Here is a 71,151-nt window from a genome sequence, read left to right on the forward strand (position 1 = left end):
GCAAGAGGTGGCATGGGGCTGGGGGCAAGAGGGGGCTGGGGCAAGAGGAGGAAGGAGGCTGGTGGGAAGAGGGTGGAGGGTGCAAGAGGAGGGAGGGGGCAAGAGGAAGCTGGGGGCTGGGGGCAAGATGAGAGAGGGGGCTGGGGGCAACATGAGGGAGGGGGCAAGAGGAAGGAGGGTGTAAGAGGAGGGAGGTAGGGGTCTGGAGGCAAGAGGAGGCAGGGGGCAGGGGGCAAGAGGAGGGAGTCTGCAAGAGGAGGGAGGGGACTGCGGGCAAGAGGGGGGATGGGGCTGCGGGGAAGAGGAGGGAGGGTGCTGGGGGCAAGAGGGGGCAGGGGGCTAGGGGCAAGAAGCGGGAGGGGGCTGGGGGCAAGAGGAAGGAGGGAGCAAGAGGAGGTAGGGTGCAAGAGGAGGGAGGCAGGGGGCTGGGGGCAAGAGGAGAGAGGGGGCTGGACAAGCGGAGGGAGTGGGCTGGGGGCAACATGAGGGAGGGGGCAAGAGGATGGAGGGTGCAAGAGGAGGGATGCAGGGGTCTGGGGGCAAGAGGAGGGAGGGGTCTTGGTGCAAGCGGATGGAGGGGGCTGGGGGCAAGAGGAGGGAGGGGGCTGCGGGAAAGAGGAGGGAGGGTGCTGGGGGCAAGAGGGGGTAGGGGGCTAGGGGCAAGAAGCGGGAGGGGGCTGGGGGCAAGAGGAAGGAGGGAGCAAGAGGAGGTAGGGTGCAAGAGGAGGGAGGCAGGGGTCTGGGGGCAAGAGGAGAGAGGGGGCTGGGACAAGCGGAGGGAGTGGGCTGGGGGCAACATGAGGGAGGGGGCAAGAGGATGGAGGGTGCAAGAGGAGGGAGGCAGGGTCTGGGGGCAAGAGGAGGGAGGGGTCTTGGTGCAAGCGGAGGGAGGGGGCTGAGGGCAAGAGGAGGGAGGGGGCTGGGGTCAAGAGGAAGGAGTCTGCAAGAGGAGGGAGGGGACTGCGGGCAAGAGCAGGGAGGGTGCTGCGGGTAAGAGGAGGGAGGGGGCTGCGGGCAAGAGGAGAGAGGGGGCTGGGGACAAGAGGATAGAGGGGCCTGCCGGCAAGAGGGGGGAGGGGGCTGAAGGCAGAAGGAGAAGGGAGTGGGCTGGGGGCAGGAGGAGGAGGGAGTGGGCTGGAGGCAGAAGGAGGAGGGAGCGGGCTGCGGCAGGAGGAGGAGTGAGTGGGCTGGAGGCAGAAGGAGGAGGGAGTGGGCTGGGGGCAGAAGGAGGAGGGAGTGGGCAAGAGGAGGTAGGGTGCAAGAGGAGGGAGGCAGGGGTGGGGGGGCAAGAGGAGAGAGGGGGCTGGGACAAGCGGAGGGAGTGGGCTGGGGGCAACATGAGGGAGGGGGCAAGAGGATGGAGGGTGCAAGAGGAGGGAGGCAGGGGTCTGGGGGCAAGAGGAGGGAGGGGTCTTGGTGCAAGCGGAGGGAGGGGGCTGAGGGCAAGAGGAGGGAGGGGGCTGGGGTCAAGAGGAAGGAGTCTGCAAGAGGAGGGAGGGGACTGCGGGCAAGAGCAGGGAGGGTGCTGCGGGCAAGAGGAGGGAGGGGGCTGCGGGCAAGAGGAGAGAGGGGGCTGGGGACAAGAGGATAGAGGGGCCTGCCGGCAAGAGGGGGGAGGGCGCTGAAGGCAGAAGGAGAAGGGAATGGGCTGTGGGCAGGAGGAGGGGGGAGTGGGCTGGGGGCAGAAGGAGGGAGTGGGCTGGAGGCAGAAGGAGGAGGGAGTGGGCTGCGGCAGGAGGAGGAATGAGTGGGCTGAGGGCAGGAGGAGGAGGGAGTGGGCTGTACGCAGGAGAAGGAGGGAGTGTGCTGGGGGTAGACGGAGGAAGTGGACTGGGGGGCAGGAGGAGGAAGTATGGCGGGGCTGGGAGCAGGAGGAGAGAGTGTGCTGGGGCTGGGAGTAGGACGAGGGAGTGTGCTGGGGTTGGGGGGAGAGGCGGCGGGAGTGGGCTGAGGGCAGGTGGAGGGGTTGGGCTGGGGGATGGGTTCGCGATGAGGGAGTGTGTTAGGGAAAGGAGGCAAGAGGAGGGAGGGGGCTGGGGGTTAGAGTAGGAAGGGGGCTGGGAGCAAGAGGATAGAGGGTCCTGCCGGCCAGAGGAGGGAGGGAGCAAGAGGGGGGAGGGGGCTGGTGGCAGAAGGAGAAGGGAGTGGGCTGTGGGCAGGTAGAGGAGGGAGTGGGCTGGAGGCAGAAGGAGGAGGGAGCGGGCTGCGGCAGGAGGAGGGGTGAGTGGGCTGGAGGCAGAAGGAGGAGGGAGTGGGCTGCTGCAGGAGGAGGAGCGAGTGGGCTGTGGGCAGGAGGAGGAGGGAGTGGGCTGCGGCAGGAGGAGGAGGGAGTAGGCTGTGGGCAGGAAGATGAGGGAGTGGGCTGTGGGCAGGAGGAGGAGGGAGTGGGCTGGGGGTAGACGGAGGAAGTGGACTGGGGGGCAGGAGGAGGAAGTATGGCGGGGCTGTGAGCAGGAGGAGGGAGTGAGCTGGGGCTGGGGGGAGAGGCGGCCGGAGTGAGCTGAGGGCAGGTGGAGGGAGTGGGATGGGGGATGGGGGCGCGATGAGGGAGTGTGTTGTGGAAAGGAGGAAAGAGGAGGGAGTGTGCTGGGGCATGTAGGTCACGTGGAGGGAGTGTGCTGGGGGTTGGGGCCAGGAGGATTCAGGGGGCTGGGGGCAAGAGGAAGGAGGGAGCTGGGGGCAAGAGGAGGGAGCGGGCAAGAGGAGGTAGGGTGTAACAGGAGGGAGGCAGGGGTCTGGGGGCAAGAGGAGGGAGGGGGCTGGGAGCAAGAGGAGGCAGGGTGCTTGGGGCCAGAGGTGGCAGTGGCCTAGGGGCAAGAGGAGGCAGAGGGCTGGTGGCAAGTGGAGGCAGGCGGCTGCGTGCAAGTGGAGGGAGGGGGCTGCATGGAAGAGGAGGGAGGGTGCTGGGACAAGAGGAGGGAGGTGGTTGGGGGCAACACGAGGGAGGGCGAAAGAGGATGGAGGGTGCAAGAGGAGGGAGGCAGGGGTCTGGGGCCAAGAGGAGGGAGGGGGCTGGGTTAAAGAGGAGGGAGTCTGCAAGAGGAGGGAGGGGACTGCGGGCAAGAGGAGGGAGCGGGCTGCGGGCAAGAGGAGGGAGGGGGTTGGAGGCAAGAGGATAGAGGGGCCTGCCGGCAAGAGGAGGGAGGGAGCAAGAGGGGGGAGGGGGCTGGAGGCAGAAGGAGGAGGGAGTGGGCTGGGGGCAGGAGGAGGAGGGAGTGGGCTGGAGGCAGAATGAGGAGGGAGTGGGCTGGGGGCAGGTGGAGGAGGGAGTGGGCTGTGGGCAGGAGGAGGAGGGAGTGGGCTGCGGCAGGAGGAGGAGGGAGTGGGCTGTGGCAGGAGGAGGAGGGAGTGGGCTGTGGGCAGGAGGAGGAGGGAGTGTGCTGTGGGCAGGAAGAGGAGGGAGTGGGCTGGTGGTAGACGGAGGAAGTGGATTGGGCGGCAGGAGGAGGAAGTATGGCGGGGCTGTGAGCAGGAGGAGGGAGTGTGCTGGGGCTGGGGGGAGAGGCGGCCGGAGTGAGCTGAGGGCAGGTGGAGGGAGTGGGATGGGGGATGGGGGCGCGATGAGGGAGTGTGTTGTGGAAAGGAGGAAAGAGGAGGGAGGGGCCTGGGGGTCAGAGTAGGAAGGGGGCTGGGGGCAAGACGAGGCGGGGGGGCAAGCGGAAGGAGGGCGCAAGAGTAGTGAGGAGGCTGGTGTGAAGAGGAGGGAGGGTGCTGGTGGCAAGAGTAGGGAGGGTGATGCGGGCAAGAGGAGGGAGGGTTCTGGGGGCAAGAGGAGGGAGGGGGCAAGACTAGGTAGGGTGCAAGAGGAGGGAGGCTGGGGTCTGAGGGCAAGAGGGGGCTGGGGGAAAGCGGTGGCAGGGGGCTGGTGGCAAGATGAGGCAGGGGGCTGCGTGCAAGAGGAGGGAGTGGGCTGGGACAAGAGGAGGGAGGGCGCTGGGACAAGAGGATGGAGGGGGCTGGGACAAGAGGAGGCAGGGGGCTGGGGTCAACATGAGAGAGGGGGCAAGAGGATGGAGGGTGCAAGAGGAGAGAGGCAGGGGTCTGGGGGCAAGAGGAGGTAGGGGACTGTGGGCAAGAGGAGCGAGGGGGCTGGCGGCAAGAGGAGGGAGTCTGCAAGAGGATGGCGGGGACTGCGGGCAAGAGGAGGGAGGGGGCTGCGGGCAAGAGCAGGGAGGGGGCTGGGGGCAAGAGGATAGAGGGGCCTGCCGGCAAGAGGAGGGAGGGAACAAGAGGGGGGAGGGGGCTGGAGGCAGAAGGAGAAGGGAGTGGGCTGGGGGCAGGAGGAGGGAGTGGGCTGCGGCAGGAGGAGGAGGGAGTGGGCTGTGGGCAGGAGGAGGAGTGAGTGGGCTGCAGTAGGAGGAGGAGGGAGTGGGCTGTGGGCAGGAAGAAGAGGGAATGGGCTGTGGGCAGGAAGAGGAGGGAGTGGGCTGTGGGCACGAGGAGGAGGGAGTGGGCTGGGGGCAGGAGGAGGAGGGAGTGGGCTGGGGGTAGACGGAGCAAGTGGACTGGGAGGCAGGAGGAAGAAGTCTGGCGGGGCTGGGAGCAGGAGGAGGGAGTGTGCTGGGGCTGGGGTGGCAGGCGGCGGCAGTGGGCTGAGGGCAGGTGGAGGGAGTGGGCTGTCGGATGGGGGCGCGATGAGGGAGTGCGTTGTGGAAAGGGGGCAAGAGGTGGGAGTGTGCTGTGGGATGTAGGTCACGTGGAGGGAGTGTGCTCGAGGATGGGGGCAGGAGGAGGGACTGTGCTGGGGGCAAGAGGTGGAAGGGTCTGGGAGCAAGTGGATGGAGGGGTCCGGGGACAAGATGAGGGAGGGGATTGGAGTCAAGAGGAGGGCGGGGGCTGCGAGCAAGAGGAGGGCGCTGGTTGGCAAGAGGAGGGAGGGTGGTGGCTGGGTGTAAAGAGGAGGGAGGGAGGGTGCTGGGTGCAAGAGGAGGGAGGGAGGGGGCTGGGTGCAAGAGACGGGAGGAGGCTGGGGGCAAAAGGAGAGAGGGGGATGGGGGCAATCGGAGGGAGGGTGCTTGGGGGCAAGAGGAGGGAGGGGGCTGGGGTCAAGAGGAGGGAGGGGGCTGGGGGCAAGAGGAGGGAGGGGGCTGGGGGCAAGAGGAGGGAGCGGGCTGGGGGGCAATGGTGCTGGGGGAAGAGGAGGGAGGGGGCGGTGGCAAGAGGAGGGAGGGGGCTGCGGTCAGAGTAGGAAGGGGGCTCGGGGCAAGACGAAGGGGGTGGCAAGTGGAAGGAGGGCGCAAGAGTAGGGAGGAGGCTGCTGGCAAGAGGAGGGATGGGGCTGGTGGCAAGAGTAGGGAGGGGGCTGGGGGCAAGTGGAAGGAGGGTGCTAGGGACAAGAGGAGGGAGGGGGCAAGAGGAGGGTGGGAGGGAACTGGGGGCAAGAGGAGGGGCTGGATGTGGGAGGGGCTGGAGGAGGGAGGGGCTGTAGGAGGGAGGGGAAGGAGGAGGGAGGGGGCTTGAGCGAGGGTGCTGGTGACTGGAGGAGGGAGAGAGGGGGCTGTAGGAGGGAGGGAGGGGGCTGGATGGAGGCTGCGGGCAGAAGGAGGAAAGGGGCTGGGGCAAGAGGAGAATGCTGGAGTCAGGAGTGTGCTGGGGACAAGAGGAGGGTGCTGGGGGCAAGAGCAGAGTGCTGGGGTTAAGAGGAGGGGGCTGGGGCAGGAGGGTTTGGGGACAGGAAGAGGGAGGAGGCTGGGGATAGAAGGGCCCTGGGGGCAGGAGGAGGCAGGGGGCTGGGCGCAGGAGGGTGCTGGGGGCAGGATGGGGCTGGGGGCAGGAAGGGGCTGGTTGCAGGAGGAGACAGGGGGCTGGGGCAAGAGGAGGTAGGGGTCTGGGGTCAAGATGACGGAGGGGGCTGGGGGCAAGAGGAGGGTGGGGCAAAAGGGGGGTGGTAGGGGGCTGGGGGCAAGAGGAGGGGGCTGGAATTTGGAGGCGGCTGGAGGACGAGGGAGGGAGCTGGAGCGAGGGAGGGTGCAGGGGACTGGAGGAGCCTGGAGGGTCAGGGAGGGGGCTTTAGGGCGGAGGGAGTGTGCTGGGGCTGGGGGGCAGGAGGAGGAGGGAGTGTGCTGTGGCAGGTGGAAGGAGCAAGTTTGCTGGGGCTGGCGGTCAGGAGGAGGGAGTGTGCTGGGGCTGGGGAGCAGGAGGTGGGAGTTGGCTGGAGGCAGGAGGAAGGAGTGTGCTGGGGCTGGGGATTAGGAGTAGGGAGTGGGCTGGGGGGTTGGAGGAGGGAGTGGGCTGGGGGGGCACGAGGAAGGAGTGGGGTGGGATGCAGGAGGAGGGAGTGGGCTTCGGGGCAGAGGAGGAGGGAGTGGGCTGGGGACAGGAGGAGGAGGGAGTGGGCTGGGGGCAGGAGGAGGAGGGAGTGGGCTGGGTGCTGGGGGCAGGAGAATGGAGTTTGCTGGGGGCAAGAGGAGAGAGTGTGCTGGGGGTAGGCGGGGGGAGTGGGCTGGGGGGCAGGAGGAGGAAGTGGACTGGAGGGCAGGTGGAGGGAGTGAGCTGGGGAATGGAGGCAGGAGGAGGGAATGAGCTGAGGGCAGGAGGAGGGAGTGGGCTGGGGAATGGGGGCAGTAGGAGGGAGTGTGTCGGGGGTTGGGAGCAGGAGTAGGGAGTCTGCTGGATGATGGGGGAAGGAGGAGGGTGGTGGCTGGAGGCTGGAGGAGGGAGGGGCTGGGGGAAAGAGGAGGGAGGGAGCTGGGGGTAAGTGGAGAGAGGGTGTTCAGGGCAAGTGGAGGGAGGGGGCTGGGGGCAAGATGAGGGAGGGGGCTGGTGGAAAGATGAGGGAGGGGGCTTGGGGCAAGAGGAGTGAGGGGGCGTGGGGCAAGATGAGGGAGGGTGATGGGGCAAGAGAAGGGAGGGGGCTGGGGTCAAGAGGAGGGAGGGTGGGGGCTGGGGTCAAGCGGAGGGAGGGAGGGGCCTGGGAGCAAGAGGAGGGAGGGAGGGGGCTGGAGGCAAGAGGATGTAGGGAGGGGTCTGTGGACAGGAGGAGGGTGTGTGCTGGGGCTGGGGGCAGGATGAGGGAGTGTGCCGTGGAGCAGGAGGAGGGAGTGAGCTGGGGGAAGGGGGCAGGAGGAGTGAGTGTTTAGGGGGATGAGGGCAGGAGGAGGGAGGGTGATGGGGGCACTAAGAGGGAGGGGGATTGTAGTAGGAGGAGGCTGGGGGCAGGAGGAATGAGGGGGCTGGGGGCAAGAGAATGGGGCTGGAGGAGGGAGGGGGCTGGAGGAGGAAGTGGGATGGAGGGAGGGAGGGGGCTGGTGTCACGAGGATAATAATAATAATAATAATAATCCTTTCATTTGATATAGCGCTTTTCACGTCAGGAGGACGTCCCAAAGCGCTTCACAGAACACACTGTAAAGTGAATTGACTGTATATTTGTGGGCGAACGCGGCAGCCAATTGCGCACAGCAATGTTCCACAGTCATGGATTGAAAATGACCAATTTATTATTGTTTTTGGTTTTGGAGGGATTATTATTAGGCGTGTGGAGTAAGGAAACTTGCCCAAGGTTTCGCCCTGCCTGGAATTGAACTCGTCTCTTGCTTGCAAAGCGAGTGCTCAACCACTGAGCTACAGGACTCCACAATGGAGCACAATGGATGGAGGGGGATGGGGGCAAAAGGAAGGAGGGGGCAAGAGGAGGGAGGCAGCAAGAGGAGGGAGGGCCAAGAAGAGGGAGTGCTGGGGGCAAGAGGAGGGAGGCAGGGGGCTGGGGGCAAGAGGAGGGAGGGGGCTGGGGGCAAGTGGAAGGAGGGGGCTGGGGACAAGAGGAGGGAGGGGGCGAGAGGAGGGTGGGAGGGGACTGGGGGCAAGAGGAGGGGCTGGAGGAGGGAAGGGCTGGAGGAGGGAGGGAGGGGGCTGGAGGGAGGGTGCTGTTGACTGGAGGAGGGAGGGAGGGGGTTGGGGGCAGGAGGAGGGAGTGGGCTGGGGCTGGGGGGCAATTTTTTGCCCTTTGCTCTCATGCTGTGACTGTCACCAACAGAAAGGAATAAGAGGCTGTGAGTTCAATTCTGCACATCCCCTGTGGTTAGTCACCCCAGCGCCTGGTTTCCTGTTTTTCTGCACGAGTAATGAGACAAGATGTCGGGGCTTTAGCTGTTGACTGAAAACCCTCTAACTTCTCACTTTGGCCAAATATGGCGCAAGGAGTGCAGTGCCCACACTTTGTGTTCTGCGTGTCCAGGGAAATGTGTGACATCAACAGCATTAAAATTCATCTGTATGTGTGTATGTGCTTGTGGATGTCTCTCTTGAATCTCTCTCTCTCAGTCTCTATATGTCTCTGTCTGTGCACAAGTGTATGGTATGAGTGTGTGTGTATCTCCCTCTGTATCTTTGGTTCTGTACCTTTGTGCTTGTGTTTGTGAGTATTTAGGTATGTAAAGGTGGGTGTCTATATGTGTGTGTCCATTGTCTGGGTCTGGGTCTGTATGTGTGTGCAGAGATGCTGCCACACACCAGGCTTCACCAGGTCTCAGTGGTCCAGAGCAGTCACTGAGTTGTACCCAGGCCTGTGACAGCTATGTTAAGGTATAGGAAGATATACACATATTACGTAACTTTCAGAAACTTTCTCATTGTGTCTCTCTGTCACTCTCTCTCTCTCTCTGCCTATGTGTGTGTGTGTATCTGCGTGTGTGTGTATCTGTCTCTCTGGGTCTGTGTATGTTTAGTTCTCTGTGTCTCTCCTTTGTCTCTCTGATTCTGCGTGTGAGTTTATCTCTCTGTGTCCCTGTCTCTGTCTCTCTCTGACGATATGAGTGTGCATCTGTCTGTGTCTCTGTCTCACTCTCAGTATCTGTGTGTGTGTGTATCTTTCAATATATGTGTGTGTATATGTTCTTTCTCTCTCTCGCTCTGGATCTCTCTGTATGTTTGTAAATGGTTCATCTCCCGCTCTCTCTGTTAGTATCTCTCTCTATACCTGTGTGTATTTCTGTCTGTCTGTCTATGTGTGTATCTATCTCTGTATTTGTGTAGCCCTGTCTGTCTGCATTTCTCCCTGTTTGTCTATCTATCTGTATCTGTATGTGTGTATTTCTCACCGTGTTCCTGTTCTTCTGTATCTCTCTGATCTTGCACATATCTCTCTGTATGTATTTCCCTCTCTCTGTATTTTTCTATCTGTTTGTATGTGTGTCTGTATCTGTGTGTGTCAAACTCTTTCTCCCTGTGTCGATACTCATCTGTGTGCCTTCGCATCTGTGAGTGTGCACAGGTGACTGTGTATCTCTCTCTTTCTCTCTCACATTGTGTGTATGTCTCTCTCTCTCTGCCTGTGTGTCTGTTAGTGTCTAGTCTTGTCTTGTCTCATCACTCATTGAATCTATCTGACTGTGTGTGTATATCTATGTGTGTGTTTTTTTTTGTATGTGTAACTCCCTATCTCTGTATCTATCTCTGTCTGCGTGTGTCTCTCTGTCTCTTTCTTTCTGTTTTTCTGTGCATGTGTATGCATATGTGTCTATATGTTTATGTGTACACGCTTTTCGGTGTAATTCTCTCTGTGTATATGTTTCTGTGTGTGTATATCTCTGTGTGTGAATGTCTCTGTGTGTGTAAATGACTGTCTGTGTGTGAGTGTCTATCTGTGTGTTTGTGCGCATTTCGCTCGTTGTGTGTTTATATTTGCGTGTGTGTGTACGTGTATATGTCTTTGTGTGTCTGTATGTGTATCTATGTGTGTGTGTGTTGATGGGGAGGCACTGTCACACACCACACTTTACCAGGCCTCAGTGGTCTAGAGCAAGAGGACAAGAAGAGGGAGCGGGCTGGGGGCAAGTGGAAGGAGGGGGCTGGGGGCAAGAGGAGGGAGGGAGCTGGGGGCAAGTGGAAGGAGGGAACTGGGGGTAAGAGGAGGGAGGGGGCAAGAGGAGGGTGGGAGGGGACTGGGGGCAAGAGGAGGACTGGAGGAGGGAGGGGCTGGAGGAGGGAGGGGGCTAGAGGAGGGAGGGGCTGGAGGAGGGAGCGAAGGGGCTGGAGGGAGGGTGCTGGTGACTGGAGGAGGGAGGGGGCTGGAGGGAGGGTGGAGGGGGCTGGAGGAGGCTGCGGGCATAAGGAGGGAAGGAGCTGGGGGCAAGAGGAGAATGCTAGAGTCAGGAGTGTGCTTGGAGCAAGAGGAGGGTGCTGGGGGAAAGCGGAGGGTGCAGGGAGCAAGAGCAGGATGCTGGGGGCAAGAGGAGGGTGCTGGGTGCAAGAGGAGGCTGCTGGGGGCAAGAGGAGGGTGCTGTGGGCAAGAGTAGGGTGCTGGGGGCAAGAGGAGGGCGCTGGGGGCAAGAGCAGAATCCTGGGGTCAAGAGTAGGGGGCTGGGGGCAGGAGGGGGCTGGGGGCAGGAAGATGGAGGTGGTTTGGGGCAGGAAGAGGGAGGGGGCTGGGGGCAGGAGGGGGCTGGGACAGAAGGGGCCTTGGGGCAGGAGGAGGTAGGGGGCTGGGGCAGGAGGAGGGAGTGGGCTTCGGGGTAGTAGGAGGGAGTGGGCTGGGGGCAGGAGGAGCGAGTGGCCTGCGGCTGTGGGGCAGGAGGAGGGAAGGGGCTGGGGCGCGGGAGGGGGGAGTGGGCTTGGGGGCAGGAGGAGGGAGGGGGCTTGGGGGCAGGAGGAGAGAGTGTGCTGGGGCTGGGGTGCAGTAGGAAGGAGGGCTGGGGGGCAGGAGGAGTGAGTGGTCTGGAGCTGGGGGGCAGGAGGAGGGCTGGGGCTGGGGGGCAGGAGGAGGGTGGGGGCTGGGGGCAGGAGGAGGACGGGGGCTGGGGGGCAGGGGGAGGGAGGGGGCTGGGGGCAGGAGGAGTGAGGGGGCTGGGGATGGGGGCAGGAGGAGGGAATTTCTCCGTTAACAAAGATATAAACTGCAGGTCTGGGCTGTGTGGGTAACGCCCTGAGAGTGTTTGCACAAGTGGTTCACCACACACGGTTTTACAGTTGAAATAAGCAGTTTTTAAACAAATCTACATTCCGGGGGCAAGAGGAGGGTGGGGGCTTTGGCCAGTTTGAGCTGTCGCTGTGTGTTGATGGTATATTTGAGCTGTGTTTGATTCACATCTTGTTTTTGCCCTTTACTCTCGTGCTGTGACTCACAGAGGGATGACTTGATGCCCACATTCCCTTGGACCCAGTGCAGCTCCAAGGAGACACTTCTCACACAGACACAGGACAGGATCCTTTACTAAGAGGCTCAGCAACATCAAGAATAGTGTGTGGAGGGGCTGGGGTCAGGAGTCTGAGACACACACACCTCTGTACTGTGATGGCAAGAAGGGAAGTGCAGGTTCTGTTAAGGTAATAATTGGGCCGAAGGGGCTTCTTTAACCAAACCAATCAGATGTTTCCAGCACATTGTGAGGAACTGGAGCCAACCAGGGTTCAGAGAGGAGACTGTGTCACCAGCAGACAGACAGACAGACAGACAGACAGACAGACAGCAGCAGCTTCGTAAGTTACTGTGTCTGAGGCAGCACCAGCAAGTGAACATTTCCTTTGCTCTGAACAGGAGATCAGCAGCTCAGAGAGAGAGGGAGAGAGAGAGAGGCCACGAGGAGGAATTCACCCCCGTCAGCATCTGGTCACAGACAGCACCAAGGTAGGCTCAGGGCATCAATTCCCTCAACATCATTTTCGTTAATCTTCAACCTCAGCACCAGATCACTTTAGATTTGCAGATTTGTGGAGTTCTGTAGCTTACAACAACGTATATTGCAAGGTCCCTTCATGCGTGGGAGCTTCCTGGAGCACTTGACAGTGGCAGAGTCTGACCCCAAGCTCGCGGGAGAGGGAGGAGGGAGGTGACCATTAGCACGATCAAAAAGGAAGCTATTCAGACAGGATGTGAAGGAGGGGAGGGAGGATATAAGACGGAGCGATTGAGGGAGAGCGTTCCAGGGTTTCGGGTTATAGTGGCTGAAGACATGGCCACCAAAGGTGTAACGCAGGGCACAAGGGGAAACAAGGAGGCCGGAGCCAGCCACATGGAGGCAGTTGTTGGTGGAGTGGGGGTGGCGGGGCTAAGCACATCGAACAGGGAGGGAAGTGCGAGGGAACAAAATGATTTGAAAATAAAGTGAGAGGATCTTGAAATCGAGGTTCAAAGCTTGTCGATTAGAGCCCAGTCAAAGGAGCTCTCACCTCCCAAAGGAGAGGACCTGGGTTTGATTTCTGGTCAGGGCAAAACTTTAAGCAAGTTTCCTTGCTCCACACACCCACACCTCTTCTTTCCAAGCTGTAAGTTAGACCCCGATTGTTAGTTGATTTGTGGATTGCTTTCTGTGGGTAATAATCCATACTGTCTCTTTTTGTCTGTCTGTATCTCCGTCTGTCTGTGCGTGTGTGTATCTGTATCCCTCTCCCTCTCTCTGTGTCTTTGTCTGTGGATCTGTCTCTGTTTGTGTGTCTGTACATTTCTGTCTATGTGTGTCTCTGTATCTCTGTGTCTGTGCATGTCTGTATTTGTTTCGCTCTGGTCTGTGCGAGTTTGTGTTTGTATCACTCTGTGTGTGTGTGTGTTGGTGTTTGTATCGCTCTGTGTCTGTGCGTGTCAGTATTGGTATTGCTCTGTGGCTGTGTGTAACACTCTCTCTTCCTGTGTGTGTTTCTCTCTGTGTATCCATATATGTCCCTATGTGTGCAAAAATATGCATCTTTATCAAACTCTCTTTGTCTGTATGTGTCTCGCTCTCTCTCTCTGCCTGAGTTTGTCTCTGTATTCCAGTCAGTTTCTGCTTACTGAGTCTCACTGAGGCTCAGAGAGGAAATAGTGTAAGTGCGGAAACGCTGCTGTTTGTCTGTTAATAAAGATATAAGCTACAGTTCTGGACTGTGTGGGTAACGCCCTAATTTTGATGACACAAGCGAACTCACTGCAACATGGTTTGGAGCTCATACTAACAGATTGACACCAAATCTACATTCTCAACCGTCCGACTGTCAGTGAGACAAACTGCCCCAGTTTGAGCTGTCGCTGTGTGTTGATGGTTTATTGGAGCTGTGTTTGATTTCTATGTTGTTTTTGCACTCTCTCTCGTGCTGTGACTGTTAGCAGCAGAGAGGAAAAATAGGCTGTGAGTTCAGCTCTGCACATCCCCAGCGCCTGGTTTCCTGTCTTTCTGTACAAACTATGAGATAAATACAGAACAAGAAGCCGCAGCTTTAGCTGTTGACTTAAAATGCTCTGACTTCTCACTGTGGCCAACCGTGGAGCAGAGAGGGCAGTGCCCACACTGTGTGCTCTGCCTGTGCCAGGCTTTGTGTGTCTGTGTGTAGGGAGGCAGTGCCCACTGTGTGTGACTCCAGCAGCATTAAACCTGCCAGACCTGATCATCAGTTATTAGTTTAGAAACAGAATATATATTTATTTGTTGATAGAATATATATTTACATTCCGTTCAAACAAACAATTTCTTAAACAGAATATAAAAAAATAAATTTGTTATCCTGTTTCATGCTCTGACAGCAACAGACCCTTGTGGCGGCGGGTGGAGAGGGTGAGGGAGTGTGGGTGGGTGGGGGAAGCATCTCTGCATTCCCCCCTTTGCTGAAGGGACTAAGGCTGCCCCACTCCAGGGTCCTGCCAGCCTTTGTAGGGCACAGTTATAAGGTTTTATACCCCTCTCTCTGTGGTGCTTCTCTTTATGAGGAGTATGGATAGGTTAACAACACACAGGATGTGCATGCACTTTTTGGGGGATGTACCCTTTCAACACAGTGGAGATTTGCTGTCTGAGAACTGTTTGAGAATTCAACCGCTCATCAACTTGCGTTTGTGAATCTCTGATCCTGAACCCCCACTAAAACTGTACCATGTATTGCATATTTCCTCTCCCCATTCTTTCTCCCAAAGTGCATCACCTCATACTTCTGCCCCTTGAACTTCATCTGCCTTGTGTCTGCCCATTTCACCGGCCTGTCTATCTCCTCCTGTCATTTGCTATCATCCACTCACTGTTCAAAAGGTTCCCAAGTTTCGTGTCATCTGCAAAGATAAATGTGTTGCTCTTTATACACAAGTCATTCACATATATCAAACAGAGCAATGGAACTAATACCGACCCCTGTGGACATCACTGTATCCAGTGTGAAAAGGAACCATTTACGACAAGCCGCTGCTTTCCGTCTCCCAGACAATTGGTGTCCAATCTGCCATTCTCCTTTCTATCCCATGGGCTTCAATGTTGTTAACTGGTGTACTGTGTGGCACCTTCTCAAACACCTTCTGAAAGTCGATATACACTATCTTGTTTTCATTTTCGCCTTCATTCCACCTGCAGGTCATTCAGAACTCTGCAGCTCGTGTCTTCCGCACCAGGTTCCCATCACCACCTCGTCGCTCCACTGCTCCCATCCCCCAAGGATTGATTTCAGATCCTCATCCTCCACAGGCCATTCACGGCCTCTCCCCTCCCTCCCCCTACCCCCCCTCCCTCCGTCCTCTGCTCCGTCTGCTCCACGTCCCCCCCCCCCCCTACTTCGGGCCCTCAGCCCCGCCCCGACTCCTCCCCCTGCCCCCTCCCTCCCCCTTCAAGCTCCCCTTTCTCTTGACCGGCCAGCTCCCCTCTCGACTCTTTCCTCCTCCTCCTCCTTCCTCCTCACCTGACCATTTCTCTCTCTCCTTCCTCCTCACCTACATTCCCTCTCTCTTCCCTTCCCTGACATTTCCTCTCTTCTCCTTTCTCACCTACATTTCTCTCTGACCAACTGTGCGCCTTACGTTCCTACGTGAAAGGCGCTCTATAAATGGAATCTTGTTGTTGTATCTTGTTGTTGTATATCATCAAAGAACTCAATGAAGTTTGTCAGACACGATTTGCCTTGAGCAAATCTGTTGACTTTCATTAATTAGCTAAAGATTTTCCAATTGAAAAATAATTTTGTCCGACATTGTGGGCTCTCGAAGCTTCCTCACCATTGACGTTAGGCTGACTGGCCTGCAGTCACCAGATTCATCCGTCTCTCCTCTTTTTAGGGCTATAACATTTACAACCCTCCAGTCCTCTGACTATAGTCCCATATCCACGGAGTTTTAAAAGATTGTGACCAGAGCATCCGCTATTTCCGCCTGAAATTCCCTCAGCAATCTAGGATGCATCCCATCTTTTAAGTATCTTCTCTCCCTTTTAACCTATTCAATTTTTCTACCTCCTCCCCTTGTAACATTGGCACCATTCTCTCTTTTGTGAAGGCAGAAGAAAATTATTAATTCAGTACCTCAGCCGTGCCTTCTGCCTCCACTGGAAGTTTTCCTTTTTGGTCCCTTAGCAGCCCTAACTTTCCTTTGAACCTTCTTTCAGTCTTTTTGCGTCCGTTGCCTCCCTTTGAAGATTTAAATTATTTATTTAGTTCCCTTTTGAAAGCCAATATGAATTCTGCCTCAATCACTGCTCCCGCAGAGCAATCCAAATCCTGACCGCTTTGTGCATTGAAATATTCTCATGATCTGTAACAATCTTCCTCTCTATATATACATCTCTTTCACTGGTGACTTCTGGCAGTTGTTGATTCCCCCGCTGGGGTCTGGCCTAACTATGCACTTTACAGCTTGAATGCATGTTGGTAGTTCACTGGCCTCTCAGTCAGAAGGTTGTGTTTCTAAGCGCCACAATCCATGAGGAAATCATGAGGAAATCCCACATTAGCTGTAGTTCTGTGTAACCCATAAACAATCTGTAACTCGTTCCATTTAATGCTGATCTCTGTTCCAGGATGGGAGGCTCCTGTTGTACAGCAGCCCATGTACAGAGCAGCACACGACAAAGCAGTGAGGCCTCAGTTTGTGCCACAACAAGGGCTGTGGAACAGGAAAGAGATCGACCACCAGAAGACGCTACCGGTGATGGTAACCGACCTCCAGAGTGCGCTACCGATGATGGTAATCGGCCAACAGAGGGCGCTACAGATGATGGTAACCGGCCAACAGAGGGCGCTACAGATGATGGTAACCAGCCAACAGAGGGCGCTACAGATGATGGTAACCGGACAACAGAGGACACTACCGGTGATGGTAACCGGCGAACAGAGGGCGCTACCGGCGCTGGTAACCGGCCAACAGAGGGTGCTATAGGTGATGGTAAGCGGCCAAAAGTTGGGAAAATTTATGTAACCTCACCTGCTTTTCAGTCCAGATCCTTCTCATCAACATGCAGCTTTTCCTCCAGCTCCCACACTGTGTGAGGCAGCGTTCCTCAGTGCTCTGTCCTTGGTCCTCTTCTCTTCAAAATCTACACCCCCCCCTCTTGGTGACTTCATTCTTGGAACATAAGAAATGCAAGACGAGAAAAAGACCGAGGTGCATCGAGTTCACCTTCCACATTCCTGGAGATCACATGCAGATCACTGAAATAGTGTTTGCATAGATTCATTCGGAATTTAACCCCATTTAATCGCAGGCCGTGTGCTCTGGTTTCACCATTCCGGAGAAGTTGAAACAGACTGTTATGATTTACATTATTTTGTGCCTTTAGAAACTTAAAGACAGCAATCATGTCGCCTCTCAATCTTCCCCTTTCCAGCGTGAACATGCCCAAATTACTTTGTTGCTCATGATAATGCAGTCCCTCCATTCCCCCAATAATTTTGGATGGCCTCCTCTGTATCTTCTCAATTTCTCCTATATCCTTTTTGTACTACGACGTCTAGAAATATACACAGTACTCTAAGTGTAGTCTCACCAATGATGTATTGTCTCGTCCTCAATTTCAAGGCCATGCATGGCCTTATCCCCTCCTACCTCTCCGCTGACTACCTACCAACCTGGCCGCTCCCTCCATTCGGCGAGCTCCGGCCTGCTCCATGTCTCCAGCCCGACACCCCAAATCATCGGTGGCAGAGCTTTCAGCCTCTCTGTCGCCATAATCTGGAAATCCATCCCACAGACCCTTCGCCTTGCTTCCTCCCTTGACTCCTTCAAAGCCGGTCTCAAGACTCTTCTCTTCGATTGTAACTTCCGTCACCCTCCCACCTCCTTGCCTTCCCTCACCCGTACCGCACCCCTCCCCCATGCTTGGGTCCCGACCTCTGACTGTCCAGTGCCTTGGAAAGTCCTCCCAACGTGCAAGGCGCGGTATAAACATCATTTTGTTGTTTTTATACAGTGGCAGGATTACCTCACTATTTTGGCCTGTTATTGTGGTAAAACGAAGAAAGATTTGAAGAAAGGAAAGACATGATCTTGGAAATGAAAATGATCCTGGAAGTTTAGATGATGAGATTGATGTGGTGGTGAAATCTTTATTGAATTTGAATGAGTGGTTTACTTCTTGGAATTGTTATTATTTAATGTTCACTCCTCCCAGTGCCAAGCAATACTATCTATTGTGAGTCTGAAAACCAGCAATGAGTGTGTATGGTTTTGTGGCCAAATTAGAAATGCCTTCTGATCACACATTCCACAGTGAAAGATTATCTCTCAGCAGCAGTAGGAAGTTCAAGAAATGCTTATCTTGTGAATAAGATCACAATGATTCACCCACAAGCTGATAGATCATATATGATTCGATATCAACATTTAAGAGAGAAGTAGATAATTATTTGGGGAGGATTATTTGGGCAGGGCTATAGGTAGAGAGCGGGGCAGTGGGATTGAATTGGATAGCTCTTTTCAAAGAGCCAGCACAGACATGATGGCGATGGCATCCTTCTGTGCTGTATAATTCTATGACTCAAGCCTGAGAATTTCTGAGAATATCTTACATGTAAATCTGGAAATTAATCTATGTCAAGATTACTTCTGTATCTAAAATGAATCCAGAATGTTTGAGAATTTCTGTATTCGTCTAAATCAGCATGTCTCTGTGTTTAAACTACCTTGGAGCAAACATGTCCAATGAATCTTGACCAGCCTGTATGGCTCATCAATGAGATCCAGTGTAGATGTGTCAAGTACCATGTGAGCCAAAGGCCAATGGGTAGTATAAATCGTGGAGTCCTGTAGCTCAGTGATTAGAGCACTCGCTTTGCAAGTGAGAGACCTGAGTTCAATTCCAGGCAGGTCAGGGTGAAACCTTGGGCAAGTTTCCTTACTCCACACGCCTAATAATAATCCCTCCAAAACAAAAACAATAACAAAATTGGTCATTTTCAATCTACGACTGTTTGTGGGACATTGCTGTGCGCAATTAGCTGCCGCGTTCGCCCACAAATATACAGTCAATTCACTTTATAGTGTGTTCTGTGAAGCGCTTTGGGACGTCCTCCCGACCTGAAAAGCGCTATATCAAATGCAAGGATTATTATTATTATTATTATTATTGTTCTTTCGATATACCCAACATCTGGTTTGCTTTACTCGCTGTCTCACAGCATTGTTGGGAGAGCTTAACTGTATTGTCAATCAGAACCCAGATCTTTTACATTTTCCATACATATTATTTTCCTTCATTCAATTAATATTCCTGGATTTTTTGTCCCCATATGAATTATTTTATATTTCATCAAATAGACGCTCATTTGGAACATAGAATATAAAAAGAACAGGAGTAGACCAAAAAGCCCTTTGAGCCTGTTCTATCATTTAGTTAGATCATAGCTGATCTGTCGCTGAACTCTTTCTTTCAATTTAAATTTTCCGCTTTCTCCTGATATCCCTTAATAGCCTTAATAAGGCTTACTCAATAACAATAACCTTACTGTTGAAAGTGTGGATGGATCCGATACCTACAGCCTTTTAGGGGGGAGAGAATTCCATATTTCTAGCACCCTTTGAGTGAAAAATGCTTCCTGATTTCACTGTTAAATGGCCTGTTTCTAATTTTATGACTATACCCACTTGTTTTCGATTCCACCACCAGACATTCTCTGTATCCACCCGATGAAATCCCTTTATCATCTTAAATAAATCAATCAAATCACCCCTCAAGCTTCTGAACTCAAGGGAATACAATCCAAGTTTAAGCAGTCTTTCCTCGTAACTTAACCCTTTTAGGCCTGGTAACATTGTGGTGAACCTGTACTGCACCCCCTCCAGGGCCAATTCCTTCAAGATATTCAAGACTGAGTTACATATATTTCTTATTGCAAAAGGAATTAAGGGATATGGGGATAAGGCAGTGTTAGGTTATTAGCTGGAGTTAGATTAGAAGATCAGCCATGATTGAATGGCGGGGCAGGCTCGAAGGGCCGAATGGCCTCCTCCTGCTCCTACATGTTACTTTACGTTAATATACCTTTCCCGAGGTGTAGAGCCCCAAACTGAACGAGGTCTCCAGGTGGGGTGTAACTAACGCTCTATACAGCTGAGGCATTATTTCTTCTCCTTTGTATTCCAGGCGCCTGAGATAAAGCCAACATTCCATTCACCTTTTTGATTACTTTTTACACCTGGGAACTAGTTTTTGGTCATTTGTGGATATGGACACCTAAATCTCTTTGCTCCTCCACAGTTTTTAATTTGTCCCCATTTAGAAAATATTCTGCTTTTTTAGGTCCATAGCGGATGATCTAAGACTTCCGGACATTGAACTCCATCTGCCACAATTTTCTCTGCTCCTTAATCTACTAATTCCTTTGTAACTTCCTACTCTCATCTCCACAACTTACTGAGCCTCCTAGCTTATTGTCGTCTGCCATCGCGGAAACAACATTTTCTTTTCCTTCTTCCAAGTCATTTAAACATTATATGTGTGCATACAACAACATACAAATAACTTTATAGAGCGCCTTTACCATCGTATAGGTGAATAGCTGCATATATAGTGTATATACAGTGAATAGCTGTACATATGGTGAATAGCTCCATATATTGTGTGGATATAAAGCTCCTCTAGTGTATAGGTGAATAGCTGTATATATGGTGTATATATGGTGAATAGCTCTATATATTGTGTGGATATGGTGAATAGCTCTACATATGGTGTATATATGGTGAATAGCCGAGGTCCCATTACAGACCCCTGGGGGACACCACTTGTCACGTCCCGCCCATCAGTGAACGTCAGCTTTATCCCTACGCTCCCTGCCTCCCAACCAATTACTGAGCCACATCAATAGGTTACCTCGAACTCCACGCGCTTCGTTTTTCAATTAATAATCTTTTGTGCGAAACCTTATAAAATACCTTCTGAAAGTCCATATAAACAAAATCCGTAGACACTCTCTCATCCAACATATTGGAGACTACCTGAAAAGATTTGTTCAGATTACTCAGAGATGACCTGCCCTGCACAAACCCACGGTGACTCTCTTTGACTAGCTTATAGCTGTCCAAGTGTTCAAACATTCTGTCCCTGATGATCGGTTAGGGTTTATTTTTCCTACAACTGACGTTAAGCTGACAGATCTTTAGTTTCCTGCTTACTCCCTCGCTCCCTTCTTAAATAAACGGGTGACATTCACAATGTTCCAATCTAAGGGCATAATTCGCGAATCTCGTGATTTTTGGAAAATTATGACGAATGCAACTGCAATTTCCTCTCCTATTTCCTTTAGGATACTGGGTGGAAATTATCAGGTCCTGGAGATTTGTCCATCTTGAATCTCATTGTTTTCTCCATTACCATATTTATTTATCGTAATGTTATTAAGCATTTCACTTTGACTTATGTTTAGGTTGTCCTGTATGGCTGCAATTTTGTCCTCATCCTTTCAACTGTAAATCCAGTAGAGAATTATTTATTTAACAAGCCATTTCATTATTTTCCATTAGAGTCTCACCTAAATCCATCTTTAACGAGCCCACATTAAACTTGACCACTCAAACTCTTTCGCTTAATTATAGTTATGAAAGCTTTTACTATTAGCTTTAATATCCATTGCAAGTTTATTTTCATAGTCTCTTATTGCTCCTCTTATTGCTTTCTTTCTATAACTTTTGTTGCCTTTTGTAGTTCTCCCAGTCCTCTGCATTCCCACTTTTTCCTGCATTTGAGTAAGCCGTTTCTTTTAGTTTGATACAGTCTCTAACCTCTTTTGTGCACCATGGTTGCTCAACTACAGAGTTGAGCTTTTGCATTTTAGGGCTATGTACTTGTCCTGTATTGTATCAAATACTTTTCTTGAATACTTCTCATTGTTTGTTTGCAGGTTTCCCCAATAACATTTCAGCACAGTTTACTGTGGTCAATTTAGTTCTTATCCCATTGAGCTTGATCATGGAATCATAGAATTATAAAGCACAGAAGGAGGCCATTCGGCCCATCGTGCCTGTGTCGGCTCTTTGAAAAGAACTTTTCCAAATTAATCCCACTCCCATACTTTCTCCCCATAGCCCTGATCAACCTCACTGCCCGCTTTCTCTCTCCATACCTCATTGACCTGACTGATATTTTCTTTCCACTGCTGTAATGGGTATTTAATCAATATTGCTACACCTCCTCATTTCCCAATATCCCTGTCTTCTAAAGATATTATAGCCTGGAATATTTAGCTTCGACTCCTGCCCAGCATTTAACAACGGCTAATATATCATAGCCTTCAAGCTGCTTTTGTGCTTGTAACTCACTTATTTTATTTCTTATGCTACGTGAATTTGGAGAAATAACTCTTATTTCGTAACTGCTGCGGCATGCCTATACGCCCTGACGAAGTTCTTCTCACACTTATTGACGTGTTGCACATTGTTGTGATAACTTCCTATTAGCTTGTTTCTTTCTGTAGTATTTGCGACTTTATCATTATATGTATTCTGACCGTTGCTCTTATCCTCACTTTGCTTTATGTTTTGGTTGTTGTTTCCCCCACAGTTCCCCCCCACTCCCACTACCCCCCATCCACCACACACTTTTACTGGTTTCAAGCTTTTTCTTCAGTCCTATTTATCCTTTTCGCTGGAACCTTAGTCGCAGCCCAGTTGAGGTGCAGCCCTTCCCAGCAGCACAGCTCATTCTTTTATCAATACTGGTGCCAATGTCCCATGAAAAGGAACCCCTGCGTTTCACACTACGCTTTCATTTCCCTGATCCGTTGATCTCTACCGATTAGCACGTGGCTTGTGGCAATCCGGAGATTATCCTGCATATTTATCTTAATCCCAGCTCTTGATACACCTTAGCAGAACAACCTTCGTCCTCTTTCCATCTTTATTGGTTCCCGCGTGATTATCGACAACTGATCTTGTCCACTCCCCTTCAACGTTTCTTTCCAGCTGCATTGTAATATCCCTGACCCTGGAACCGGGCAGACAACACCCTCCTGGGCTCTCGATCCAGACAGCAGAGGATACTCTCGATCCCCTTAATTATTGCGTCCCCTCTGACACCAACGTTACTATTCTGCTCCTATCCCGCTTCCCTGCCTTCCGCTCTATGGTGCTTTGATTTGCATTCAGGCCTCCTTCCCCACAGACTTCTTCCTCACTAAATGTAGTAATGATCTCCATTGCTCTAACTGACCTTCACATGTACCTTATTTTTGTCAGATGGCGATAAAACTACAAACAGTGGGATTCTGAAAAGTTACAGCAACACTGAGCTTCACCTGGTGACCTGGTTCTACAGGCAGAGGCTGGAGGTGGCGATGGACGACCTGTTGGAGGACTTGACATCGGCGCTGGAGAAATTACTGAAACTCAGAGAGTTCGTGGTAGGTTGAGCAACATTAAAATTAACTTGTCTTCTTGGTGAAAGTTCACAGCTCGGTCTCAAGTTACATTGATCGAAGGAAATTTATTTCAACTCTACAGTCAAGTGTCCTCAATAATCATTTTACCAGACCCGGAGCTAGAATGTGACACAAAAACAATTTGTCATTTTACATTTGCCTACATTTGCTGAAAATATGCACAATTAGCACATGAAACTTAAACATTTTATAATCGTTTCTGTGAAGTGCATTGCAGTGTTTCAATTATGTGATTAACTGTAATATCAAATAGGAGGATTATTATTTGTATAACTAAGCTATCCAATTAATGAAGGAACAGCGCTAATATGTAAGAGATTCAGCTGGAGACGACTAATACGATTGTGTGATAATCCAACGATTACTAAGTATATCACAAAAGCTCCAACCTAGACAATAGATACATTAAATCCATATTACCCCGTCTAACTGCGAAGGAGAAGCGTCAACTCCCACTTCTACTCAACGATTTCATGCTTACATCTTTTTATAATAGTTTCTAACTGCACCTCCCCTTGCCAATGAGCAAGCCATCACACTGTGCAAGCTGCAAGTGACCCTCAGCGGCCTCCTTTCCCTTCAGAAAAGAACGATGGGGAGAAAGACAGATGGGCAACATTTTCTTTTCCATCCTTCTCCGACATTCGTGTTTCTCAGCCTTGAGATAGGCAGGTGTCTGAAGCTGTAGCCTTTTCTTTCTGTGTCCATTGTTCTTACATCTGTGCTTAAGGGTATGATTGCTCATTATCTGAGAGGAGTGAACATCTTCCCAAGAAAATAAGAATCGAATGAGAATGCTGACCTGAACCAGCAAAGATAACCGCTGCTAAGCTAATCCTTAAATCAAACCCACCGTATAAAGCATTGAGTAAGTGACGTGCATATAGAGGTTAACTAAAAGGGCTATGAAACATTAACACCAGATTTGTACCTTGCAAATATAATAATGGTTACATTTGTTATTGTACCTTCAAATGCCCTTCACAATATACTATGAGTTGCAGTGGCTGTGTGTTCTGTAGATAAACATAGAAGGTAGTTTGTGTATAGCAATGCCCACAAACAACCATGGTGTGATTAACCAATTGTATTAGAGGAACTGTTGGCTTCCTTACCAGAGGAAACACCGCGTTCTTGTTAAATTGTGCCATGGGAGGAGTTTTACAGGATACTGCAGCCAACTTGATGATCTCAAGGTCCAAATCCAATGTTGTGCAGCAGGGTAACTGAACACCAGCTACTTAATTCAGGTCCTTCTGTGAGGAGCGTTGATAATTAAAGGCAGAAACTCGCCAGATAGCACAGCTGATGAGGACATTCTGAGCCTTGGGGCGACAGCTGCTGGAAGGTGTTACCTGGAGTCCGAATTTGTGAACATATGTTCATACATTCAGTGCTTAGAATCCTGTATTACCTCAGAGACAAAGGAACTGCTCCTTAAACTGCACACCTACAATTGGTGGAACCATCTATCAATGGGAAGGGATGTGTGTCGGAGCTGCGGACAGGAAGAAGGTGGCAATATTCTCACGATTTCATGCTGCTGTGTGTTGCCCGCCGGAAAGCACTCAGGAAGATCCTGGTATCCACCATCAACTTAGTGAGGATCGAACCCGCAGCTGTGGAATGTTGAATGACCAGCTGGTGACTATCCCGCTGCTTAGGAGGGTGGGAGGTAAATGCGGTGTCTTTGGAGCTGGCTTGGTCCCAAGTTGACGTGTTTGGGAACGGAATGTGCGAATCTCCTCCACCGTCTGTGACAGTCTTTATTCCGGTTCCTGAGTCAGGGGGTTCAGGTGTATTTCTGGGCATTCACTGCTGATTACAGCACAGCCTGATTTATCCACAGAACCTGGAAGGCAGATAAGTTAATGGGGTAGGGAAACTCCCTCTCAGCTCCTGCTATCATTGCAGCCAAAGCCCTAACTAACGGATCGGGTGATCTAAGCTGGACAAGCAGCGAGAAAATTTGACAGATAATGCTATCAATGAAAATCTGTGTGGTTTTAGACTCCAGCAGTTACCCCAATTGTGCTCACTCTGGGCTCTCCCCAGCCTTGAAACTTGCCAACCTGTGTCTAATGCTTTCCAGAATTAGGTAAACAGGATGCTTTCCTCCAGGGAGGGAGAGAGAGAGAGCATATTCCATTCCAACAATCTACTCTGTGGTTTCGATGTGTAGGTGGGAAGCATAGATTTTTCAGCTTGGTCTGGAGATTCCTAAGCAATGGGGAAGGGTTTACACATGTGTCAGACACTCGGTTAAACCCCCCAAATATGTCACGTTCACCTAAACAGTTGAACGTGGCCTCGGTGTACCGTTTATTCTGGAGGACACCTTCCAGAGTTTGCAGCACATCCTCAGCCTTGCACTGGAGCGACAATCTACATTGTGAGTTCAATGACCAGACATGATTCTTGAACGCACAAGTTTCAGATTCAGAGGCAAGAATCCTACTAAATAAGCCCGGCTGATATACAGCAGAAGAATGACAAATTGGGCAGATTGAGAGAGTCCTGACTCGAAAACCAGACAACTGAATAAAGCCGTTCACATCATAGCAGCGTGAGTGTAGTTTAACACTTTTGTTTCTGTTTTCCTAGCACATCAGGCAGCTGGTAAACAAGAATCAGAGACAGGAAGCATCGAGATATCTTCTGGATTTAGTGACTGGAGCACCAAGCCAGCTGCAGAGAGAGATGTGGGAAGCTTTTGTGAAAATGGAGGACAATAAACCACAGCTGAAGGGAATCGTAAGAGAGATCCAGGAAAAGGGTAAGACACCATAAATGGCGGAAGTTATTTTTACGAATGGGGCTGGTGTGGGTGTAGGATTTTGACACATTTTGATACAAGCTGCTAGAAACGCAGTACTTTCAGACTAGTAGCTTTGGTTTGCGGGGAGATGGGGTTGTTCTACCAGAGTATAAGTCGTATGAGGTCAATCCGATCTGAGCAAATGTCTGGTTTAGAGCCTGGCACTAACAATTATCGGTAGCATGAAATTGGCAATAAAGTATAGGAGTGGGTCAGACAAGGCACCATTGAGACTGACACTGTGACCAACGTTAGTAAGGAGATGGTAGCAAGCCGTTGAGAGATACCAGTCAAGGAATCAACCATCGGTTGCCTTGATAAGAACATAAGAATTGCTACACAAAGAAAGACGGAGTGTCCATCAGGTTCACCTTCCACCTTCCTGGTGGTAACATGCACATATATTCCAAACTTGCGTATTTCCTTGAAAGAAAACTATCTCATCTGTGTTTGAAAGCATCAACATTTCCTGCTTCAACCATCTCCCCAAGGAACCTGTTCCACTAATTCACTACTGGCTCACTGAAATACTGTTTTACACACAATGACAGTTGACATTCATGCAGCGAATTCAATTGGATGGATGACGATAAGTACAGTCAAAGAGGAAGACTTTCATTCAGGACTTGAAAGAGCAGAGATTGGGGGCTTGGAGGGATATGAAGGACGTGGAGGGATGGAAAGATTGAGAATATCGGAATCTTGAAATCCACTGGTGGATGGGGAGTCAGTGGAGTCAATAATGGAGGACATAGGCTCAGAGGCTGGTGTTGGAGAGAGTGGGGGCTGCACAGTTGGGAACAGTCCACAGCTTGTGCAGTGAAGAGAGTTTTGGGGGATCAGGGGGCAAGGTGTGGGTGTAAATGGGCCGTAACGTGCTGATGGCACGAATGAATGCCTCAGGACCAGTGGGTCATGTTAGAGATGGGCAAAATTGCTGATGTGAGGCAAAGCCAAGCGAGGGACAACAACAACATACATTTGTATAGCGCCAACTCACGCAGGTTAGCTTCCCAGAGGGCTTAGCAGTGGCAGAGCACCGCACTGAGCCGGGGGTGACCACCGGCGCTGTCGAAAAATAAGGTCTTTAGGCACGAGCTGGAGGTAAGGAAGGAGGGGGCGAGGCGTAGGGATAGAGGAAGAAACCTCCAGAACTTCAGGTTTTAGTGGCTGAAAGCACGGCCACCAATGGTTGAACAGAGGCAACGGGGGCAATTAGGAGGCCAGAGCCAGTCGAGGGGAGGCAGCGGGTTGGGGAGTAAGCAGATTAATCCAGACTCACACTCTTTGCATAATGTGGAGTTTGCTTCCTGCAAGTACACTCAGCAGGAGCTGCTGACGGGAGCCCATCGAGGAGAGCTGCGTCTTGATGACATTTAACTGGAGAACGTGAGAGCTGAATCGGATCTTGATATCTGATGGCAGTTGGTCAAATCATGGTACTGCAGTCCAGTGTAGAGGCTAAAGCGATAGAGTTAGGTGGCATCCCCCGACACATGGAAGTGGAAAGTCTTCCATACTGACATTAATAGCACTCCAAGTTAAAGGCTTATCTCCTGTCAGGCTCGTTTCACTACTAACGTATATTAAACATCTTCAGGTAACAGGCTTCCCACTGAGATATTTCGTTGCTGGTGTGAAGAGAAGTTGGCTGAAGAACTTACACGTAAGTGAACTGGAGGATAAAGTCCTTTAGAGCAACAATATTAAATTGATATTAAATATGAAAATATTTTGTTTTTAATAAAACATGTTTCTCCAAGGATGAAAGTCCAAAAGCTGTAACCAAGACAATTTGGAAACTAAGTAGGGAGGAGAGGGAGGGAACTTGACGAACTTGACCCAAGCACTGCTGTGAAATGGTGGAAACATTACCCAAGAAAGCAGGAATTATTGGGAGAATTCCAAAGGGCGACACTCGCATGTGAAAGACGGTGGAAGGAGGGAACATAGAACCAGTGGGAAGACGAGGGGTGGGCATGAGCAGCAGAATAGAGCTGGTGCATGTGGCAGAGCTCGGCAGAGCTGAGAACATGAAGCTATTTGAAAGTCAGACCATGGATCTGGAAATCCATCAACTGGGGAACTGGAGTAAGTGGATCCGCAGGAGGATGGGAAACAATTCAGGCCATCGTGATACACTGTAAACATTTCAAACGAAGGCAACTGCATTTAATTTATTTTAATTCTGTGAGACATATCGGCTTTGATATGCTTAAAATGGCTTTGAGAAGGCTCTGGTCTGAAATGCTGTACTCTGTGAAATGCACTATGCAAATGTAATCTTGTTGTTGTTTAAATTGAAGAAAGCTATTCTACAATTTAACATAGTAAATACTCTATGTGTAAATGACAAAGAAAGAAGTAGACGGTCCAGAGGTGACCGTTGATGGGTATATAGACTGGAGCGAATTGTGTATAATATAAACACTGTGAAGTGTTGGGTGGATAATACGTTTCAGTATTGTACATTCTCATGGAGAAGCCAGCGGACCTGGGTTTGATTCACAGTCGGGGTGAAACGTTGGGCAAGTTTCCTTAGTCCACATGCGTCTGTTTACCCAGAAATAAGTGAAATCACTTGGCAGTCAATTGGCGGATTGCTTTCCGGGGTTAATAGTCCCTTCAAAAACAGATAATAATAATTTGGTAACTCAATCCACAGCCATTTCTAGGAAACTACTGTGAAGAATTTACTGCCGTGTTTTGCGCATAAAATGTATGTGTGTGTGTATGTATGTAAGAGTGTGCATGCATGTATCAAAAGGAAGGTGTGCACGTGTTTCACTGGGTTATGGTAATAAATATGCGGCGATGCTGATGGGATCTGATGTTCAATTTTAAGATGTTCAGAAACAGCACAAAGAAACCCTCCGTTCCCAGAATGAGAAGCTGTCAGTAAACACCCTGCGAGGACGGGAGAAAACCAAGACATTTCTGCTGTCTGAACGTTACACAGAATTAATAGTCACTTCATCTCTCCGTGAGCGGAGGCTGGTGGAGCATGAATTGGTGGCGAGAGGCAGAGAACATGAGGAGTGGCAAGAGAAGAATGTCAGGAAGGAGCTGAAGAAAATACAACCGGAGGAGCTGTTCGGAACTCCTTTAGGGACAACCATCCTGAGTGGAATAGCAGGGATTGGGAAAACCACCATGGTGCAGAACATTCTGTATCGCTGGGCCACAGGGAAGATCTATCCCCAGATCCACTTTGTCTTTCATTTCAAATTCCGTGACCTGAACGTGATAAAAGGGGAAACCAGCCTGAAAACCATGGTCCTGGAATCATATCCTTATCTTCAGGATGTTCTGGACAAGATCTGGGAGAAGCCGGAACATTTGCTGTTTGTGTTTGATGGTTTGGACGAGTTCAAGGACAGGATTGAGTTCACAGACAGTGACAGAAACCCAGTCCCTCGGGTCAGCTGCCCGGGGCTGAAAGCCTCTGTCCCGTGGCTGACATTGTGCGCTCTCTGGTACATCAGGAAGTACTGAAAGGCTGTTCAGTGCTGATCACAAGCCGCCCAACTGCACTGGAGTCTTTGGATCACATCCCCACCAACTGCTGGGCTGAAATCCTGGGATTCTTCGCTGAGGGAAGGGAAGATTACATCAGACGCTTCTTTCCAGATGAGAAGATTGCAGCTGAAGTGCTGAGATATGTGAAGGAGAATGACATCCTGTACACCATGTGCTTCAACCCTTCCTACTGTTGGATCCTCTGCTGCACATTGGAGCCAATCTTCAAACATCCAGAAGACAAACAGCCTCCCCCCAAAACCATCACACAGCTGTACTCCAGTTACATTTACAACATCCTGAAGAACCATCCCCGAGAGAGTGAGAGCCCTCGGGAGGTGATGCTGAGAGCCGGGGAGATGGCCTATGAGGGGGTCTGTAACAGGACCATTGTGTTCGATGATGACCATTTCTCTCACCATCAGCTTGAACCCTCAACCTTCATCTCAGGGTTTATGATGGAGATTCTGGAGAAGGATGATGGTGGGAGACAAGTTGTGTACACATTCCCTCATCTCATCATCCAGGAGTTTGTGGCTGCTCTCGCTCAGTACCTGACTCCCGTCCGCAGGAACCTGGTTGAACTGCTGGACCAGGTTCACAAGAAGAACGACTGGCGCTTTGAGATCTTCCTGCGGTTTGTTGTGGGTCTCTCCTGGCCACACACAGCCCGGCAGCTGGAGGAGATCCTGGGGCCGTTAACTAACGCGTCAGTCTGTGAAGCCATCTCCTGGCTGAAGGTGAATATTGAGGCGGCGATTAAACAGTCAGGGAGAAAAGGTGGTAAACGGAAGCTGCTGAACATGATGTACTATCTGTTTGAGTCTCAGAACAACACTCTGGCCCAGGTCACACTCGGAGCTGTGGGGACACTGGACTTTAGTGGGTTCACATTGAACCCTCTGGACTGTGCTGTGCTGTCTCATGTGTTACAGCTCTGTGACACCATAGAAAACCTCAATCTCAACAGCTGTAACATCGGAGCTGAAGGGATCCAGCGTCTGGTGCCCGCACTGCACAAGTGCCGACAGCTCAGGTTTGTCGTTATTGATGGTTTCAGTCAGAAACCTGGAGAATATCAGCCAGTGAGTGAGGTGTGTGAGTGCTCGGGGAATATACTGATATACAGACAGTCTGTCTCACTGGGGGAGAATTCCCAACACAATTTGGCTATAAATGATCCTCAATATTAAAGCCCCGACTCGTGAGCACAGGCCGAGACCTTACTGAGAATGTTGAGAGCCATCAGCTGTGACCTGAATCATCTCTGTGACTCCTCCTGTCCCAGTCATTCAATCCCTGTCCACTCTGCTCCCCCCAGTCTGTACTGACTCTATAAACAACACAACAGCTGGTCTCAGCCCCTCACAGCCTCCACTCCATTTACACCCTGATGAAACAACATTTAATTATGGCTTATATTATAACAAAATTCTGCAGCCTATATCTGACTGCACTGCGACATTGGCTGCCTCACAGCTCAGCTCTACAGCTACAGTGGAATCGTTGCTGTTGCAGATTATCTGTGTAAATCCTCACAGCTTATTCGTGCAATTGATATAATTGAGTTCAGAGTTTATATTCTCTCTATAAATCAACAACAACTTATATTAATATAGAGTCCATCACGTGGGTCAGCGTGTCAGTTTGTTTAACTGCTCCAATCCTCAGAGCTCAGCACTGCAGATGTTATAATTCAGACCAGGGTGGGTATCTCTGTATTGTGGTGACAGCTGCTGGAAGGCTTTACCTGGAGCTGAGATAGTGACAACATGTTCGTTTATCCTGGGCTTGGAATCCATCTTGACTGATTTATAGAGAGAAAAGAAGCTGCTGCTTAATTTCCGTACCAACAATCGGTGCCCCCATGGCTCAAGTAGAGAAAGTAGGGAAGGAAGTGAGTGGGAGGAAGTGGAAGGATGGAGAGGAAGGAGGGAGGGAGAGGATGGAGAGTTTGAGAGTAAGGATATAGTGGAAGGAAAGAGAGGAAGAAGTGTGTGAGAGAAAGTATGGAGAAAAAGGGAGGAAAGTGGGAAAGAGAGCGGAGGAAGTGAGGGAGGGAATGAAAGCGGAAGGGTGAGGGGATGGTGAAGTTGGGATGATGGAAATGGTTGCGGAGCGGGAATAGTTCCCGCCCCCCCACCCCATGGTGCTGGAGATTCCTCCCTATTCCTGAGACGTTTAACGCACTCAGTTCAATGATTCCATCTGTATTTGCAACTGGCTTTAGCTCATGTATGGAAAAAATGTGGAAAACATCATGTTCTGGTGTACTTTTCCGTTGGTAACTTTACAGTCAAAACCTCTGCAAAAACCTCACCCAGAATAAAGTCTACACAGCTTTAGCCCTGAGTTAGCCTGTGTCTGCTCACACACTGCAGTCTGAGCCCTGTAGCTCAGTGGTTAGAGCCCTCGCCTCGCTAGCGAGAGGGCCTGGGGGTGATTCCTGACAGGGCAAAACCTTACGGATGTATCCTTACTCCACTCGTGTCTGAGAGAGAGACTGAGAGAGAAAATATTTTAATGTGTATTGACTGTGTATTTTGTTGGAGTAACGGAGAGAGCCTGAGAGCGATAGAGAGATAACGAGAGAGAGAGAACGGGAGAAACTGCGGGAGAGATAGAGAAAGAGATTCTGAGAGAGACTGAGAGAGAATGTGATAGACAGAGAGAGAGAGAGAGAGAGAGAGAGAGAGAGACTGAGCGAGAGCCTCAGAGAGCCCGAGAGAAAGAGATAGCGAGGGAAAGTCTTGCTGTGTGTGTGTGATTGTGTGTGAGAGAGAGAGAGAGACTGAGAGAGAGACTGAGAGAGAGGGAGAGAAAGAGACTTTTTGCTAGATAATATATGATATATTGACTTTGTGACTTTGCGTTTCGTGGGAGACAGAGAGATTGAAAGAGAGAGAGAAAGAGAGACTGAGGTAGGTAGAGGGACTGTGAGGGAGACAGAGACTGAGAAACACTCAGAGAAAATATACTCTATGGTGTAGTGACTGTGTTTTTAAAGCGAGAGAGAGACTGAGAGAGACTGACAGATACGGAGACATACAGAGAGAGGGACGGTCAGAAACAGAAAGAGAAGCAGAGAGAGATTTTCAGAGAAAATAAATTATGAAGTGTAGTAACTGCTTCGTGGGAGATGCGGAGAGAGACCATGAGAGATAGAGAGAAAATGGGAGAGAGAGACGAGGAGAGAGACTGACTGCGTGAGAGACAGACAGGCAGACAGTTAAAAAGAGCCAGAGAGAGAGAGCCAGAGAGGTATACTGATAGAAAGAGAGACTGAGAGAGGCTCGGAGTGGAACTATATTTTAAAGTGTACTTACGTTGTGATTTGTGTGAGAGGTAGAGAGAGTGAAGAGAGAGACACTGATATATATATAGAGAGAGAGAGCGAGAGAATGGGACTGATAGAGAGGCTTAGACAGAAAGTGAGGGACACAGATTGAGCGATAGACTGAGAGAAAGGCTGATAGAGACTGAGAGAGAGAGAGAGAGAGAGAGTGACTGACTGAGCGACAGTTTGGGAGAAAGAAAGAATGAGAGAGATAGAGAGAGGCTGAGAGAGAGAGAGAGATTGAGAGAGCGCGATTGCAGTACAGAGAGAGAGTGATTGAGAGAGACAAGGTGGGAGACTCGGTGAGTGAAGAGTGTGTGAGAGAATATATTACCAAATATGCTGACTGCAGAATATGAGTGAGAGACTGAGAGAGAGACTGTGAGAGAGACAGAGAAAGACAGAGAGAGAGAGAGAGGTTCAGAGACAGAGACGGAAGCTGCGATTGAGATTGAAAGAGAGAGAGAGAGACGAAGAGCAAGAGAGAGATTGTGAGGGACAGAAACAGTTTTCGTGAGTGCACATGTGCGGGTGTGTCTGTCCCTGATCATACGGTGTATGTTTGTTTTGAATGCGTGTGTACATGCGTGTCTGTTTGTGGGTTGTATGTGTGTATGTGTGTGTGTGTGTGTGTGTGTGCACTCCTGCAACCTGTCCTTCTCAGCTATGCATGATGTTGGGACTTCCTCCCTAATCCTGAGACGTTTAATTCTCTCGGGTCAATGATTGCATTCATATTCCCAAACAGCTTTAGCTCTCGGACGGATTCTTTTAGTGGAGAAATCATGTCCTGATGTACTGTTTTCTTGGTATCTTTGCAGCCAAAACGTCTGTGCGAGAGGGCCTAGGGTGATTCCTGGCAGAGCAAAACCTTACGGATGTTTCCGTGCTCAACTCGTGTTTATTTGCCTCACAGTCAGCCACAATCCGGTTGTTATAGAATTTGCAGATCGAGTCCATAATCCTTGAGAATATGAGATATAGGAGGCCTGAGAGAGAACGACGGAAAGATACAGAGATAGAAAGAGAGACTGAGAGAGAAGAGAATCTGAGTGAGAGAAAGACATAGTGATAGACAGATAGAGAGAACGAGACTGAGAGATTAGGGGAGAAGAAATATAACGTGTGAGAGGGTTTTTTGTGAGAGGGTTTAAGCGACAGAAAGAGAAAGAGAGAATGAGAGAGAGATAGTGAAGAGAGAGTGAGTGAGACAAAGATAGAGTGAGAGACGAAGACAGAGTTAGGGTGAAACGTTGAGAGTGAGACTGAGAGAGAGGCTGAGTTAGGGAGAGAAAGAGGGAGTGAAAGAGAATCAGAGAGAGACTGAGAGAAAGAAAGTAAGAGAGAGATTGAGAGAGAGACAGACTGAGAGAAAGACAGGCAGAGTGAGAGAGAATAGGGTGGATAAATTATAACATTTCGTGACTGTATATTTTGTGGGAGACTTAGAGATAGAGACTGAGAGGGTAAGAGAGACAAACAGAGACACAGAGAGAGACTGAGACAAAAATATATTATAACGAATAGTGACTGTCTTGTGGGAGAGCCAGAGCAAGTGACTGAGACAGAGAGGAGAGAGAGAGAGAGAGAGAGAGAGCGACTGATAGAGAAACTGACAGAGAGAGCGCGAGAGTCAGAGATAAAGACAGAGACAAATCGAATGACTGAATGAGGGAAAGAATAGAGCGCGAGAGACAGAAAGTGAATGAGAGAAAGAAAAACGTAGAGAAAGAGGGACTGTGAGAGATATTATAAAGTGTAGTGACACTGTGTTTTGTGGGTGACAGAGACTGTTACTGCGAGAGAGAGAAAGAGACAGAGAGAGAGAGAGAGAAATGGAGAGATTCAGTGGGAGAGACTGACAAAGAGAGAAAGAGAGAGCGAGGAAGAGGGGCCAAAAGAAAGGAGGAGGGAGAAGAGAGTCACTAGAGAGAGACGAAGAGACGAGGAGCGAGAGAGAGACACTGAAAGACAGAGAGAGACGGAGAGAGAGACTAAGAGAGCGAGTGACTGAGAGAGAGACTGTGAGAGTGTGAGAGACTGGAAAAGGGAGAGTGAGATAGACAAACTGAGTGAGTGAGTGAAGTAGAGAGAGAGTGTGTGGCTGTGAGAGTGGGAGAGAATCAGACAGAGAGAGAATGAGAGAGAAAGTGACTCAGAGACACAGAGTGAGAGAGACTGTGAGAGAGAGATAGAAAGAGATACTTAGAGACCTCGATAGAGAAAAATAGTCTGAAAGACAGAGATAGGGATAGAGTGAGACAGAGTCAGAGATACAGAGAGAGAGAGAGAGAGAGAGAGAGAGAGACTTGGAAAGAGAGAGAGACTGAAAGACAGAGATAGAGTGAGAGAGAATCTGAGAGACAAATAGAGAGAGAGACTTAGAAAGAGAGAGAGACTAAGCGATAGAGGCTGAGAGACTGAGAGAGAGAGAGAGAGAGAGAGAGAGAGATACTGAGGCAGAGGCAGAGAGAGAGACGATGAAAGAGAGAGAGAGAGAGAGAGACAGAGAAAGAGACTTAAGGGCGAGAATGAGAGAGAGAGAGAGAGAGAGAGAGAGGAGAGAGACTGAGAGGGAGTGAGTGAGAGAGAGACTGCGAGAGAGTGGGAGGGAGAGACATAGACATAGAGAGCGACTGAGAGAGATATTGAGGGAGAGAAAGAGAGAGAGACTGAAAGAGTGAGTGAGACAGAAACAGAGAGAGAATATATAGTGTAGTGACTGTATGTTTTGTAGGAGAGACAGAGACAGTGACTGAAAGAGATTGACTGACAGAGAGAGAAAGCGTGAGAGAGAGAGAGAGATTGAGAGAGGGACAGAAAGAAACACTGATAGACACATATATAATATATATATAGAGAGAGGGAGAGAGACTGAGAGAGAGCGAAAGAAATTAAGAGAAAATATATTTTAAAGGGTAGCGAATGTGTGTGTTGTGGGGGAAACAGATATAGAGTGACTGAGAGAGAGAGATTTGCAGAAACTGCAGGAAAAACAATGAAAGAGACTCAGAGAGAGAGAGACTGAGAGAGAAAGTGACTCAGAGACAGAGTGAGAGAGAGACTGAAGGACAGAGATAGAGACTGAGACAGTGAGAAAGAGAGAGAGAGAGAGAGACTGAGCAAGAGAGGAAACGATGATGTGTGTGAGAGAGAGAGACAGACTGAGAGAAACAGAGAGACTGTGTGAGAGAGTATGCTATAACGTGTAGTAACTGCGTTTTGTGGGAGAGGCAGAGAAAGAAATATATATATAGAGAGAGACTGAGACAAAGTGAAAGTCATAGAAGAAGACACAGAGAGCGAGAGAGAGAGAGAGAGAGAGTGAAAGACGGTGAAAGAGAATATATTGTCAAACGTAGTTATTGGTTTGAGGGAGAGACAGAGAGAATCACAGAGAGAGAGAGACAGACTGTGATGTGTGGGCACATGTGTTTGTGTGTGTCTGACCCTGGTCCCAGCGCCTTGGGACTTGCTCCCCACGTGAAGGGCTCCTGTATATACATGTCAATGTGTATTGTGTTGTTAAACCGTATTCCCTGTGTTTGTATCTCTGTGTCCAGGCTGAGGGGCAATAATCTGGGAGATTGTGGAGTGAAGCGACTGTGTGAGGCTCTGAGGAACCCGGAGTGTAAAATAAAGAGACTGTGGTAAGTAACGCACTGTGTCTCCAGAGTGTGAATGACTCCAATATCTGAATGTGTTTATTGTGACTGTTTGATCAGTGCGGCTGAATATTGTGACAGGAATTTGTGTGAGAGTGTGAGGCCACAAGCCATATTTTACATCAAACTCTCAACGTGTGTTAATGTATCTGTGTGTCTGCATGTCTGTGTATGTGTGTCTCTGTCTGCGAGTCTGTGAGTGTGTGTGTCTGCGTGTGTGTCGGTGTCTGTGTGCGTATCTATGTTTGCGGTTGAATGTGTGTGTGTGTGTCTGTTGTCAGAAACGTTTGCAACTATTTACAACGACTTTACAATGATCCTATTCCAGTTTACCAATTGGTTGGGTTCAGTCACTATATTCAGGTCAAAACAGCAGGTAATAGACAAATAAAGGAAACAATAAAATAATACACAAGACACAAAGCGGTACCGAGCGGATTCTGTCACAGTTCGTGTCTCGCACTGCTCCGCTACCATTCCCGAGAGATATCTAACACACATTTGTTTAAAGACACCTTAATAACTGCAGCCAAAGCTGTCTTTTTTTTTAAGAAAAAGCAACTCCTTATTTTGTTATATCCATAATATATTTCAATTCCCCCTTTAACCACATTTTATTCTCTCCTGATCAGTACGTTTGTCCAGTATGTAAGTGTGAACAGACTTTCTGTGTCCTTGTACGTCCTGACCTTATCTTCCCATTGTTTTGGGTTCTGCCTTCAGTCACTGAGCTTTGCAGCCTTTGCACTTCTATTTTATATTCTTAAACCATACTTTAACATTAACCCATGACAACACTGTGTGTATATCTCTGTGTGTGTGTGTGTGTATCAGTACATGCGATTGTGCCTGTGTGTGTGTCTTGTGTGTGTCTGGTTGCGTATCTGTGTGTGTGTGTGCGTGTTTCTGTGTACGTGTGTCCATAGGTGTTTTTGTAAGTCAGTTTGTTTGTGTTTTTGAGTGAGCTTCTGTTTTTCTTGTGTATGTGCGATTGTGTGTGTATTTGTTTCTGTGTGTGTGTTTGTGCGCGTCTGTTTGTTTGTGTGAATGTTTGTGTATATGTTTATTTTGTGTTTGTGTGTGCATTTGTGAGTGTTTGTGTGCGTGTCAGAGCCTTGGGACGTCCTCCCGACGTGAAAGGCGCTATACAAATATTGTTGTTGTTGTGTGTGTTTGTGTATGTTCCTGTGAGTGTGTGCGATTGTGTTTGTGTTTATGTGTGTGTTCCCAACTCTTCCCTTCACAAACTGCAGATCATCCAAACTCTGCAGCTCCTGTACTCACACACACCAGGCTCCCCAACCCCATCACTCGCACCCTCGCCCGTCCCCATCACTCCCACCGTCGCCCGACCCCATCACTCCCACCCTCCCGATCCCATCACTCCCACCCTCGCCCGACCCCATCATTCCCACCTTCGCCCGACTCCATCACTCCCACCCTCGCCCGAACCCATCACTCCCACCCTCGCCCGACCCCATCACTCCCACCCTCGACCGACCCCATCACTCCCCCCCTCGCCCGACCCCATCACTCTCACCCTCGCCCGACGACATCACTCCCACCCTCGCCCAACCCCATCACTCCAACGCTGGCCCAAGTCTCTCCATCGTCCAGAAGATCGAGTTCAAGATCCTCGTCCTCACCTTTAAGGCCATCCATGGCCTCGCCCCCTCCTCCCTCTCTGACCCGCTGACTCACTACCAACCTGCCCGCTCCCTCCGTCCAGCGGGCTCCGAGCTGCCCCATGTCTCCCAACCGACCCGCCCTCCCATCTTTGGCCGGGATTTCAGCCTCTCTACCCCCACACTCTGGAACTCCATCCCATGGATCCTTCCCTTCCTCCCTTGCCTCCCTCAAGGCCTGTCTGAAGACACTTCTCTTCTACCGTTCCTTTGATCTCCCTCCCACTTATATGCCTTCCCCCACCCCTTCCCCACCTCTCCCACATACTGGGGCCCCGACCCCCGACTGTTCAGCGCTTTGGGAAGTCCTCCGGTCGTGAAAGGCGCTCTGTAATTGTCATTTTTTGATGCTGTTGTGTATTTGTGTTTGTGTGCGTGTAAGTGTGTATGTGTGTTTTTGGGTGTGTCTGTGTGAGTGCGCTCGCGTGTGTGTTTGTGTGTGATTGTATGTTTTTCTTTGTGTGCGCATTTGTGTGTTTGATTATGTGTATGTGTATACGTGTATTTGTGTGTGTATTTTTGTCTGTTTTTTATGTTTGTGTGCTTGCGTGTGGGTGGTTGCGCGTGTGTGATTTTGTGTGTGTGAGTTTGTGAGTGTTTCTATGAGTGTTTGTGTGGGTTTCTGTTTGTGTTTGTGTGTGTCTGTATATTTGTTTGTGTTTGTGTGTTTGTTTGTGAATGTCTGTGTATGTGTATTTATGTGTCTGTGTTTTTATTTGATGTTGTGCTTCTGTTTGTGTTTGTATGATTTTGAGTGTGTCTTTACGTGTGTTTCCATGCGTGTGTGATTGTGTGTGTTATGTTTGTTTGAGTGTGTATGTGTGTGCGTGTTTGTGAGTTTGTTTTTGTTTATATTTGTGTGTTTGTGAGTGTATATTTGTGCGATTGTTTGTGTGTATGTTTATGCATGTTTGTGCATGTGTGTGAATTTGTGCTTGTGTGCTTTTTTCTGTGTATGTTAGTTTATGTGTGTGTGTTTTTGTGAGTGTTTGTGTGTTTGCTTCTGTGTGTGTGCGATTGTGTGCGTTTGTGTATTGTTGTGTTTGTTTGTATGTGTATTTGTGGGTAGGTTTGTGTGTCTGTGATTGGTGTGGGTGTGTGTTTGTGCGTGTAATTTTTTGTGTGTATTTGTGTGAGTATTTGTGTGCATGTGTGTGTCTTTGTGTGTGCGTTTCTGTGTGTATATGTGTTTGTGTGAGTCTGTTTGTTTGTCTGTGTTTCTGTCTCTGTGTGGGTGCATTTTTTCTGTGGGTCATGCGCTTGTGTGTGTATGTGTATTTATGTGTGCGTGTTTGTGTGTGATTTTGTTCCTTTTTTTTGTGTGTGCTTGTGTGAGATTTTGCGCGTGTGTGGTTGCGTGAGTGTGTCTGTGTGAGTATATTTGACTCTGGGTCATGTGTTTGTTTGTGTGTGTATGTGTATTTATGTGTGCGTGTTTCTGTGTTTCTGTGTGTGTCTATCTGCGAAAGTCTATGTGTGTTTGTGTGCATGTCTGTGAGTGTGTGTATTTGGTTGTGGTACATGTGTTTGTGTGCATGTATGTGCATTTATGTGTGTGTTTGTGTGTGATTTTGTTTATGTTTGTATGTGTGCGTGTGTGTATGCGTATGTGCGATATAGTGTGCATGAGTTTGTGAGTATTTGTGCGTGTTTGTGGGTTTCTGGGTTTAGTATGTATATTTGCATGTTTGTTTGTTTGTGTATCTGTCTATGTGCATTCATGTATGCGTGTTTGTATGTGATTCTGTGTGTCTGTGTATTTGTTTCTGTTTTTATGTGTGTTTGTATGTTTGTGTTTGTGTGTGGTGTTTGTTTGTGTGTACATGTGCGTGCGTGTTTGTGAGTTTGTTTTTGTGTGTGCTTGTTTGCGTGTGTGTTTCTGTTTGTGTGTATTTGTGTGTGTTTGTCTGTATGTTTGTGTATGTATGTTTGTTTGTGTTTATTTCTGTGTTCATGTGTGTTTACGGATGTGCGTTTGCATGTGTTTGTGTGTGCGTTTGCGTGCGTGTCTATGTGAGTATGTATTTGTGTGTGTTTCTGAGTGTGGGGGATTGTGTGCGTTTGTTTATCTGTGTGCTTGTTTGTGTGTTTCTGTGTGTGTTTTTGTACGTATGTGTTTGCGTGGGTGCGTTTGTGTGTGTGTGCGTTTATTTATGTGCATGAGTGTGTATGTATGTTTCTATATGTTTGTGTGTATTTCAGTGTGTCTGTGTGTGTCTATGTGTGCGTCTGTGTGTGTTTGGGTGTCTGTGTCTGTTTGTGTGTATCTGCATGTGGGTCATGTGTTTATATGTGTGCGTGAGTAAGAGTAGATCGTTGGCTGCGTGTCTGTGTTGGTGTGTTCGTATGTGTGTGTGTGTCGCACTCCTACAACCTGTCCGGCATCAAACCAACGGTGAATGATAGTGGGTTATACACACTGTGTTTACTCTGATCCCTGTTATGTCTCTGTGTCTCTGATCTCCAGGTTGGACAGAAACAATCTGACAGCTGATTGCACCGAGGATCTGACCTCCGCTCTCAGCACAAACCACTCACAGATGGATCTGCAACTGAGTTATAATAATTTGGGAGATTGTGGAGTGAAGCGACTGTGTGACGCTCTGAGGAACCCGGAGTGTAAAATACAGTGTTTCTGGTAAGTAACGCACTGAGTCTCCAGAGTCTGAATGACTGCAATATCTCAATGTGTTTATTGTGACTGTCTGATCAGTGCGGCTGAATATTGTGACAGGAATCGGTGTGAGAGTGTGAGGCCACAAGTCATCGTTTACATCAAACTCTCAACATGGATTAATGTGTGTGTCTGTGTCTGTGTGTGTGTCTCTGTGTCTCTCTGTGTGTGTGTGACTATTGTTAGAAAGATTTGCAACTCTCTCCAACAACTTCACAATGATCCGATTCCAGTTTACCAATTGGTTGAGTTCAGTCACTTTATTCAGGTCAAAACAGCAGGAAATACACAAATAACTGAAACAATAAAATAATACACAAGACACAAAACGGTACGGACCGGATTCCTGTCACAGCACTGGTCGTCTCTCGCACTGCTCCGCTACCGTTCCCAAGAGATATCTAACACACCTTTGTTTAAAGACACCTTAATAGTTCCAGCTAAAGCTGTCTTTTTTTAAGAAAAACAACTCCGTATATGGTTCTGTCCATAAAATGTTTCAATTCTCCCTTTAACCACATTGTGTTCTCTCCTTATCAGTCCCTTCGTCCAGTATGTAAGTGTGAACAGACTTTCTGTGTCCTTGTAAGTCCTGACCCTATGTTGCCATTGTTTTGGGTTCTGCCTTCAGTTACTGAGCTTTGCCACCTTTGCACTTCTATTTTATATCCTTAAATCACACTTTAACATTAAGATTAACCCAAGAGAACACTATGTAAGTGTGTATATGTGCGTGTGTGTTTGTGTGTCAGTGCATGTCTTTGTATTTGTGTCTGTGTATAAGTGTCTGTGTATGTGTGTCTGTGTGTGAATACGTCCGTTTGCGAATCTGTTTGTGTGTATATCTGTATGTATGTAGTCTTGTTTTTTGTGTGTGCTTGTCTTTGTTTCTGTGTTAGTGCGTGTGTTTTTGAGTGTGCCTCTGTGTGTGTCTCTAAGTATTTCAATGTGTGTCTATGTGTGTGTATGTTCCTGTGAGGTTTTTTTTNGTGTGTGTGCCCTTGTGTGTGCTTCTTCTTCATATCCGCGTCACAACTGGCACTGCCTTCCATCACCTCCGAAACATCGTCAGACTACCGAACTACCTCACCCCTCACGCTGCTGAAACTCTGGTCCACGCCTTTATCACCTCAAGGCTGGACTATGGGAACACTCTCCTCGCGGCCTTCCCCGCACCTCCCTCCACACTGCAGGTCATTCAGTACTCTGCAGCTCGTGTACTGTTCCGCACCAGACACCACGACCACATCACTCCCACCCTCGCTCCCCTCCACTGGCTCCCCATCCTCCAGAGGATCCAATTCAAGATCCTCATCCTCACCCAGAAGGCCATTCACGGCCTCGCTCCCTCCTACCTCTCCGACCTATAGCCCCCTACTTACCTGCCCGTACCCTCCGTTCCTCTGGCTCCGGTTTGCTCCACATCCCCCATCCCAACCGCCCTACCATCGGTGGACGGACCTTCAGCTTCTCAGCCCTGAGGCTCTGGAACTCTATCCCCAATGCCTTCGCCGCTTCCTCCCTTTCCTTCTTCAAGGCCGATCTCAAAATCTTTCTCTTCGACCGAGCCTTCAGCTCCCGTCTCGACTCTCTACCTCCTCCTCGTTCCCTCCCTCCCCTCCACTCACCCTGACCACTTTTCCCCTCCTCGCTCCCTCCCCTCCCTCCCCTCAAACTGACCATTTCCCCTCTGCTCGCGTCCCGACCCAACCGATCCCATCACTCCCACCCTCGCCCAACATCATTGGCCCCCCATCCCCCAGAGGATCGAGTTTAAGATCCTCGTCCTCACCTTTAAGGCCATCCATGGCCTTGCCCCCTCCTACCTCTCTGACCCGCTGCCTCCCTACCAACCTGCTCGCTCCCTCCGTCCAGTGGGCTCCGGGCTGCTCCATGTCTCCCGCCCGACCCGCCCTCCCATCGGTGGACGGGCTCTCAGATTCTCTGCCCCACACTCTAGAACACCATCCCACGGTCCCTTCCCCTCCCTTCCCCTCCCTTGCCTCCTTCAAGGCCGGTCTTTCCTCTTCTGTCATGTCTTTGGTCGCGCTCCCACCTCTCTGCCTTCCCTCAACCCTACTCCACCCCTTTCCACACCATTCCCCCCTCCCCTCATCCGACGCCTCTCCCATGCCCGACACCTGACTATTCAGCGCTTTGGGACGTCCTCCCTCCGTGAAACGATCTCTATAAATGTCATGTTGTTGATGTTGTTGTGTATTTGTATGTGTGTGTTAGTCTCTATGTTTGTGAATGTGTACTTTGGTTTGTGGGTGAGTATGTGTATATACTCACCCACAAACACAAGTTTATGTGTGTGTGTATTTTTGCTTGTGTTTGTGTGGGGGTGTTCACGCGTGTGTGTCTGTGTGTGATTGTACGTTTTTCTGTGTGCGCGCATTTGTGTGTGCGTTTCTGTGTTTGTTTGTCCGTGTATGTTTGTGTGTCTATTTGTGTGTTTGCTTGTGTGTGTGTATGATTTTGTTTATGTTTTTGTGTGAGCTTGGGTGTTCGTTTTTGCATGTGCGTGTCTGCGTGTGTGTGATTTTGTGTGTATGAGTTGGTGACTGTTTTTGTAAGTGTTTGTGTGTGTTTTTTTGTGCGTTTGTGTTTGTATATTTGTATGTGTGTTTCTGAGTGTGTATTTGTGTGTGGGTTTGTGTGTATGTTTATGTATGTTTGTGTATCTGTGTATATGTTTGTTTGTGTATGTGTTTGTGTGCTTTTTCTGTGTGTGTCTACATATGTGTGCTTACGTGTTTGTTTCTGTGTGTACGATTTTATGCGTTTGTGTGTCTGTGTTTTTTGTGTTTGTTTGTGTATCGTTGTGTGTGTTTCTGTGCGTATGTGTTTGCGTGGATAAGTTTCTGTTTGTGTGATTGTATTTTTCTGTGTGCGCATTTGTATGAGTGCGTTTGTGTGTGTGTTTGTGCATGTATGTTTGTGTGTGTTTGTATTTGTGTGTGTCTGTGCTTGTTTGTGTGCATGTGTTTGTATTTGTATTTCTGTGTGTGCGTTTCTCTGTGTGTCTGTGTGGATATCTGTGGGTCATGTGTTTGTTTGTGTGTGTGTGTGTATTCATGTGTGTGTGCTTGTGTGTGATTTTGTTTATGTTTCTGTGTGCTTGTGTGTGTGTTTGCGTGAGTTGGTTTGCGTGTGTGTATGTATAAATCTGTGGCTCATATGTTTGTTTGTATGTGCACATTTGTATGTGTATTTATGTATGTGTGCTTCTGTGTGTGATTGTTTGTATGTCTGTGTGTGTATCTGTCTGTATGTCATGTGTTTGTTTGTGCGCGTGTATATATATTTATGCGTGTGTGTGTGTGTGATTTTGTTTAGGTTTATGTGCTTGTGTGTGTGTTTGCATCTGTATGGTGCGTGTGCGATTTTTTGCAATGATTTTGTAAGCGTTTTGTGAGTGTTTGTGCGTTTCTGTGTGTGTTTTTGTGTTTGTATGTGTGTATACATGGGTGTGTTTGTTTGTGTGTTCATGTACATTTATGTTTGTGTGTTTGTATGTGATTTTGAGGTTCTGTGTGTGCTTGTGTGTTTTTTAGCGTGTGTCTGTGTGTCTTCATGTGATTCTACCTGTTTGTATGTTTTTGTGTGTTTGTTTGTGTGTGCACGTAAGTGCATGCTTGTCCGTCTGTTTTTGTGTTTGTGTGTGTGTTTATGTATGTTTGTATGTGCTTCTGTGTTTTTTTCTGTGTGTGGGTTTACGTTTTTTTTGTGTAGGTGTGTGCATTTGTGTGTGTGTTCGTGTGACTTTGTTTGTGTGTGTTTCTTTGTGTGTGTGGCATTGTGTACGGTTGTGTGTCTGTGTGCTTGTTTGTGTGTGTTTCTGTGTGTATGTTTGCATACGTATGTGTCTGCGTGGGTTAGTTTGTGTGTGATAATTGTGTGTGTTTCTGTGTGTGCGGGTTTGTGCGAGTTTGTTTGCTAGTATACATGTGTGTGTATGTGTATTTCTGTGTGTTTGTTCATTTTGTATGTGTGTATTTCTGTGTGTTTGTTTCTGTGTGTATGTGTGTATTTCTGTGTGTGTCTGTGTGCGTTTTTGTGTGTGATCATATGTGTGCGTTAGTGCGTGTGATTGTATGTGTGTGCTTGTGGGTGTGTCATGGGTGTGCCTATGCGTGTCTGCTAATGTGTGTGCGTGCGGTGTGGGTATTTGTGTGTATGTTCGTGTATGTGTTCGTGTGTATGTTTTGTTTGTGTGTATATATGTGTATCTGTGAGCACGTGTGTATTTGTGAGTGTAACTGTGTATGTATGTATATGTGTATGTATGTGTGCCTGTGTTTGTTTTTGTATGCGTGTTTGTATGTGTTGTGTGTGTGTGTGTGTGTGTGTATGGGTGTGCGCACTCCTGCAACTCCTCCAGCACAGACATGCATGAAGTTGAGGCTTCCTCCCTAACCCTGAGACGTTTAACCCTCTCAGGTGAATGATTTCATTCATATTCCCAACTGACTTTAGCTCCTGCACTGAATTTTTTTTGTGGAGAAATCATGTCCTGAGGTGGTGTTTTGTTGGTACATTTACAGTCAAAACGTCTGTGCGAAGCCCTCCCGCAGAATAAAGTCTGCGCAGCTTCAGCCCTGAGTTAGCCTGTGTCTGCTCACACACTGCAGTCTGAGCCCTGTAGCTCAGTGGTTATAGCCCTCGCCTCGCCAGCGAGAGGGCCTGGGGGTGATTCCTGGCAGAGCAAAACCTTACGGATGTTTCCTTACTCCACTCGTGTTTGTTTGCCTCACAGTCAGTCACAATCCGGTTGTTAGAGAGTTTGCAGATCGCGTTTCCAGGGATAATAATCCCTTCAAATAAATATTTCACACAAATAATATAGAATCAATTCCTTTTACAGTATATCCTCTAAAGAAATTTGAGGCGTCTCCAAGACATGATGAGGCGCTGTATCAAATGCCAGGATTATTATTATATTAAATATTATATCTGGATATCGAGGAAACGCTCTGAGGCCCCCTTGCTGGGGGCAGGGACTGTCTGAGAGTCGTTTCCATCTCTGGATCCGCTTGTGGCCTCTAACCCTCTTCCTTCCGTGAGTGACGGTCTGTAGTGAGTGACAGTGGATTATACCTACTGTGTTTACTCTGATCCCTGTCATGTCTCTGTGTCTCTGATCTCCAGGTTGGACAGTAACAGTCTGACCGATGGCTGCACTGATGATCTGGTCTCCGCTCTCAGTACAAACCACTCACTGAGGTTTCTGGACCTGAGGTCCAACTCCTTCACAGACGGCTCTGTCCGCGCTCTCCGCCGCCTCATACAGACCAGCACCAGTCTGGAGGGGATCAGGTGAGTGTTTGTGTCAGTGTTTAATGTGATAAACACACATAGAAAGGGCTACGTATCAGAATGGGAATAGTTTGAAGGGATTTATTTATTTATTAAACTGCGACATGAACAGTTTACAGTTTGTACCATTATCCCATAGGTTTATTTCCTTTTTAATGTGTTTCAGGCTGTCGGGGAATGGGTTCAGTTCAGACGGAGAGAATCAGCTGCAGTCACTGCGCGGAATCAGAGCTGAGCTGTCAGTGAAAGTGTGACACTGAGCCAGTGACTGTCCACACAATCTGTGTCATATGGAATATATTCTGGACAGTGTAGTGACTGATTATTAAAGATGTTAATCGTGATTCCTCTCCCATCTCTGCTCTGGGGACCGTTATTGACACACACCGCCTATGGGCGTGCGGGCGGCTGGAGAGCCCCGACCCTCCGTCACTGCTAAACTGCTGTAAGCGAACACAACTGATGCACTTTTTCTCACAGTCTCTCTCTCTCTGTCTGTCAGTCTCTCTCGGTTTATATATCTCCATCTCTTTATTTCAGTCGCCCTCTTTCATTGTCTCTCTTAGTCTCCTTCTATCTCTCTCTCTTTGATTCAGCCGTCAGTGAATTTATGTGACATAGAGAGAGAGAGATAAGTCAGTGTGTGTATCTGAGAGAGAGATAGGGAGCAGTCAGTGTGTTAGCGGGAGAGGGAGTGAGCAGTCAACGTGTGTGTGTGTGTTTCAGAGAGAACAGTTATTGTGTGTGAGGGAGAATGAGAGCAGCGAGTGTGTGTGTGAGAGAGAGCAGTCAGTGTGTGTGTGTGAGAGAGAGAGCTGTCAGTGTGTGTGTGTGTGAGAGCAGTCAGTGTGTGTGTGAGAGAGAGAGAGCAGTCAGTATGTGTCTGTGTGGAAGAGCAGTCAGTGTGTGTCTGTGAGCTGTCAGTGTGTGTGTGAGAGAGCAGTCAGTGTGTATGTATGGTGGAGCAGTCTGTGTTTGTGTGTGTATGTGAGCAGTCGGTATATGTGTGTGTGTTAGAGCAGTCAGTGTATGTGTTTATAAGAGAGCAGTCAGTGTGTGGGTGTGTGTGAGAGAGAGCAGTCAGTGTGTGGGTGTGTGTGTGTGAGAGAGCAGTCATTGTGTGTGTATGTGTGTGTGAGAGAGCAGTCAGTGTGTGTGTTTATTTGTGTGTGTGAGAGAGAACTGTCAGTGTGTGTGTCAGAGAGATCAGTCAGTGTGTGTGTATGTGTGTGTGAGAGAGCAGTCAGTGCGTGTGTATATGTGAGAGAGAGAGCAGTCAGTGTGTGTGTGAAAGCAATCAGTGTGTGTGAGAGAGAGAAAGAAAAGAGCTGAGGGAGAGAGGGAGAAGGTGGTCAAACAGAGAGAGGGATCAGAGGAAAGAGATAGAGTAGCTGAGAGAGAGATATGATCAAACAGAGAGTGGGAGAGAGAGGGAAGAGAGAGAGAGAGAGAGAGAGAGAAACAGCTGAGAGCGAGATAAATAAGTTGATGAAACAAAGAGTTGGAGAGAAGAAAGAGAGACATAAAGAGCTGAGTGAGAGAGAGAGAAGTGGATGAAATAGAGAGAGGGAAAAGAGAGAGACAGAGAATGTGCTCAGAGAGAGAGAGATTGTGACAACGGAGGGATGGAGAGGGGATGGGGAGAGGGGAAGGAGAGCGAGGGGAGAGAGGAAGGTGGTTGGACAGGGCAGTGAGAGGTGGAATGGCTCCGTTGGTTCCCCTTTGCTGGGGTTTCTGTATGGAGGGCTCTGCTCCTTCCCGGAGTCTGACCCTATATTCCCGTGCGGATGTTTGGCTGCGAGGCAGGAACCGCAAGTCAAACCGTGCGCTAAATTAAACCAGGATAGAAGGGGATTGACCCCTGAACCAGATCAGGTGAGAGAACCAGGGCCAAGCCAGTCTGCCCCCAAACTGCCCTCGGAACCGTATAAAGCCCTATTGAGTGGCGAAGCCATCGGAATCCAACCGATCCCCGAACAGCAGCCGGTGCCCGCGGCCAACCGGGGTGTGTCCTCGAGACACTGGCTCTTAAACATGGGGAACAACGCAGTCAAAGCCTCACAACTACACAACTACAACAACAACAGGACGTTTACATACAGCGCCTTTCACGTCGGGAGGACGTCCCAAGGAGATGAACAGCCAGGAGTCGGGGCCCGAGCATGAGGGAGATATGTGGTAGGGGAGAGGGGAGTTGTTGTTGTTGTTTACGTCGTTGCAGTATTGCTTGTTGGATCATATACCTTTCTATGTATTGTTTGATTGGTATTACCTGTTGAGCGTTGAAATAAAGCATTGAAAGATGTTTTGTCGAGTCTTTTTTTATTTGAATGTAAAGATTTGATTTTTATTCGTTATTGAAAAGCTGCTGTAAGATCGTCCCTCTTAGTCAGTAGGTGATAAGGTTGAGGAGACTTGCCGATAAATCAAAGGCCAACAGCATGGTTTGGCAATACTGGGCCGAGCGTATGAAAATATGGAGCACTAATGAATCCTTTGGCTCTCATCCAATTAAAAGGTCGGTCAGGAACACATTTGCGTCGTCAGCAGGATCCGAGTGGTGGAGTTTTAATAAAATAATAAGAAAAACATGAATGTGTTACATGTATGTGCTTAGAAACAATCTAAAAATAAAGATATAAAGTTCGCAAGGGTATTAAATGACCTGAAGCCACTCTGATATGTTGGGTACCGTCTAAAAGGTTTAATGTTTACATACGATAGGTTTTTCTCAAAAGGTCTGCAAAATATATATAAATTCTTATCCATATTCCTAACTCCTGAAGAGCCCAATGGAGGGAAAATTGATGTTTAGAGAACAAGAACAGGTAAAGTCCTGTGAGTTCTGCTTAAAAAATTGGAGAACAAGAACATGAAAGAAACCTGTGAATTCTGCTTTATAAAAAAGGTTAGAGAACAAGAACAGGAAAGTACCCCGTGAGCTCCGCAAAAGAAAAATTCGGGAGCAAGATCAGGGAAGAAACCTGTGATCGCCGTTAAAAAAAATTAATCCGTCAACAGATGGCAAGTTTGAGCAAACTTTCAAGAAATGGGTAAATTATGAGGATAAAATATGCACCAAAGCGGACAGAGGGCGGCAGAGTTGGAAGAGCGAACTTTTCAACGAGACAGATCTTATATCGAGAGCCAAGTGATTGAAGGCAAGTTGAAACAAGGAAGTACGTGCATACATGTAATGAGGTAGAATATGTGAATAGGGTGTCCAGAAGCATAGAAGGAAAATAACGAGCTAAAGGAAGCGTTACAAGCAAAGGAAAATGATTTAAAGGGAGAAAGAGAGAAGCATGAGATGGCGTTGGAAGAGAAACAGGAGGAAATGGATGAGATGATGCACACCCTGAAAGAGAAAGAGAACGAATCGTATAAGAGAAAAATCCAAATTTGTTCTGATAAGGAAAAGAAAGAGGCAGAAAAAGCGACATTACAGAAAGAACTAGAGCGCTATCGATGTAAAAATAGAGAATTAAGAATGGTATTGGACCAGAAAACCGGAACTCTGAACTTAGCTCAGCCCGAAAGGGGAAACCATGAGGAAAGGGTAACTTTACTCCGAGAGGCCCCGATTAACATTCAAAAACCAGAAAGTCAGCTAAAGGCTGCACAAGGGGCTGTCCCCATGAGTGTAGAACAGATCAAAGCCATGTCAGGGGATCACCAAAAATGCAAGAGAGAAATTGAAGCCTTCAGACGACTGTGACAGACAGGGCGGGGTTAGGGTCTGCAGTCACAGGGGAGGACTGGACAATCAGGATCCCGATTGGGATGATTTAGACACAGACGAAGAGGCATATAACTGTGATGACTCACGTTATGATTCGGGGGTAATGCCACCCCCCACTCCCCCCAGGTAGCTATAATAATGACAGATCGGGAAATGTATGCGTAAGGAGAAGCTGTAGGAAAGGTGAGACACACAGTCGCCCCCTGACTGTCGCGGAATGCGCTGATTATAGCCGAACACTCGGCACCACTGACAGTAAAACAAACCCAGTGCAGTGGCGCTGGAATAGCTATCGCCGCTACCATCAGGAACCAGAGGATGCTGACCGCAAACATATCCTCCTGACACCCCAGAGCGAGGAGTTAAAGGCTGAAGTCAAACCCCAAATTAAAACTGAACACGTGTGCGAAGGAGGACAGGGTCCTGGGAATTACTGTGGTAAAGGGGGGAGCGGCGCGCACAGAATAGACCTTACAGACATAATAACTGCGGTGTTGGCCGAGGTTATTATGCTCCAAAGGGAGATAGATGGATGCGGCCAGGGTTTCGGCTATAAAACGGGAGGAAACCCACTGAATGTGGATAGAGGGCACTTTGCTTGTGACTGTTTGAGCGAGTCACAACCAGGGTCTAAACAAATTGGAAATTTACCCCAAATCACCTCGAAACCTTCGCCCGTGGACCAAAAATTGGATAGATTGATAGCATTGTTAATCCTCCAGCAGGCGACTGGAGGTGTTGCTCAAATCAACAAAACTCCAGTGCCTTACCCTCAAAGGCTTCTGTAAAACATAGGCAGCTATGGCCAGGGAATCTAGACAGGATCCTGTGTCACATATACAGTGTCACAAAAAGGTTCTGCAGTTGGAGGAACAACTTAAATGTAAAAGAAAGATGTTATATTTATACAGCACAGCAAATTGTAAATTCACTGACTGTGAGGAGTTTAAATTCACTGACTGCTCGGACTCTGGTTTGTTTAAATAAACGAACACTCAGGCTTCGTGCTGACCAGCTCAGACTACTCACAGAAAGCTAACCCCTTGGTTTCCACATAAGGTGACACTGTGTTTACAGCTAATGATCATGTCCGAGTACAATTGAATCCCTGGTATAACTGAGAGTGCATGTATTTTGAGGCAGAAGCAAAAATTGATCAAATTTCTATTCCCACTTCATATGATGGTCACCAACTTTACTGCAATCATATTAACCAACTTTACCGCAATCATAACAACTAACTAAAGCGTTTAAAGAAACGGGAGATTTCACTGTCTGATTTAGTTCCTACGGATACTGACAGTGGCTCGTAACACCTTCTGGAGGTCGCTTTCCTTCCAGCGACTTCTTCTAAGACGGCTTATACTTCGCTTACCCTCCCACCCGCAAAGCCGGTCTTCACGTTCAATTTCAGCTCGACCGTCTTGGGGGGAGATAAGTGGACAAGTACAACCCAACATGTCATCTACTTCACAAAAGCAGTCTATACCTGCTCAGAGGACAGGGTCTACATTGGCAACTGCGCGAGTTTTGTATGCGTCGGGTGTGGTAGAACGCGCGGTTACGGGGTCAATTGGTCTTGGTATATTTGTGAGACTTCATTATTATCATTAATTCGGTTTCAAGGTGGGGACGGTTAAAAAATGGGTTAGCGTCAATAATACTCAGGCTTGAAAAATACATCTGGAAAAGTTAGTTTTGATTTTAGGGTCACAAAAGAAGTAGATGTGTTTACAAAGAATTAATCATATAATGCTGAGAATGCTGTGATCACGAGTGTACTAACCTTATTAGCGGAAATGAACTGAATATTTGAACAGAACACCGATGGCCGTGAGTACCACTGTGGGCCCCTCAGCCTTATCTTATCTTCAAGGCCAGACAGTGGGGAAATGGAAAAAAACAACACGTACTGATCACCCGCGCAGGTGACACTGGACAATATGGTGTATAACTTGATTGCTGACAGTCATGTAATAAAGGTTACAGTGTAATAGGGTTAAAAGTTAGTTAACTCCAGAGCAAGACTGCTGAGACCTCGGGACTTGGATAGGAAGGACAAAGAAGAGCAAAGGAAAGCGAAAGGGTGGAGCACAGAAGACCGAAAGTTGGAAACAAAGCGTTGGTTCAAGGCCTGAGGATCGAAAGACTTGTTTGCAGAAAAGGGAAAGTGCTGAATCAACAACGTCTTGAATGAACGAAGTCCGGTAGTATTGCTCTGCTCTGAATATCTAGATTTAGTTGTGTATTCTTTTGATATTATTGTATGGTTTCCTAATTTACTGCTTTTTATACCACATATATATATATTCATAATTGCCATGTCATAAAGCATTGCTGGAGTTAGACAATTAGACCAATTGTACTCGGACATGTACACACACACTGACTGCTCTCACCCGAACACACACACACTGACTGCGCTCACACACACACACATACACTGACTGCTCTCATTTTCTCACAGACACTAACTGTGAGAGAAAATGCGTTAGTTGTACTCGATTACAACAGTTTAGCAGTGACTGAGGGCTGGGATTTCCAGCCGCCCGCACGCCCGTAGGCGGTGTGTGTCATTAACGGTCACCAGAGCAGAGATGGCAGGGGATTCAGGATTAACATCTTTAATAATCAGTCACTAGAGTGTCCAGAATATATTCCATCTTACACAGACTGTGTGGGCAGTCAATGCCTCAGCCAAAGAAGGAAAAGCTCACTGAGAGCTCAGCTCTGATTCCCCGCAGTGACCTCAGCTGATTCCGTCCGTCTGAACTGAACCTATTCCCCCACAGCCTGAAACACATTAAAGAGGGATAATGGGATAATGGGATAACGCATGGGATAATGATACAAACTGTAAACTGTTCATGTCGCAGTTTAGTACAAAAATAACTAAATCCCTTGAAACTGTTTCCATTCTGATACGCAGCCCTTTCTCTGTGTGTTGATCACATTAAACACTGACACAAACACTCACCTGATCTCCTCCAGACTGGTGCAGGTCTCTATGAGGCGGCGGAGAGCGGGTACAGAGCCGTCTGTGAAGGAGTTAGACCTCAGGTCCAGGATCCTCAGTGAGCGGTTTGTACTGAGAGCGGAGACCAGATCATCAGTGCAGCCATCGCTCAGTCTGTTACCCCACATCCTGGAGATCAGAGACACAGAGACACGACAGGGATCAGAGTAAACACAGTGTGTATAACACACTGTCGCTCACTACAGGCCGTCACCCACGGAAGGAAGAGTCGTCAGAGACCACAAGCGAATACAAAAATGGAAACGTCCCTCAGACAGTCCCTGCCCCCAGCGAGCGGGCCTCAGAGAGTTTGCCCGACATCCAGATATAATATATCATATAACAATAATCCTGACATTTGATACAGCGCCTCATCATGTCTTGGAGACACCTCAAAGCTCTTCAGAGAATATACTGTAAAAGTGAATTGATTGTTTCTTTTTTGTGTGAAATATTTATTTGAAGGGATTATTAACGCTGGAAACGCGATCTACATATCGTCTAACAACCGGATTGTGACTGACTGTGAGGCAAATAGACACGACTGGATTAAGGAAACATCCGTAAGGTTTTGCTCTGCCAGGAATCACCCCCAGGCCCTCTCGCTAGCGAGGCGAGGGCTCTAACCACTGAGCTACAGGGCTCAGACTGCAGTGTGTGAGCAGACACAGGCTAACTCATGGCTGAAGCTGGGTAGACTTTATTCTGAGGGAGGGTTTTGCACAGACATTTTGACTGTAAATACACCAACAGAAAACTATCTCAGGACATAATTTTTCCACGAAAATAATTTGCATCCTGGAGCTACAGCCATTTGGGAATATGGATGAAATCATTGACTTTGAATGAGTTAAACGTCTCAGGATTATGGAGGAAACCCCAACATCATACATGTCTGAGCCGGACAAGTTGCAGGAGTGCACACACACATACACACACAACACATATAGACACGCATACAAAAACAAACACACGCACACATACATACACATTTACACACATACACATACAAATACACACAAGCACACACGTACTCACAGATACAGATACATACACACAAACAAACATACACGTAAACACACACAAACACATAAACGAACATACACACAAATACCCACACTGCACGCACATACATAAGCAGACACATATAGGCACATAAACACCCATGATACACCCATAAGCACACACATACAATCACACGCACAAACGCACACATAATCACACGCAAAAACGCAGACAGACACACACAGAAACAAACACACAGAAATACACATACACGTACATGCATACTAGCAAGCAATCTCGCACAAACCCCAACACACAGAAACACACACAATTATCGCACACAAACTCACCCACGCAGACACATACGTATGCAAACATACACACAGAAACACACACAAACAAACACACAGATACACATCCGCACACAATGCCACACACACAAAGAAACACACACAAACACATTCACACGAACGCACACACACAAAAACACACGCAAACACACACACAGAAAAAAACACACAAGCACGCACAAACATACATAAACACACACACAAGCACACACACATACACAAAAACACGCACTTACGTGCACACACAAACAAACACAAACACACACACAAAAACATACAAACACACATAGAAACACATGAAGACACACACTAAAAAACACACAAACACACACAGAACCTCAAAATCACATACAAACACAAAAACATAAATGAACATACACACAACCAAACACGCACAAGTATACAGACACACAAACACAAAAAACACACACCGAAACGCACAGACACTCACAAAACGCTTACAACCTCATTTGCATTAAATCGCACACACACCTACACACACGGAAACACACACACGCAAACACTCACACAAGCACACAAACATAAACAAAATCACACACAAACACACACGCATAAATATATATACACACACACAAACTAACACATGACGCACAGACAAATACACACACAGACACACACATACATAAATACACATGTGCACACACAAACAAACCCACAGATTAATATACACACACACGCAAAACAACTCACGCAAGCACACACACAAGCACACACAAACATAAACAAAATCACACACAAACACACACACACTCATGAATACACATACACACACAAACAAACACATGACCCACAGATGCACACACAGACACACAGAGAAACGCACACGCAGAAATACAAATGCAAACACATGCACACAAACAAACACAGACACACATAAATACAAACACACAAAAACATACATGCACAAACAAACACACAAACGTACTCATACAAATGCGCACATAGAAAATACAATCACACAAACAGAAACCTTTCCACGCAAACACATACGCACAGAAACACAAACAAACAGAAAAAACACACAGCCAGACAAACGCACACAATCGCAGAAACAAGCACGTAAGCACAAATAAGTAAACACACAGAAAAAGCACAGAAGCACATACACAAACAAACACACAGATTACACAAACGTACATAAATATGCACACACGCACACACACAAATACACACTCAGAAACACACAAACAAATATATACACACAAATACACACAAACACTCACAAAAACAGTCACAAACTCATACACACAAAATCGCACACACACAAACACACACATGCAAAAACAAACACCCAAGCTCACACACAAACAAAAACAAAATCACACACAAATACACACACATAGATTAACACATACAAACACAAACAAACACACAAACGCACACACAAATGCCCACAAACAGAAAAATGCACAATCACACACGCGTGAACATTCTCACACAAACACAAGATAAAATACACACACACATGTTTGTGGGTGAGTTATACAAATACTCACCCACAAACACAAGTACACACTCACAAACACACATAGAGACGAACACATACACACAAACACACAAATACACAACAACATCAACAAAATGACATTTATAGAGATCGTTTCACGAAGGGAGGACGTCCCAAAGCGCTGAACAGTCAGGTGACGGGCATGAGAGAGGGGTCGGGTGAGGGGTGGGGGGAATGGTGTGGGGAGGGGTGGGGCAGTGGGGAGGGATGGAGTAGGGTTGAGGGAAGGCAGAGAGGTGGGAGGACGACCAAAGACATGACAGAAGAGGAGATTCTTGAGACCGGTCTTGAAGGAGACAAGAGAGGAAGTGAGGGGAAGGGACCGTGGGATGGAGTTCCAGAGTGTGGGGGCAGAGAGGCTGAAAGCCCGGACACCGATGGGAGGGCGGGTCGGGCGGGAGACATGGAGCATCCCGGAGCCCATCTGACGGAAGGGGTGGGCAGGTTGGTAGGGAGTCAGCAGGTCAGAGAGGGGAGGAGGGGGCGAGGCCATGGATGGCCTTAAACAACAAGATTCCATTAAAGGTCTTAAAGGTGAGTACGAAGATCTTGAACTCGATCCTCTGGGGGATGGGGAGCCAATGATGTCGGGCGAGGGTGGGAGTGATGGAGTCGGGCGAGGGTGGGAGTGATGGGGTGCGAGGGTGGGAGTGATGGAGTCGGGCGAGGATGCGAGTGATGATGTCGGGCGAGAGTTCGAGTGATGGGATCAGGCTAGCGTGGGAGTGATGTGGTCGAGCGAGGGTGAGAGTGATGTGGTTGGGCGAGGGTGGGTGTGATAGTGTCGGGTGAAGATGGGAGTGATGGTGTCGGGTGAGGGTGGGCGTGATGGGGTCGGGCGAGTGTGGGAGTGATGGGGTCGGGCGAAGGTGGGAGTGATGGGTTCGGGCGAGGGTGGAAGTGATGGGGTCGGGCGAGGGGGTGAGTAATGGGGATGGGCGAGGGTGGGAGTGATGGGGTCGGGCGAGGGTGGGAGTGATGGGGTCGGGCGAGGGTGGGAGTGATGGGGTCGGGGAGCCCTGTGTGTGAGAGTACACGAGCTGCAGATTTTTGGATGATCTGCAGCTGTGAAGGGAAGAATTCAGAACACACACACAAACACACACACAGTCGCACACACTCACAGGAACACACACAAACGCACACGACAACAACAACAATATGTGTTGCGCCTTTCACGACGGGAGGATGTCTCAAGGCGCTGACACGCACACACACAAACTCTCACAAACGCGCATACAAAAACAAAGAGACACATATATATTAGCATACACACAAACAAACACGCACAATGTCACACACACACACAAAACACCCAACAGAAACACACACTCACAGACACACTCAAAAACAGACGCATAAACACACGCACAAACACAGAAACAAAGACAAGCACACATACACGAACAAGCGCAAACACACATACACATACACACTCACAAAAACACACAGATGCACATACAGATACACGCGCTCACTGACATGCAAACAGACGCATTCACACACAGAAACACACACACACACTTTCACACACATTTACACAGTCACACATTGTTCTCTTGAGTTAATGTTAAAGTGTGGTTTAAGAATTCAAAATAGAAGTGCAAAGGCGGCGAAGCTCAGTGACTGAAGGCAGAACCCAAAACAATGAGAAGATAAGGTCAGGACGTTTAAGGACACAGAAAGTCTGCTCACATTTACACACTGGACGGAGGAGTGATCAGGAGAGAATCAAATGTGGTTAAAGGGAGACTTTAAACATATTATGGATATAACCATATAAGTAGTTTTTTTNCCTTAAAAAAATATAGCTTTGGCTGGAGTTATTAAGCCGTCTTTAAACAAAGGTGTGTTAGATATCTCTCGGGAACGGTAGCGGAACAGTGCGATACACCACCAGGGCTGTAACAGAAATCCGGTCGGTACCGTTTTTTGTCTTGTGTGTTATTTTGTTGTTTCATTTATTTGTGTATTTCCTGCTGTTTTGACCTGAATAACGTTATTGAACTGAAACAATTGGTAAACTGGAATTGGATCATTCTGAAAGTGTTGGAAATAGTTGCAAATGTTTCTGACAACAGACACACACACACAGATACGCATACAGACACAAACTGATAAACACATACACAGACACACAGACACATTAATCATGTTGAGAGTTTGATGTAAAAGATGGCTTGTGGCCTCACACTGTCACACCGATTCGTGTCACAATATTCAGCCTCACTGATCAGAGAGTCACAAAAAACACATTGAGATATTGGAGCCATTCAGACTCTGGAGACACAGTGTGTTACTTACCGCAGACTGTATTTTACACTCCGGATTCCTCAGAGCCTCACACAGTCGCTTCACTCCACAATCTCCCAGTTTATTATTATTCAGGTTCAGCTCCGTCAATGAGTTGTTTGTGCTGAGAGCGGAGGTCAGATCCTCGGTACAATCAACTGTCAGATTGTTACTGTCCAACCTGGAGATCAGAGACACAGAGACATAACAGGGATCAGAGTAAACATGGTGTGTGTAAACCACTGTCACTCACAACTTGTTTGATGCCGGACAGGTTGTAGGAGTGGCACACACACAAACACACGCACACAAGCACCCACACGCACACACAAACACACACACAGAAACACACAGACAGAAAGACGAACACAATCTCACAAAAAGAGAGAAAGACAGACAAACACTCACACAAACGCACATACACAAGAAAACACACGGAAACACACACACGTAAACACACATAGAAAAAAAATTCAAGCACACGTACAAACATACATACACATACACACAAACAAACACAAATACACAAACACACAAACACACAAACAAACATACACAAAAACAACCTCACAAACACGCACACAAATGCATGCACAAACAAACACAAACACACACCGAAAAACATAAAAACACCCATAGAAACACACTTAAAACACACAGACACACAAAATCACATACAAACACACACACACGTAAATACACATACACGGATATACACAAACAAACACAAACATCTAAAGACATATGAACGCACACAAATACAGAAATTGACAAACACTCAGAAAAACACTCACAATCTTAGGCAGACAAAATTGCACGCACGCAAACACACACACAAGCAAACGTACAGGCGCAAACGCACACACGAAAATACTCAAACAAGCACACATACAAACATAAACAAAATCACACACAAATACACACACAAATATACAATCAGAAATGCACAAACAAACGTACACAAAAACAAACTCACAAACATGTACACACATGCACACAAACAAACACAACACACACATTCACATACACACAAAAATATACAAACACACATAGAAACACAGACACACACTCAAAAAACACACAAACACACACAGAAACACAAAATTAAATACAAACATACACACACATAAAAACACGTAAACAGATACACACAAACAAACACACAACCACATCCAAAAACAACCACCCACAAACACACACAGAAACACAGTAACGCACATAAACTCTCACAAAAACACTCACAAACTCATACACACAAAATCGCAGACACGCAAACACACACATGCAAACAAACACATCAAGGAACAAAATCACACTCAAACACACACACACAAATGCACATACACAAACAAACACATAAACAAACACATAAATGCACACACAAACGCGCACACATAGAAACATGCACAATCACACACACGCGAACACACCTACGCAAACACACGCAAAACATATACACATCAATACCCATACACACCCACAACAAACAAACTTATACACACAGAGACACACAAATACACAACAACATCAACAAAATGACATCCACAGAGCGCCTTTCACGATGGGAGGACGTCTGAAAGCTGAACAGTCCGTTGTTGGGGTCCGAGCATGGGGGAGGGAGGGTGGTGGTGGAGGCGAGGGGTGAGAGGAGGGGGAGCGGTTGGAGGGGGGTGGTATAACAGTGAGGGGTGGGATAGAGGTAAGGGATGGGGAAGGGTAGGAGTGGGAGTGAGGGGTGGGGGAGTGACGGGGGAGGGGTGGGGGAGGGGGGAGGGTAGGCAGAGAGATGGGAGGGACACCAATGTCACGGTCGAAAAGAAACGTCTGAAGACCGGCCTTGAAGGAGGCAATGGAGGAAGCGAGGGGAAGGGACCGTGGGATAGAATTGCAGAGTGTGGGGACAGAGAGGCTGAAAGCCCGGCCACCGATGGGAGGACGGGAGACATGGAGCAGCCCAGAGCCCGATGGACGGAGGGAGCGGGCAGGTTGGTAGGGAGTCAGCAGGTCAGAGAGGTAGGAGGGGGCGAGGCCATGGATGGCCTTAAAGGTGAGGAAGAGGATCTTGAATTGGAACATCGGGTTGATGGGGAGTCAATGGAGTCGGTCGAGGATGGGAGTGATGGGATCGGGCGAGGGTGGGAGTAATGGAGTCGGTCGAGGATGGGAGTGATGGGATCGGGCGAGGGTGGCAGTAATGGGGTCGGACGAGGGTAGGAGTGATGGGGTCGGGCGAGGGTGGGAGTGATGGTGTCGGACGATGGTGGGAGTGATGGGGTCAGGCGAAGGCGGGAGTGATGGTCTCGGGCGAAGATGGGAGTGATGGGGTCAGGCGAGGTTGGGAATAACGGGGTTGGGCGTGGGTGGGAGTGTTGGGTTCGGGAGAGGGTGGGACTGACAAAGAGACACACACAGACACATTAACACATGTTGAGAGTTTGATGCAAACGATGGCTTGTGGCCTCACACTGTCACACAGATTCTTGTGACAATATTCAGCCTCACTGATCCGACAGTCCAATGAACACATTGAGATATTGGAGTCATTCAGACTCTGGAGACACAGTGTGTGACTTACCGCAGATTCTGTATTTTACACTCCGAATTCCTCAGAGCCTCACACAGTCGCTTCACTCCACAATCTCCCAGATTATTGTTCCCCAGCCTGGACACAGAGACACAAACACAGGGAATATAGTGTAACAACACAATACACATTGACATATATATACAGGAGCCTTTCACGTGGGGAGCAAGTCCCAAGGCGCTGGGACCAGGGTCAGACACACACTGCTCATGAGTCCACACACACATCACAGTCTCTCTCTATCTCTGTTACTCTCTCTCTGCCTCTCGCTCAAATCAGTCACGAATTTTGATAATATATCTTTCACTGTCTCTCTCTCTCACTCTCTCTCTCTCTCTCAGTCTCCTGCTATGTCTTTCACTTTGTCTCACAGTCTCTCTCTAAAGTTCTTTCACTGCATCTCCCCGAAAACCCAGTTACTACACGTTATAATATATTCTACGGTGGAGTCCTGAAGCTCAGTGGTTAGAGCTCTCGCTTTGCAAGTGAGAGACCTGAGTTCAATTCCAGGCAGAGGGCGAAACCTTGGGCAAGTTTCCTTACTCCACACGCTTAATAATAATCCCTTCAAAAAAAACCAAAAACAAAAATTAATTGGTCATTTTCAATCTACGACTGTTTGTGGGACATTGCTGTGCGCAATTGGCTGCCGCGTTCGTCCACAAATATACAGTGAATTCACTTTGCAGTATGTTCTGTGAAGCGCTTTGGGACGTCCTCCCGACGTGAAAAGCGCTATATCAAATGCAAGGATTATTATTATTATTATTCTCTCACAGTCTTTCTGTTTCTCTTATTCTGTCTCTCTTTCTCGCTCTCTCTCCATCATGCCCTCTCTGGCTCGGTCTCTTTCGCTCGGTGTCTCAGGCTCTATCCCTCAGGCTCTCTGAAGTCGTCCCCCAGTCTGTCTCTCACTCTGTGTCTCTGAGTCACTTTCTCTCTCAATCTCTTTCTCTATCTCTCTCGCAGTTTATCCCAATCTCTCTCTATCTCTCTCAATCACTCTGTATCTGTTTCACCCACAAAACACACATTCGCTACAGTTGAAAACATATTTTCTCAGTCTCCCTCTCTCTCGCTTTTTCAGCCTCTGTCCCTCAATCTCTCTCTCTCTCAAACTCTTTCTCAGTCCCTCTCTATCTGTATCTAACAGTGTCTATTTCTGTCAACCAATATATTTCATTAACTATCCTGTCTCTCTCTGGGTCTCTATCTGTCTCTCTTTTTCTTTCAGTCTCTATCTCTTAGTCTCTCCCACAAAATAGACCTTCACTACATATTATATTTAATCTACCCTATTCTCTCTCACTCTGTCTGTCTTTCTCTCAGTCTGTCACTCTGTCTCAGTCTCCCTCTTTGTCTCTTTCTGTCTCTCCCTGATTCAATTTCTCTCCCTCTTTCTCTCTCTAACTCAGTCTCTCTCTCTCATTATATTTCTTCTCCCCTAGTCAACCTCTCTCTCTCAGTCTATTTTTTACTCTGTCTTTCTCTCACCCAGTCTATCTTCTCTATCAGTCTCTCTATCTGTCTATGTATCTCCCTGCCCATCTCTTTCTCTCTCAGTCCCCCTCTATCTCTCAGTCTCTCGCAAAATATTGATTTGAAGGGAATATTAACCCTGAAAATGCGATCTGCAATTAAAACCCGGATTGTGACTGACTGCGAGGTAAACAGACACGAGTGGAATAAGAAGACATCCGTAAGATTTTGCTCTGCCAGGAATCACCCCCAGGCCCTCTCGCTATCGAGGCGAGGGCTCTAACCACTGAGCTACAGGGCTCAGACTGCAGTGTGTGAGCAGACATAGGCTAACTCAGGGCTCAAGCTGTGCAGACTTTATTCTGGGGGAGGGTTTTGCACTGACGTTTTGACTGTAAAGAAACCAGCTAAACAATACCTCAGGACATGATTTCTCCATAAAAATATTTGCGTCCGGGTGCTAAAGCCAGTTGGGAATACACATGGAATCAGTTACCAAAGTTATGTGTCTCAGGATTGGGGAGGAAGCCCCAGCATCATGCATTTCTGAGCTGGACAGGTTGCAGGAGTCACACACACACGTACACACACAAACACACACACACACACATACACGCAGACTCGCATGTGCACAGACAGACAAAAACAAACATACACATACTTACGCGCACAAACAGACTCATATGCATATATAGTCACACGTGCACACAGATAAGCATACACCCATAACTCAGTCACATAATCACACACACAGATACGCACACAAACACTCACACACGCAGCAGATACGGGCAACACCCACACACAGTAACACACAAAAACATATAGCAGCAAACCACACACAGAGACACGCATTCAAACGCAAACATACACAAACGCGGAAACACCCGCACATGAAAACATACACAGACACACCCAGATAGCACACGCTGACATACGCACACACACAAACACATACAGACACACACGCGCGCGCGCATAAACACAAACAAATAAATACACACTGTTCAATACTGCTCTGAGCTCCCAGTGAGACTGCTTTTAGATTCACCCACAATTGATCTTAAAAGTCCCCCAGTGGATAAGAAGCTTCCCCTGTGCAGGAGAGAATGGCCTCCATTTCATACACACAAATCTCCAGTCAGATGTGGAACTGTCAGGAGGTTGGTTTAGAGAGTTTGAAGCCTGATGACAGGTTTGTGTGTGTGTCAGACACACGGCTGACAATAGTAGAGAACTGCAAACCCACAGTGTGTGGACGGGTCGGGCGATGGTGCGATTGACAGAGAGAGACACAAACACAAACACAGACAGACACAGACACGTTATACATGTTGAGAGTTTGATGTAAAAGATGGCTTGTGGACTCACACTGTCACACCGATTCCTGTCACAATATTCAGCCGCACTGATCAGATAGTCACAATAAACACATGGAGATATTGGCGTCATTCAGACTCTGGAGACACAGTGTGTTACTTACCGCAGTCTCTGTATTTTACACTTCGGGTTCCTCAGAGCCTCACATAGTCGCTTCACTCCACGATCTCCCAGATTATTATAATTCAAGTTCAGCTCCGTCAGTTTGTGGTTTACTTTGAGATCGGAGGTCAAGTCCTCGGTGCTACCAGTTGTCAGATCGATGTCGCTCAGCCTGACGATTATAGACAAAGAAACATAACAGGGATCAGATTAAACACATTGCGTATTATTATTTATTACACAGCCTGGAGATGAGAGACACGGTGCCATAAAAGGGATCAAATTGAATACAAAGCTGTCTGCCATGAGAGACTGTGGATGGGATGGATTGTCTGGGACAGGAGGAAAGGGCCGGGGCTGACAATTTTCCACCTTCACATTAAAATGTCGTTGTACGTGCAACAGACACTTACATTCAGGATTACAGGATTGGTTGTTGGTTGGTGCAATTGGAGGTTCAGTGACTACACAATGTTTGTTGGTGGTGAGTGGGGGGTTGGAGTGTAGGAACCTTCAGTCGGGTTCACTGTGACTCTTAATTTTGACCGATAGAAAGCGATTTGTTGCCAACAACTGAAAACAAAATATTGCACTGAGAAAGCTGCTTGTGTTGTAAGAGCCGTTGTGAATCTATTTTTCAATTGGCAAAACGTTCCCTGGCACTTCATGTTGACGGCAGTCAAATAGTAGCTAATACGCAAATGCGCATCTAATACCTGGCCTCACAAGCGAGATCCCTGAGTTCAAATCCCAGCAGGGAGAAACCTTGGGCAAGTTTTCTTTCTCCACATGCCTGACAAAAATCCCTCAAAAAACCCCAATAATAATTGGGTCACTTCAATCCACGACAGTTTGTCGGTTTTTGCTGTGCACAATTTGCTGCCGGGTTTCGCCCACAAAAATGCGTCAATTGACTTTAAAGTATTTTCTGTGAAGCACTTTGAGACGTCTAGAAAATGTGAAAAGCACTATATCTAATTCAACTATTATTACTATTATTATAGGTGCTGCAGCAGTTTAATCAGCTAAAGCTGTGTAAGGTCCCCCGTGGGAGGGAAACATCCCTCCATTTTCTGGACAGGACACACACCAACCTGTAAATATTGAGTCCCACAGGGTCAGCAGCAAGTGAGTGGGAAGAATCTCTGCTCCCAGTGACTTTTCCTCAAACCGCTGCCGCTGAGCCAGTCCTTGTAGCTTTCAGGAACTTTTAGAAATAATATTGTCCGTAGCTTCTCAGGATATAATAATTTGTGCTGAGAGCCAATTACTGACACCATGTCCACAGTATTTTACTTACCATAGACTCGGTATTTTACACTCCAGGTTCCTCAGATCCTTGCACATTTGCTTCACTTCACAATCTCCCAGATTATGATCCTGCAGCCTGGACACAGAGACACAAACACAGTAACAACACAATACACAATACACATTGACATGTATATACAGGAGCCTTTCACGTGGGGAGCAAGTCCCAAGGTGCTGGGACCAGGGTCAGGCACATACATACTTGCCCACACACCGACACACATACACACACAGGCACCCTTCCTAAATTGGGGAAGATCGAAAAAAATCTAATATTTATATTAATTTCTTGCAGGGTCATGTCTTACAGCTTTACAGGGACGCGGTTGGAAGGTACGGGTGGCCCCAGCCTCTACGGCAACAACATCAATTGCAAGTTTAGGGCCTTTCATATCAGGAAGACGTACCAAGGCAATGAGAGTTTGCACTTGAGCTTGGGTTTGGGATCAGAGACGGGTGGAGTGCAAGGGATTGGGGTAGGTGGATAACCGAAGGCAGGGTCAAAGGGGAAGGTGTTGAGATGGGCATGAAGGAGGCAAAGGAGCAGGAGAGATAGAGGTTCTCTAAGATTGAGTTCCATAGGGTGGTGATGGTGACGGAAAGACTCAATTTAGAAGAGTTGATGGTGGAGCGGGCAGGGCGGGGGCATGGAGCAGCCCAGTGCACACCGAGTGGATGGAGCGAACAGGTTGGTAAAGTTGGTAAACACCACTTCCACCGTTACACACACCCAGTGTCCCTGGGTTGGTTCCATCGCCCTCTCGGCTTCCCTCCCACTCTGGTTCCACCAGCTCAGGCCTCACAGCACTCACTCCCCGCACTCAAAGCCAAGTCTCCTCAGGCCCACGTCACAAGGCTTCCTGTGTCCTGTCCTTAGGGCAGCAGGTCGTCCCCGAGCTGCCACCCAGAGCAGAGAGAGCTTCCTGGGGGCTCCCTCACTCCTTGTGTGTGACACAGCAAAGGGGTGAGCTCTCCCTCACAGCCCAACACAAAGCCCCCCCATAGCTGCCTCTGCCGTGAAGGTCCTCACGCTTTACAACCTCATAGCGCAGTTTACCCGCCTTCCCCACGGCTGCTATCCAGAGCCCAGTATAACAGTGTAAGTGACCTGGGTATGAGGAGAGGGCAGTGGGACCAGCTGATGCCATTGGCGGCTGTTCAGGCCGTGAGGAGCCGCGACACAGTCTGTCAGCATTACAGCCCGAGAGAGTGAGTGTGTATGTAACATGATCAATCAGCGAGGAGGGAGGCTCCTCCTCCCAATGATGGACACCATCTCCTCCGTGTTGTGAGTGCTGTGGGTTCACAAGGGAGAGTGTGTAGGTGGGTATCAAGCGTGAGATTATCTGTCCCCAGGGCCTCTCACTCTGGCGCTTCAGTGAGGAGGGCCTGAGTCCTGGCCACATGGTGAGGGCAGGGCTCCTGTGTGGATATCCTTTCAGTGTCTTTGGTTCTGGGCTGTGTCTGTGAGCACTGAGTACTGTGGTGAACAGAGGGGATCTTTATGTGAGAGTAAGGTGGTAAGAGAAGTTACCAACTCTGACTATGACCTGTCAGAGGCCATGTTGTGTGTGTTTATGGCCACTGTAGGACACCGATGTGTTTTTTTCCCATGTGATTGAATTTCCCATTCTGTTACTCACTCCAGAACCTGTATTTTAAACTTCGGGTTCCTCAGAGCCTCACTCAGTCGCTTCAGTCTACCGTCTCCCAGATTATTTTCTTCTTGCCTGCACACAGAGACACAAACATGGTGAATATAGTGCAGCAATACAATACACATTAACATCTATATACAGTAGGCTTCCATGTGACAAGGACGTCCCAAGGCGTAGGTCGGACTGATATTCAGTCTTGCTGATATTCACCTGCAGAAAGTTGGCACTTATCCAGGACTTGATATTTGACAAACATTCTGTCAGGCCAGCAGTGGTCATAGGTTTCATGTTGGAGGCAGAGAGAGATGAATCTGAGTGTCATGTGTGCACATATGAGTTGACTCCATGTCTGAGGATGATGTCACCAAGAGATGGTATGTACAGGTTAAAGAGGACCGAAGACAGAGCCTTGAGGAACAACACACGAGAGGGTGAGGAGAAGAGATTTGCGGAGACAAAATGGAAATGGGTGTAAGAGATACGATGTGAACCAATCAAGGAAAGAACTTTGAAGGCTGAGATTGGAGGAGGATAGAGTGTCAAAGGGAGCAGAGAGTTCCAGGAGGGGGAGAAGGCAAAGAGAGCCCTGGTCACAGATGGACAGAGTGCCATTTGTCAACTTGATGAAGGCTGTTTCGTGCTGTGGGCAGGAAACCTGATTGAGGGATTCATGACGGGAGAGACAGGTGTGGACGGAGTGAAGCTGGGAAGTTATAACTCTTTCAAGGACCTTGTAAAGGAAAGGGAGGTTGGAGATGGGTGGCAGTTAGTGAGCAGGGATGGGTCCATGGAAGGTTTTATCAGGAGAGGGGTTGATGACAACTGTTTTTCATTATGATGTAAAACCGCACATTGTGTTTGTTTGTGCAACAATTTCTGAGATATTTGGTAAAGATCATTTCATACTTTTTTTCCGAGCAGCTTCCTCCTGATGAAATCAAACACAGACAGAAGTGAGCTCACACTGAGACACCAACAATAACGACAAAAGATTACATGTGTAGAGCACCTTTCACGTCAGGAGGAAGTCCCAAGGAACTGGGCGTGAAATACGCTGTACACATGTAATTTTTAAGACACCTCATTGTAAAATCAGACAGACAGAACAGAATTTTACAGCACAGAGTTGACTGTCATTATTACAGCAAAGTTATTCACTCAAAGTGATTTCCAAAGGTAAGAGGATTCAGATATACAGCCACTATAAAATGTTATTTATGTAAGTTAATAGCTGGGGACACAAATTCAGACCTGCTGACACACTACGATATACTAAATTAGCAATTCAATCTCTTATATCTTTATCAATCAGTATTAGATATTTTTCTCCAGACTGTGTGCAACTGATATGGAGCTCAATTATAATCTATTCTCTTTACCTGCAAAAAGATCGGCCCGTCTCTTTTCATCTGTGTCTGTAACTCTGAGATTTCTTGTTGAACTGAATCTAAATTGCTCCGAATCTCTCGCAGGTTTGTCTCCATCCGTTGTAAAATCTCCTCCTCTCGCTGTCTGAGATCTATCATTACCCGCTGCTCTCTGTCAGTCAGGATCTGGTGTATTTTAGCAAAATCGTTTTTGACTTGGGTCTGCAGACTGCTCGCCTGTTCCTGCAAAATGTCAAACATCACACCGTGTATACACAGTAAAGGTAGTCACACTGAGATATCACAATCTGCACACAGTAAAGAGAGACACACTGAGACCGCACACACTTTATACACCATAAATAGAGACAATCTGATTGTCCGGAAATCAACCCAATAAAACTTACCTTTAGTTGTGAAATATTTTGATTCTGTTTGGCTTCAGCTTGTAGAGCAGTTTCCTTCATCTGTGCGAGAGAAGCTAAGGAGGATTTCACTTGATCCTGGAGTAAACACATAGAACAACAGTGTTTGTATCTGGAATCATCAAGTGGAATAGATTTACTCACTCGTGAGGGGTACTGTTACCTTGTAGATTTCAACAGCTTCCTCAATGGGCAGGAATCTGTGATCCCTGTGTTCTCGCGCATCTCTGCAAACTAAACACAACAATTTCTTGTCAGATTCACATAACAGCTTCAATTCCTCCCGGTGTTTCTCACACTGAAGGTTAATTTCCGTCTGTGTCGGGGTCAGGCTGAATTTCCGAGCTCTCTCTGCTAGACTCGCCAGGGCCCGATTAACCCTGAGGTTCTTTTCTGCCAAAGTCTCCTGACAAACAGCACAGCGGTTTGTCTCCTGCTTTTCCCAGCTCCGGGTGATACACGAGTGACAGTAGTTTTGGCCACAGTCCAGGCTAACAGGATCAGTGAAGAATTCCAGACAAATCGGGCAAATAATCTCCTCGGTCCACCTCTCGGTCTGGAGTCCAGAAGCCATTTTCCCCCTCAGCACTTCCTGATTCAAACTGGTTTCAGTTCCAGTGTGAGTGTATGGGCGGCTCCGAGTCACTGGGCTGTGAAACCCCCTCCTTCAGACTCTTCTTGAGAAATCAGCTGATTGTGACTGTGATCCCAGGAGACCATGAGAAAGACTTGTACATTCATCATGACCCCCACAAGAGTCACTATTCTCTCTGCAATTTACGATGGTCATGACTGCAGGAGTCATGATATTCCTGGCCCGAGAAACGGGAAGAATAACAGCGAGCCGTATATTTGATGCAGGATGTGTAACGCCTCAAAGCTTTGCATATTCTTGTACAGTGTGGTGACAGGCGGGTTTTCGTGAACGTAGAGCCAATCTCCACACAACCAAGTGCAGTAAACAATCATACAATGACCGGCCGATGTTATCAGGGGGTTGTCTTGTCAGCCAATGTTATCTGGTGATTGTCTTGTCAGCTAATGTTATGTGGGTTTTCTTGTCAGCCGATGTTATCTGGTGACTGTCTTGTCAGCCAATGTTATCTGGGGGTTGTCTTATCGGCCAGGAAATCAGGGAGAGAAACGTCCGTCTCTTTCTCATTTTGTGTGGCGAGATCGTTAATGTCCACCAGAACAGATCTTGTTGATTGTGGAGTCCTGTAGTGTTGGTTAATCACAATCTTCTGCAATTCCCTTCATTCCCTACCACCTCCCTGAGCTGCCTCTCTGACCTCCTCACTCCTCAGTCCACCAACTGAGCAGCGCCTCCACTGGATCGGCTTCGGCCTCCGGCCCGTCCCTCGCGCCTTCAGCCACTGCGCCCCGAAACAGTGGATCACTCGCCCTCAGTCCCTCCGCTTTGCCCCGAGCAGTCAGCAAGAACATCCATGTTAGTCGATTGGCTGTTAGCCTTTCCCAAATAAATCATCCTCTTGAACAATAATAACGGTAGGAATAAGGATGAGGAGGAGAGCGCGAATAGCAGGTGATTTTACGGATGAGGACCAGAGCCGCGGGAGAGAGGCGGTTTGACCGTAGCGGCAGCAGAGGGGAGAGGAGGGGATGTTGAGTGACCCGCAGCTGGGAGATGACGGTTGAGAGGGAGGGGAGGAAATAAGGGTAAAGGAGGGCAGGGAGAGGGCAGAGCAACAGCCGCGACGTAAATGGCTGGTGGGTGAGGGGAGGAGGGGACCTGGAGGTGGAGGTGGGTTCAAGGTTTTGAGATGAAGGCGACTCTCAGGAGGTGACGGTCAGAGGAAGGTTTTCGGGCAGTACTTGAAAGAGGGTGAGAGGGATTGAACGAGCATCTGTGCATCTGTCTGTCTGTCTGTCTGTCTGTATGTATGTGTGTGTGTGGCTGGTGACCAGTTGTTGACATTGGCTCCTCACTGTGTATGTGTGTGGCTGCGGGGGTTGGGGGAGCTGAGGCGGGGGTGACATAGCCGCACTGTTGTCTCTCTCTCTCTCTCTCTCTGTGTCTCTCGTCGACTCATGAAGAGCAGCGCCTGATTTGGCGCCTCTTTTATTGTGTGACTCGGCGCAGCGCAGTGCCGTCTCCGGGCGCGGGGCTGACGGTGTTTCGGGGCGCGGCGCCTGTCTGTCTGAGCGCGAGGCGGGACCGCGGGAAACACACACACAACACACACACACACACACACACACAGACAAACACACACACACAGACACACACACAGACAGACAAACACACACAGACAAACACACACAGACACACACAGACACACACACACAGATACAGACACACACACAGACAAATACACAGATACAGACACACACACACACAGACACACACAGACAAACACACACACACACAGAAAAACACACACAGACACACGCAGATACAGGCACACACACAGATACACAGATACAGACACACACACACAGACAAACACACACACACCGAGATACAGATACAGACACACACACACAGAGACAAACACATACAGACACGCACACAAATGCACAGACATTCAGAGACAGGCACACACACATGCACAAGCACACAACACACACAGACACATACACACAAATGCACAGACATTCAGACACAGGCACACACACATGCACAAGCACACACACACACACACACACACACACAGAAAGACACATACACACACAGACGCACAAATGCGTACACATATACACATACACACACACATACAGACACACACACACACACACACCGGTACACATTTACTAAAGAGGAGGATTATAGTTACCGACTGAGTTCCCCTTTTCCGCGGCACAAGAGCAAAGTTCACTTCACTATAAAAGACTGTTGGTGGCGTTAGATAACAGTAATTTTTTTTGGCAAAAAAAACCCCGCAGGATTACACGTTGTTTCCACGAGAATGAAGGGTTCCTCATCAAACAGAGCAACAAGAGATATTCATGAAATCCTCGGGGACAAATCGGTCAATTTCAAGCCAATATCTCGACATCGTTTCAACGCCAAAACAGGGTCTTCTATACGTGTGGTGATCACTGCCGGACAGTAACATTAATCTGTCGTGTTCACTGCCAGTGGTCCACAAACTGGTGGTCATTTCGGAAGATATTATGGTTTTCATACCCAACGGTTCATTAAACGGGTTACGAACAGCTCAAAACGTGGCGAGTCGCCAGGAAGGAGGGTCACAGGTTTAGTTTTCGGGGTTGTGTTGGCAATTCGCTGTCTCTTATCAACGCCAACACCCGAGTCTCAGCCCCCGGCAAAGCAAAATATCTTTAAGGTCGCGATACACTGAGCTCACTCTGCCCCGTGTCCTCCTCTCTCGCTCTCATGCAAA

General features: G+C 48.2%; 2 protein-coding genes and 2 long non-coding RNA genes across 4 annotated transcripts; 2 read left to right on the forward strand and 2 right to left on the reverse strand.

Moving 5' to 3' along the window:
* Nucleotides 1-11,159: 11,159 nt before the first annotated feature.
* On the forward strand, nucleotides 11,160-35,786 carry LOC103171646 (NACHT, LRR and PYD domains-containing protein 3-like; the record flags this gene model as incomplete). Its single annotated transcript, XM_042345571.1, has 9 exons — nucleotides 11,160-11,262; nucleotides 11,474-11,563; nucleotides 15,675-16,039; nucleotides 22,322-22,485; nucleotides 25,129-25,300; nucleotides 26,943-27,008; nucleotides 28,188-28,728; nucleotides 28,785-29,897; nucleotides 35,762-35,786. Coding segments are annotated over exons 1-9 (2,568 nt in total), but the record flags the coding sequence as incomplete, so codon positions are not given.
* A 9,556-nt stretch (nucleotides 35,787-45,342) lies between these two features.
* LOC103174085 lies at nucleotides 45,343-45,888 on the forward strand. The gene is made up of 2 exons (XR_487220.2): nucleotides 45,343-45,544; nucleotides 45,711-45,888. It is a non-coding gene; the product is annotated as an uncharacterized LOC103174085 (long non-coding RNA).
* Nucleotides 45,889-51,894: 6,006 nt separating this feature from the next.
* LOC103191151 lies at nucleotides 51,895-52,426 on the reverse strand. The gene is made up of 2 exons (XR_489226.2): nucleotides 52,264-52,426; nucleotides 51,895-52,079 (listed from the first exon to the last, which is right to left on the reverse strand). It is a non-coding gene; the product is annotated as an uncharacterized LOC103191151 (long non-coding RNA).
* A 7,376-nt stretch (nucleotides 52,427-59,802) lies between these two features.
* On the reverse strand, nucleotides 59,803-68,357 carry LOC121851580 (nuclear factor 7, brain-like). Its single transcript, XM_042345567.1, has 7 exons — nucleotides 67,947-68,357; nucleotides 67,766-67,861; nucleotides 67,371-67,601; nucleotides 65,700-65,833; nucleotides 64,323-64,409; nucleotides 63,137-63,194; nucleotides 59,803-59,868 (listed from the first exon to the last, which is right to left on the reverse strand). The coding sequence occupies exons 1-7, from the start codon at nucleotides 68,355-68,357 to the stop codon at nucleotides 59,803-59,805; spliced, it is 1,083 nt and encodes a 360-aa protein (XP_042201501.1).
* Nucleotides 68,358-71,151: the final 2,794 nt, after the last annotated feature.

This window comes from Callorhinchus milii, unplaced genomic scaffold, assembly GCF_018977255.1.
Source record: "Callorhinchus milii isolate IMCB2004 unplaced genomic scaffold, IMCB_Cmil_1.0 Scaffold61, whole genome shotgun sequence".
Lineage (NCBI taxonomy): Eukaryota > Metazoa > Chordata > Chondrichthyes > Chimaeriformes > Callorhinchidae > Callorhinchus > Callorhinchus milii.

What these genes read in the sequence shown, in the direction of transcription:
- LOC121851580 (XM_042345567.1), bottom strand. Translation starts at nt 68,357, where the DNA reads ATGGCTTCTGGACTCCAGACCGAGAGGTGGACCGAGGAGATTATTTGC. An exon ending in ACGGGCCGATCTTTTTGCAG is followed by an intron (nt 65,834 to 67,370) that starts GTAAAGAGAATA and finishes TCTCACATAAAG; the next exon opens with ATCCCCTCTGTTCACCACAG. An exon ending in ACTTGACCTCCGATCTCAAA is followed by an intron (nt 59,869 to 63,136) that starts GTAAACCACAAA and finishes TCTCTTTGTCAG; the next exon opens with TCCCACCCTCTCCCGAACCC.